This window comes from Schistocerca cancellata, chromosome 6, assembly GCF_023864275.1.
Source record: "Schistocerca cancellata isolate TAMUIC-IGC-003103 chromosome 6, iqSchCanc2.1, whole genome shotgun sequence".
Taxonomy (NCBI): Eukaryota; Metazoa; Arthropoda; class Insecta; order Orthoptera; family Acrididae; genus Schistocerca; species Schistocerca cancellata.
This window is the reverse complement of record NC_064631.1, coordinates 629,014,664-629,086,752: the sequence shown is the minus strand read 5'-3', so window position 1 is coordinate 629,086,752 and position 72,089 is coordinate 629,014,664.

The window sequence follows — 72,089 nt, the reverse complement described above, 5'->3', positions numbered from 1 at the left end:
GCTGTCACTCTACCTGTCTGAGCCAGCGAGGAATGTCCATGGACCAGTAATGCATGTTCCGTAGATTCACTGCTCCGTGGTTTGTGAAACCCGCTTCATCGGTAAACAGGTAGAAGTGCAACGCATTCTCTGTTAATGCCCATTGAAAGAATTGCACTCGATGACTAAAGTCATCACCATGTAATTGCTGATGTAGCGACACATGAAACGGGTGAAAGCGGTGACCATGCAGTATGCGCATGACACTACTTTGACTCAGTCCACTGGTTCTCGCAATGTCCCGTGTACTCATGTGTGGGTTCATGGCAACATCGGCTAACACACCAACTGCACCCGCTTCTCCTGTGACGGGTCTGTTACGGACCCGTTTGCGTGCTACGACCATACCTGTTGCATACAGTTGGCGGTAGATGTTTTCCAATGTGCGGCACGTTGGATGCTCTCTGTCCGGGTACCGTTCTGCATACACCCTGCAGGCTTCAGCTGCATTTCGTCGACACTCGCCATAGATGAGTATCATCTCCGCCTTTTCAGGGTTCGAATACACCATGATCACAATTCCTACAACACGGTGTACTACAGTTGGTCTGCGATGGAGACGAATGCAGAATAACAATAGCAGCAAGCGCTACATGCGGACACTGCGACAGCTAGACCAAACCACAACAGTGCACTACAGCCACCCTCGTTAACACGGTCGTCATCGTAAACATGTGCCTGCAGATGCTGCTCGCCGACCGTGGCCCGTGATTGTTACAACACGCAACTGAACGTCGGAGGTTTCAAGCCTCAACTTAAGGTTACAATATCTCCGGATGTAATTAACATTTTACAATGCAACAAACGGCACTGATTACGTATTTGTCTATATGTTCAGATGTGCTAACAAAACTAACGTGGTTCCATTTAAAAAACGTAGGTTTGTGTTAAAAAAACATACTTCCGTGCATTTTTTTATGGTTTGTATTAAACAATTACACTAGCCCCTCTCCTCACGTTTGGTCTGTGGAATCGGTTCGTCAGTATTTGATGTGGTTTACGAAATATATCCAGCGGTAACGTTAGGTGACTCACCCTGTATATATTTGAACTACATATACATGAATATTTCTGGTATCTCAACTGCAGATTTTTCTGCGCTCTTTTAACTCCGTATCTCAGAATGATCAAAAGTGGGGTTGTACCACTATTGAAATAAGCCCTTCGTCTGACAATGTCGACCGCTTTCTCAGGTGGCCAATTCCTATGAACGTGTCTTGATTTTTTTAATAGTCTTGTTTCCATTATTAACCGCAACGTCAGAATAGTCTCTCTGGTGCCGTTACCCTTCCTAAAGCCATCATCTAATTCACCCTCAATTTTCTTTCCCATTCTTCTATATATTATTCGTGTCCTGATGCATGAGCTGTTAAGCTGATAATGTGATGATTTTCACACTTGTCAGTTCTAGCAGTCTGCGGAACTGTGTGGATGATATTTCTCCGAAAGTCAGATGGCATGTCGCCACTCATACATTCTACACACCAAGGTGAATAGTCGTTTTGTTGCCACTTCCCGCAATGATTTTAGAAATTCTGATGGAATGTTATCCATCCCTTCCTCCGATGTTATCGATACCTTCTGCCTTATTTGATCTTAAGTCCTCCCAACCTCTCTTAAATTCTGATTCTAATACTGGACCCCCCCATCTCTTCCAAATCGACTCCTTTTTCTTCTTCTATTACATCACACAAATCTTTCCTCTCATAGAGACCTCCAGTGTACTCTTTGCACTTATCTGCTCCCTCTTGTCCGTTTAGCTGCGGAATTCCCGTTACACTTTTAATGGCACCTTCCTTGTTTCAAATTTCACCAAAGGCTATTTTGACATTCATACATGCTAAGCCAGTCCTTTCGATAATCATTTCTTTCTCGATTCCTTCCCATTTTTCATGCAGCCATTTCGTCTTTGCTCTCCGGCACTTCCTATTTATCTTATTCGTCAGTGACCTGTATTTCTGCATTCCTGAAATTCCCTGATCATTTTTGTACTTTCTTCTTAGTACTTGAGTTATCCAGCATTTGAGAATAAGAGTACTTTGAGACTTACAACAAACCACACACGTAATTGCAAACCTTCACTAAACTGTCTCTCGTTGACGACCGCTACAAAATGACGAAAGAGAAATATATTTCGTCGCTTTCTACATTTTTGTTGTTCACGCAATAAACTTGCCACATGAAGCACGTTGTTTTAATTTGGTACTTCTTTACTATCAACTGTATTCGTGACACATCTCATATACAGAAGGCACAAGTTCCACTGGATGTACCTGAACTATTAGTTTAATTTACAACATATGGGTTAAGAGATACGACTTCATAAACATTGAATTACGTGAAAATAAAAATTACAGGTCGAAATTCGCTAGACGTGTATATGACATAGCCGTCCAAATAATGGTCAAATATGTTAAATATGCGTTAAATATATTTGATATGTGCGTATACGAGCAAAGTCACGCGTATAAAGCTCATCGTAAACCCTTGGAATGATTTCTGTCAATTTTGGGATACATGTGAGTTACGATGTGAAAAGAAATATTGACGGGGAAAGAAACTACCAGCCTCCTAATGCGTTTGTGTATGTCCGTCCCTGTAATTGGAGGTCTGGGGGACTTCAGCCGTTAAGAAAAAGAAACACCTACAGCCGTCCGTATGACGTCATTTATTTTTTGACTACTAGTTTTTGTGCTTGAGTGAATCATCTTCAGGCCTTAGCTGATGCTCAAGGGGTTAATATCATCCTTGTACCCGATGCCAACACCTATTACCAATTTATGCAGACTACCTGTAACCGCGATGTTCTCTCTCCAACCGTAGTTGATGGTTAGAGAGACAACATGGCGGTTACGGGTGGCCACTGGTGCATCATTTATACGGATGGTGTTAACCCCTACAACATCAGCTAAGGCCTGAAGATGGTGCACCGAAGCACCCAAACTGATGCCACACAATAAATAACACCTTAAGGGCGTCTGTAGGTACTTCAGTTTCTCAGATGAGCTCCCTGTTGAGGTGAGCTGATAACATGGCCTGAGGCAGGAAGACGAAGAGATGGGTAGAAAGCGAGGGGAAAGGAGATACGCACAGATAAGAGCTAGATGTGAGGGATAGAATAGGGGAGGGGTAAATGGACAGCGAAAGGGGTCAGGAAAGGAAAATGGACAGAGAAGGGGCAGAAGTGAGGTAGGGAGTGCGAGGTGGAGGTGGACAGGGAGAGGGGTTAGAGGAGAAGGACAGATAGAGTGAGTGGGGAGGAAGAAGAGAAGGTGGAGGAGGAAATGAACAGAAAGAGGGGACTAGAAGAGATGGAGAGAGGGGTGGAGATGAACGAGATGGACAGAGAGAGGAGGGAGGAGGAATGAACTAATAGATGACTGTAATAAATAAATACCCGTGCAGTGCCGTGTTTCTCAACTAGGGTTAAATACAGATAGTCTCTGAAGGACTCAGTAGGAGCAGCTGTCCTGAAAATGGCGGAGAGTTGGTTCACCAAAATATTGAGTCCTATATTTTTTAGGATCCGTCAACAATCCCGGAAAGACCACCAACAATATTTACACAGCATAAACACTATACGAGTACTCTGCGGGAAGAGTCAGGCAACGCGACGAGAAAATTTGAGAAATTAGAACAAATACAGAGACTTCCCTTGAAAGAATTCTTCCCATGCGAATGGAACAGGCAAAGGTGGTTTGGGAGGGGCTGATGGAGGGTGGAGGGGGGGCGAAATCAGTTTAAGGTACCAAAAGCAACTTTCGCCACACAACCTCCGGAGGCTTGTGAAGCACTGATGTAAAAGCAGATGTAGATGTCGGCTCATATTATTGACTACAAATCGTAGCCAGGTGCGGAGTTAGACCATAGCATTCTAGGAAATAGAACACTGAAAATTATGAGCAGAAAAATATGAAGTATAAATTTGAGAGATAGTTACCTAAGTACAACGTAAATGAGAAGGGGAATGGAGGGTGGAGTACACCAGACTACGTTCAGAATTTCCAGAAACTTTAAATTTTGAAATCACATAGTTACGTGTAGAATGAAACACCCCTACGTGTCACACAATTTTTTTTTTTTCAATTAGTGTTCCAAATGCGTTCAAGATGAATGCTTTGGTTTCTTTGCTGATAAACGTACCTGAATTGTGTTTAAGTGAGGACGCGATTCTGTGACGGTTGACTTGAAACAACAAAGTATCTGTTAAAATTTTATTTTTTAGAATGGAAAAATCCAGTGAAAAAAGGACCAAATGTTGAAGACATAGGACAGGAACGGTAAACGGATATCAGGAAAACAGCGAGCATCGACTGATGGTGATAATCGTTCCAGTCGTCCATCAACTGGCATCTCACCAGGAAATGTACACAAAGTGAGGGATGAGATGGTCCAATATCATAGACTGGCCATCCAGTACCCTTGCAACACTTTACAAATAAATTGTGATGCGTGTTGACATGTTCTATCACAAGAATTGAGCATAAGGTGTGCGACGAATTTTGCAGATTGACTTTACCAAGACAATTAGAAGCAACGTAGCGTAAGAGACTTCAGCAAACTTAAACATATGCTTCAAGACGATCTAAACTTATTTTCAGTGTCACTCATTACAAGCCGTAATCTTCACAACTTAAGTCTTTCTTCTGCTCAGAAAATTCACATTTATAATTTTATTATGTATATTGAGCGGATTATACACAGTTCCTCGTTTCTCTGTCAGATAGTGAATAGCGAGCTCTTTCGCGATGTTATAAGAGGTGTGATGGAGGTCATGTCGAGAGAGCGTCACGGGAATGGCTTACGAATGCTCGGGTACTTTACTGTGGCAATGCATGATTGCTGACGGCCCACATTTATGCCAATAACGTTGACTATAAACAAGATGGTAATTGACGTGCATCTTCATTATTTTCGCTGCTTAAAGACTGTTCCATAATACTTCGGTCGTGCAGCCGCATACATTCAGTTTCTTCTTCTAACATTTCGGCTGAATATCGTCCAGCCATCTTCAGAGTGAGCCGAGGTGACTAGCGCTCCAGCACTTGCTCCGTCCTTTTAAGCACGAGGACCGAACCACTGCGTATGCAGCCAAAGATACACAAGGGGCCACAGACGTTAATAGGCGGTAAACAGGTGTAATATATGCTTGGAATAAATCTATGTCTGCGCAGTCGATTCGCACGGTAATATAGATGTGTCACGGAGAAACTCTACCGTCGCGGCGTCTCCGTGATTAATGTTAGAAATTGCCGGATTCCATGGTTTGTACAAGCTGAAGCCGCTCTCTATGTTAAGTAAATTCGTCGCCAACAGAATTTCAATTGCTTCTTTCACTACTGAGTCACAGAAAATGAAGTCGAGGATCAAATTTCGACAGTACCGTACACCATAAAGTGCCCAGTGTCAATACAGTGCTCTGCCTATCAACGTCTCTGGCCCCTTGTGTATCTTTGGCCCCATACGCAGTGGTTCGGTCCTCAGATTTAAAAGGATGGATCAAGTACTGGAGCACTAGTCACCTCGGCTCTTTCTGAAGATGGCTGGACGGTATTCAGCCGAAATATTACAAGAAGAAACCGAATTTATGCGGCTGCACGCCGAAATATTATGGAACAAGATGGTAATTTTTCACCACACACGAATCATCATCATTTGGGTGGCTCATGCACACAGTACATTTATAACATGTAGGGAAAGTCATTACATGAAACAAAAATGAATGGGTTAAATATTAATATCTAGGTTTCTAATCCACCGCTGTGGCACTGACAATCACAAAATTATTCCCCGTTCCCTTATAACATCTTGGAAGACGCTCCTCTCTAACACGTCTGACAGATTGTTTCAGTGCACCAAAGTTACAACTTGGAGACCACAATACACCATTTTTAGACTGACTCGGAGCACTGGCCACCTCCTGTGCCGATTGTATTTAATTTGACGCACACTTCCCTGTCAATTTCGACATCCACGGTATCACAAACTATTTTATATTCCGGGAAACCGCAGCTGTTAAAAGGCATGGTTTTAAAAGAAACTCCGCTAACAGCTGGTACACTTCTTGTTTCTTAAAACACAACCGGTTTCGCGGTCTAAAGGTAGCAAGAACGCTAAAGGATCACAGGCATACCTATCGCCCCTAGTCAAAATTTGCTACTCAGAGAATATCGCCGATATTAAGGTGAGCGAAGGGTAAAGAAGATGTGGCCCATTCTTAAAAATTTGCCTGCACGTTGTGATGGCAGGTAAGCTCGGTCCAGGGCAAGGCAGAAACGGCAAAGAGAAACTAACCTGCTGGGGAACGGAAGATATCCATGTGTAGACAGCGACGTCCTATAGCCCTGAGGATGGGCTCTGGGCTACCTTCACGAGCGAGAGCAATACAAAGTTTTATTACGTACTAACTCTTACTCATACAGAAAATCAAAATTAGGCCGGAGTGACCACGATATCTAAGGAGCCATGTCACGGATTTCATGGCCCCCTCCCGCCGGAATCCGAGTCCTCCCTTGGGCATGTGTGTGTGTGTGTTAGTGTGTGTGTGTGTGTGTGTGTGTGTGTGTGTGTGTTGTCCTTAGCATAAATTAAGTCAGTTTAAGTAGTGAGTAAGTCTAGGGACCGATGACTTCAGCAGTTTCGTCCCTTAGGAATTCATAGAACGTTACGGTGCTTTCATTCCAATTGGTTATTCAATGTGAACCGTGCGTTTTCGTCTTTGTAGATAAAAAGTTCTACTTCCTCTAATGTGTTTAAATGCGGCTTTTTTCTTTTTTATGGAATATGTTTACATTTACTGAAGGGCTTTTGATGCTGTGACCGGCCGGCCGTTGTGGCTGAGTGGTTCTAGGCGCATCAGTCCGGAACCGCGCTGCTGCTGCGGTCGCAGGTTCGAATCCTGACTCGGGTATGGATGTGTGTGATGTCCTTATGCTGGTTAGGTTTAGGCAGTTCTAAGTCTAGGGGACTTATGAACTCAGATGTTAAGTCCCATAGCGCTTAGAGCCATTTGAGCCATTTTGATGCTGCGACTCTCTCCGCGTAAGTGCGCTATTCATGCAGATCGTAGGTTATTTACGTTAAGGTGTTGTTGAAATCTTCTTCGAAATTAAGTATCGTTTCGCCCAATATATTTCTTATGCAATCTTTGTATGTAATGCAGTTTACACCAGTTTACTTTATTTATTTACCACAGTTTTTTTCTTGTGCCTAATTTTATCCTAAACCAGAAAACGCAAAATATGCTGGAATAATGTTTCTATATCTCATGCATCAATTTTTTGGGAGCTAGTACGCAGATGTGGCATTTTACAAGAAACAGAGCGTTCCTCTGTCTCCATGGCTCGTGTAGGAATTATAAAGCCTGCCTCTGAACCGCTATCGCAAGGAATACCTTTTTTTTCTTTTCCAATAAACTTCTATTAACTGCGTTAACAAATTCTTGATCGCTTTGTACTGTATAACATCATAATAGCCACTTGAGCTTCACTAGTAAGCCGCATTTCATACGTGCGGTTTGGCATGGTTCGAAAAGATGCGTATTTAAATTTCACTGCGCGACATGACTGCCTGTATATAGCAAGATCTGCCGTGGTTAGCTTTCGGTAGATGTCGAAGCCCGTATTTCCTTTTCTGCTGTCACTTAGACGTCAAAAATGGTAATACACTCCTGGAAATGAAAAAAAGAACACATTGACACCGGTGTGTCAGACCCACCATACTTGCTCCGGACACTGCGAGAGGGCTGTACAAGCAATGATCACACGCACGGCACAGCGGACACACCAGGAACCGCGGTGTTGGCCGTCGAATGGCGCTAGCTGCGCAGCATTTGTGCACCGCTGCCGTCAGTGTCAGCCAGTTTGCCGTGGCATACGGAGCTCCATCGCAGTCTTTAACACTGGTAGCAGGCCGCGACAGCGTGGACGTGAACCGTATGTGCAGTTGACGGACCTTGAGCGAGGGCGTGTAGTGGGCATGCGGGAGGCCGGGTGGACGTACCACCGAATTGCTCAACACGTGGGGCGTGAGGTCTCCACAGTACATCGATGTTGTCGCCAGTGGTCGGCGGAAGGTGCACGTGCCCGTCGACCTGGGACCGGACCGCAGCGACGCACGGATGCACGTCAAGACCGTAGGATCCTACGCAGTGCCGTAGGGGACCGCACCGCCACTTCCCAGCAAATTAGGGACACTGTTGCTCCTGGGGTATCGGCGAGGACCATTCGCAACCGTCTCCATGAAGCTGGGCTACGGTCCCGCACACCGTTAGGCCGTCTTCCGCTCACGCCCCAACATCGTGCAGCCCGCCTCCAGTGGTGTCGCGACAGCCGTGAATGGAGGGACGAATGGAGACGTGTCGTCTTCAGCGATGAGAGTCGCTTCTGCCTTGGTGCCAATGATGGTCGTATGCGTGTTTGGCGTCGTGCAGGTGAGCGCCACAATCAGGACTGCATACGACCGAGGCACACGGGGCCAACACCCGGCATCATGGTGTGGGGAGCGATCTCCTACACTGGCCGTACACCACTGGTGATCGTCGAGGGGACACTGAATAGTGCACGGTACATCCAAACCGTCATCGAACCCATCGTTCTACCATTCCTAGACCGGCAAGGGAACTTGCTGTTCCAACAGGACAATGCACGTCCGCATGTATCCCGTGCCACCCAACGTGCTCTGGAAGGTGTAAGTCAACTACCCTGGCCAGCAAGATTTCCGGATCTGTCCCCCATTGAGCATGTTTGGGACTGGATGAAGCATCGTCTCACGCGGTCTGCACGTCCAGCACGAACGCTGGTCTAACTGAGGCGCCAGTTGGAAATGGCATGACAAGCTGTTCCACAGGACTACATCCAGCATCTCTACGACCGTCTCCTTGGGAGAATAGCAGCCTGCATTGCTGCGAAAGGTGGATATGCACTGTACTAGTGCCGACATTGTGCATGCTCTGTTGCCTGTGTCTATGAGCCTGTGGTTCTGTCAGTGTGATCATGTGATGTATCTGACCCCAGGAATGTGTCAATAAAGTTTCCCCTTACTGGGACAATGAATTCACGGTGTTCTTATTTCAATTTCCAGGAGTGTATGTCATTCTCAGCTCACTGCCCAGACTGTATCTTCTGATACAGACTATTTAGATCCCGAAGAAACTGGTCGATTTCTACATTATTGTCATCACATAACATAAAAACATTGTCAACATATCTATTCAATAAAAGTAATCTTCTAGCATGTTGAGAGAATTTTGTCATAAATGCTTCCCCAAAGTTCGTAAAAAAAATATTTGCTTTACAATATTCAAGTGGAGAGCGCATGGCTAAGCTTTCTTTTGTGAATAAAAATCTTCCCCGAATTTAAAACAGGTTTTAATAGAACCATTTCTTCCACCTCCTTAGGTGGTCTCTTCAAAAATGTATGCAGATTTTCCGCGATAATACGTCGCACCCGAACAATTGTTATATTAGCATACAAGTTCTTGAAATCATATTTCATCATACGTGTAATGAATACTTCCAGCGAATTGTTTATAAACTGTTTCCTATTTTTATACTGAAATTATCAGGTGTCAGGATTGTTTATCAAATACTCAGCGAGCAACTTTTCGTTTTCGTAACCTGCGGCACCTCTAGCATTCGCATTCAGGCGTAATGGTTTACCTATTTTGTGAAGCTTTACTGTACCACGTAGTTCTGGTATTGCTGTGTGCTTTGGTAAAAGTCGTTTGTCCTCAGTTTCTCCGGGAAACATTTCCTATTTATTAAAAATTTTTTTAGGTTACCTGTTTTAATCATGTCTAATTTTCATTATGTTATTCTGCTCAAGTAACACTGAAATTTATTTCTGCATTCCGCCTCTAAGTTTACTGCAACTGACTTACTTTTGTTGGCCTGTACTATGAGTGCATAGTGTTCTGGTAACTCACTATTAATGAAATTATTGTGACACATTTGGAGTTTTTATTCTCTGCTTTTGATTTTCCCTCCTTTTCCTGTGTACATATAAGATGGTTAATTTTGACAGCAATTTTGTTCCGGTTTGCTGTAGATGGACGAGCATCGTCCGAAGGGGCCACCGTATAAGTTATTAACGCTGCGCGTTTGCCCCGAGAGCATGCTTTTTATAAACTGTAGGATAAACTTTTTTGTAATACAATCTCCTCCTTCCCATCGAATGTAATGTTAGTAAGGTTGCGTAATCTAGATGCAAAATGACATTGCTTTTATGATTTAACAGCAAGATGCGTAACTAACCTAAAATAGCCTTTTAGAAAATCGGAATTGTTTCCTAACAAAACTCAAAAGAAACTACTTTTACCAAAGAACCCAACAACACGTATTACTGGAAAGATTCACAAAGTAGGTAAACTATTACACCCGAAACTTAGAGGAGGCGCAGGTTATGAAAGTAGAAGGATGCTCGTTTAGTATTTAAATAAAAATTTCCACCATCGTACTAATTTCAGTAGAAAAATGGGAGACAGCTTAAAAACAGACGTAATACCGCCAACCACACATACGATGACATGTGATGTTAATAACATGTATGCTAATATATCTATCGCTCAGATGCAAAGTACTACCGCGGAGAATACGTATACCTTTCCGAAGAGACTACCTAAGCAGGTGGAAGAAATGTTGGCTTTATTAAAACTTGTTTGGTCCTTTAATAATTTTTAATTCTAAGACGATTTTTATTTACAAAAGGAGGCTGAACCTTGAGCTCTCCACTTGCCTATTGCATAGCAAATATTTTTATTACGAGCTTTGAACAAGAATTGACGACAAAATTCCCTCAATATGCTAGATGATTAATTTTTTGGAGTAGATATATTCATAATGTTTTCATATTGTATGATGGTAATAATATTGAAGCGACCAGCTTCTTCGGGATCTAAATAGTTTGAACCTAAACATACAGTTCAAGTTCGCTATGACTTGACGCGAGTACAGATGTAGCAGAATCTGTCCGTTTAGCTGCGTTTGCTGGATACTGCGACATCCAAGAGGAATTGTTTGGGTTAATATCGTTGTCAGAAACTACTAAGGACACAGATAGCTGCACGGCTGTTTCATGTTTTTTATTTTTTTCATTGGCTTTCTGATGAAGAATTGGATTTAAGCAGAATATTATCGCTAACAACTAATGATGCTCCCAATATGGTAGACACAAAAATTGTTTTATTAATTTATTCCAAGCACACAATGGACGCTCTATTCTAAAATTCCACCCCATCATACATCGACAAGCCTTGTGTGTCAAGGGTAGTTCCACTTCCTATGGCAATAGAATGGCAGTAGTCACAAAAAATACTGAACGTTATATCGGCGCAAGTCTCTGGTAAAACAAAGTTAGAAGCGTTATTAGATGAAGCAAACTCGGTGTACAATGGCTTACTGATGTATAACAACGTTCGGTGGTTGAGTGGTTGATAGGCGGCACTATCTGCCGAAGATCTGTGGTTATCTTTTAAATAAATAGTATCGTTTCTACAAAGTGAGGAAAAATTATGAAACATTGTCCGGTTATGGATGTTAAATAGCTCACAAAACTGATCTTTCTTACCGACATGTGTCAGCATTTCAGTGAACTGCACGTAAAGCTTCAAGGTACAAACAAAACATCTGCTGTTATGATAAATATTATTTCAAATAATGAGGCTAAATGACACCTTTTTAATAAAGATATTGTTCTCAAAAACTATAAATAACGTAGAAATTAGAAAAAAATTACAAATTATTTGGATTCACAAGAAAAGGCAGCCCAAGAGAAAGTCACTGAGGAATTTTCTTCGTTAATACATTCTCCAATAAAGGAATTTTCATCGAGATATCCTCAGTTCAAAGAGTTGTTGGAAACACTAAAATTTATTATGTATCCTGATGTGATTTCGCTGAATGAACCGAACTAGTCTAAATCTGACTGATTGGAAACTGCAGGAATAGAAATTCTGTCTAGTTGAATAAGGACGCAAAAACGTATGGAAACAACAAAAGAATTAAAAACTGTCAGTTAGTGCGAGCAAAAATGATAAGAAAGGTTGCATTCAATACCAGACACATATAACTGTAAAGAAACCGGCGTCTGCTGTGTTGACAAGGTTTTCATCTACATAAGCCAGTGGGACGTTACTTCCCGAAAAGAGTAACATTAAAATTCTCGCTAAGAAACCGTTTTTCAGGTGACTAGGAATCAGATTACACCCTGCTAAAACTTACGTAGCATGCTGCACATATAAATTATTTCGCTTCGAATTTCCAACAGCTAATTTTCTTTCGTTTAGGTAAGATTAAGATGTTTATTTTATAACTGCTATGTAAAAGACCTATTTCTGGTTGCAAATAAAGAGTACAGGTTTGGAAGTATTTCGTTTTTCTTTTCATTGCTGAGTAGAACTCAAATTTGTATGAAGTGTAAAATACTAAATTATGCATCTATTTATGTATCATATGTTTAAACCTGTACAAACTACGCAAGAACACGAACAGTAATATTTGTTATCCAAACTTAGTTCTACGATTAGCTTCTTGGCACGCCACACCGGCATTAAACATTTCTTTGGAAAAAAAGGCACGTAGGCATACAAAGATTCGCAAGCCCTGGTGTAGACAGTACCTTTATTTACACGTGCAAAACTGACGACCTAAACTGTTGTTGTGCTAATTTATATTGTAATATACAGATTAAAAGCATCATAACCATACTGGAAATTATAAAATATTGTAATCGGCTGCGGTATTACAACTTACGAAACAGGACAAAAATTACTGATTATTGACGATAAATACAATCCTTAACCAACATTAACAGCTGCGGATTCCTTTGCTTGTAGAGGATATGTAAGCTTATCCATTAATTCTTGGTTCGTGTAGCGAACAGACAACACCACTTACGAGTTTCTCAGAAAACTCATTCTCTGGTCCTTCCTTCCTTCCTTCCTTCCTTCCTTCTTGCTTCCTTCCTTCGCCTCCTCGCTAACTTTCGACACAACAGTGAAACCTGAACAGCTGGCAGTTCTTGCGGTAATCAATCATGCGAAGCCAAACACCGTCCCCGGTGTAGAGCAGGTTTTCCGTTCGGTAGCTTTCGACCTCTTACGTGACGCACCTCATTCACTTCGATACGTGTTAGAGCTGTAACGAGTAGGTGGGGTTTTCTATTCGTTACGGTAAAAGAAAGATAAACCGTTGGTAGACCAGGATTTATACTTTAAGAAATGGCACGGTTTTTACTGCAATCAGATTTATAGCAAAGTACATACTTCGCCAATTCTTATTGGATAGTGTTTCATTACCGAATGGAGTTATGCCAAAGCCAAAGCCATAATATATCAAACCGTTTGTAGCACTGTTGTTATAATATTGAAATTTCTAATGAGAAATTATGCTACTTGTAGCTTCAACATACGCTTTAAGACCAAGAAATCGACGCTACGCAAAGAATTATCCGAATGAAACGGATATAGGTGCATGTGATGTAGATATACTGACAAACCAATAAATATTGAAAGATTTAAGAGAAATAGTTTCACAAATTGAGAAGGTCAGTAAGGAGTTTTTGTACCTCTGGATCTAATGTGAACGGGTATTCGATTTGGTCTTGACTGACAGAGTTATTGGATATCCTCCTGAGGAACAGTGTACAAAATTATGTCCAAATAGTGCGTTAGATCGTCAAAACCCCGAGCTGGTTCTAGGGCGCTTCGCCTAGTGCTCCAAACATTCTCCATTGGGGAGAGATTCGGTGACTTTGCCAGTCAATACGTGGTTTCGCAAGCACAAAGACAAGCGGCAGAAACCCTCACTGTGTGCGGACTGGATATTATCGTGCTGAAGTACCACCCAAGCATGGCTTATCACGGAGAGCAACAACATGGGGCATAGAATATCAAGCACCGCCCTGCTAAAAGGCAGATTCGAATGATAACCAAAGAGCTCAGGCTATGAAAAGAAATGGAACCTAGACGACTACTCATGGTTTGCAGGTTTTATGGAGGATGACAGGTTGTTGCATTTTGTTGCCCTTCATGGCCACTAATTTAGGATTTAGATGTCAGTAAATAATCACAGCCCACACACGGCGATAGTTTCTACTTCGTACTTCGTACTTGTAAAATCTAACCTTGGCCCAGAACATAGCCGAATATCCCCGCAGCTGAGAAAGTTATTAACAGAGCAGGGCAGCGCAGGGCCTTCCTACCATTTCGGGATTTTGACTATCAAACGATAACTGGGCAGTATTTGGCACGCCGTCCATTAATGCTAAGCCAAGTAACTGCTTGCATAAAGGACGAGGATCACCAGTGTGTCATCGACCTGCTCAGTTTATGATGATTTTCTCTTGGGTAAATCATCCACTTTTTCTGAAACTTTAATCATTTGTTTGTTTGTATATGTACATAGCGTAACCGATTCCTTCCCGTTCGAATAATTCCTCCCAGGTGTGTTGCTTATTTTGTGTTGGAGTGTATATGTTACACTGGATTGAAAGTATAGAATTATGCTGTTGATGACACACATGAAATAATGTGTTTTAAGGAGGGCTATGCATAGCGCACATAACGTCATAACGTAGCAAATTATTTCAGTGCCATGAAGCCGGGAGGACAGCAGATTTTGGTTCTCTCGCTGGCACAACTGATGCTGGCTACTGGACTATTTGACTAACTTTACATGCAATACGTTACACATACTCCATGTGAATCTGAAGAAGTACCATTAAATATTAATAGATGTTTTCCGCACTCAGTGTACCAAATTCTATTGATAACAGGACCATACTGTTAAAATTTCAAATCAATAACTTCAATACATTCGGAGATACAGATTTTTCCCTAAAATGCACAATAACTGTCCTGGCATTGTGAAACCGAGTTAGGGACTGTAATGTGATCTTCTATAGTATCAGCTGAAATTAAAACCAAGAGGACAGGTTCATATAATCTAATTTTCTGAAATTTTCTTTAGCTTCATTACATAGATTTCTGACATAAATAAAAGTACTTTGGAAAATTATTGTTTCATTCTGTTTGGTTTTTTGAGTGATTTGGAGAGAGTGAGTGAAGGACATACGTAACTATTAATGTGATATTTTATTAAAACTTTGTAAATATACGTGTGAGAAATGTGTTGTTCAATAGGGGAATTTGTGACGTATGTCCGAACAAGCCCGAAGGGGCGTTGGGTATTAAATTTATTAGTAAATTGCATTTCATGTTCGTTAACTTTCATTTCGTTCCGGACTGACGAGATTTCTAGCGTAAATTTCTTTTAACAATCTGATTGGCTGACATTGGAAATACTGCGAGTATGGAAGCACATAAGATGATCTAATTGATTGCTTAACACACTAGCCAGTAGGCACTCAGCATTTCCCTTACGTTAGAATAGGGCTTTTGGCCTCAGATCTATGAGTCGATGTAGTCGCTCGGGAACCATCTTCTACTAAATACCTTTGTTACTCCGCGCTGATCAAATTTCTACCAAAATGAAGTATTTTGTGTAATTCTGAGTGGTGTATTTAGGGTGATACTCGAGTGTGAACATAGCATGTCGTCCATTAACTCCGCGTGGCGTGTTTCGTGCAGGTAATGCGATATTATGGTGACCGGTACAAAAAGCTTAATGAACGACTGAAAGTGTTAAGTTACAAGTTATCGTGGGTCACTGACTGGTTAGCACGTTTAAAACATCGGGCCGGACTAAACTTCTAGCTGCTTTCGCGTGTGACCTTCTAACAATGACAATCAGTAAAATGGCGGGATTGATATTATATATTATGTGTCCCTTCGAAGTCAGATAAGGAAGCTGGAGAGATCCGGAGACGTGAATAAAAGTCTCAAACTATTCTTTCCACCAACACGTCCTCTTCTACAGTTGTCCCTAGGGCAAAAGACAGCCCGTTGGTCGTAGGATCTTCTTCGGCGGAGGCTGCTGTCATCTCGAACCTGTGATCGTGCTTCTTATGGGACGCAACATGCCCAGGTTACTCTCTGTATGTACAGAGATCAACATCTGTAGTACTGATAATGATGGTAGGCGACACTTCTCATTAATGTATCCTTTTCGGTTATTATTTAAATGTTCACACATTTTACAGCACTTGACATAGCTTCCTTAATGTTATGGTAACTTTTCTATGCAGCTTCCGATATACAGTACAACATGCACGCCCGAGGCAGTTACGCGTCCGCCCCGAAGGTGTCCGAAACAGTCTGACTAGCGCAGCCGAAGTACTCGTACTTCGACTCCCGGGCGCGCCAAAGCGACCCAAAGGTGTCCGAAGCACTTCGGTTGCAATATCGTTACTCCTACCTCAAAACAAGTGAAATTCAATAAAAAAAACATTGACTCGTAGGGTAACGATGAGAGATTTCCATACTAAATACTGGTTAAATACAATGAAAGGGATATAAATAATCAATAAGAGAAGTTGGGCGTTGTGGTGCCTAGCACCCGAATGTGCCGACCAATCAGAAGCAAGTGCAGTACAACTGGTGGACTCTCCCACGGAACTGGTAGATACTGTACCATCTGTCGCTTGTACCTCACTCCGCTTCTGTGCCATATGCTACTTCACGTGTATCAAGCTGCATCAAGGAGAGATTATAGCAAAATAAACTACTGGCGGCCACAGTCAGGAACATCACAATATCGACATACTAAATATGGCCTTCATAGCAGTTTTCTGTGCTATAACATAATAAACCAACATAATGCAAATTTTGGACTTTTTTTCAAACCAGTTATGCAAGAATTCCGAACTCTCGGTAGTCTAACAAAATTTCAGCTACTGCCCATGGGCTGGAGTTATGTGGCCTTTGCGTGGTAGGCATTTAGTCGAATTTTCGTCAATACTGCTTTTGTCGTCTAAGTTACTAACACCGTAGAGTGAAGGGGCAGATACCCTGAAACCTATCCAGGTAGGTGGACTGACTGTATAACAGCTAGTGAGAGATCAAACTGCCCCGCCGCAACGTTGTCGGAAAATAAAGGGTGCTTCAGAAAGATTCGCACGAATTCACCAGACTATTTTTACATGAATGTAGTTAGAAACTTGGCGTTAATTTTAACTTACACATAGAGACTAAAGGCGTACGTACTTCGCACCAGTTGTAAGTTGCCAATTCTTGTGATCGACGGTAGCGGGTCTCCCCTGGTACAGGTAGTTGGTCCGGCTTCAGCACTTAGGGATGTGAATGTGACGGAGATATCGCTTTATGCACAACTGGTAGAACATGCCGAGAATTTCGTTTTTCAAGAGAAAGTGCGTCCATCGCAGATGTATGGACGTTAAAGAACCTCTTTGACGAAATGTTGCCCCTATAATAGACTGTCCATAAGAGGCATACGGATATCGCTTTGCATCATTTGTCACCAAGGCCAACTAATCCGACGGTATCAGACGTTTTTGTGCGGTTTTATGGAAGGGTCCGCGTGCTTGCAGCCGTTTACTAAGACTTCAGGTGAATTACGTCGCAACACAGCATTAAAAATGGATTCGGAATTCATGTTCGATTGGATGGTATGTCGTCCATTCGGTGGTTGGAAGTTAAATTATAACAGTGACCCGAAGTGTACTGGTAAGAAGTAGCCCAAGTTACTTTGTGGAGTGAGAGGAAGAGTTTTGTAATGTTGAATGGCTCTTATGATAACAATCACAAAGTAGTCAAATGCGTAAGTTACATTTCATTTCAGTTTTACATTCTAATTCATCTAGAACATTCTGTACAATCGGAAGATTCTTTCAGAAGCACTCTTGTGGCTGTAAATGGGGAGAAAGAGAGAGACAGAGAGAGAGATGCGCTTAAACTACACTCGTAACAGTCACTATCGCACAGGTGACAGACGTGGTTTGGCAATCCGTGGACACCACTAAACATCTATCTGTTAGAGCGTCATCCTGATCGATGACCGCACGTGGCTATACGCAACTCGCGGCGATTCCATGCCTCTCGGAAAGCTCGATAGAATCCCAGACGTACTCAACAGAATGGAGATCAGTTGACATATAAGCCACTTCATGTCCAATGAATGTCCCACTCACGACTGTGAATATTCGGGAACGATTATGTGGTGATTCGTCCAACCCCGCGGGGTCGTTTTGGTGAACTGACCGATGTGCATGTTATGCCAGCAGGTCCCTGAGTCATCCGCTAGATAACGCAGACGGATTACTGATGGTTCAAATGGCTCTGAGCAGTATGGGACTTAACATCGGAGGTCATCAGTCCCCTTGAACTTATAAACTACTTAAACCTAACTAACCTAAGGACACCACACACATCCATGCCCTAGGCAGGATTCGAACCTGCGATCGTAGCGGTCGCGCGGTTCCACGGATTACTGCTTCCCCTTCGCCTTTCCTCCAATAAATGCATATTTTTCTATCTAAGTCTAGAGAATACCTGGATGCTGATTATTTTTTTCTATCATGTGGTGTGTACCGTTACAAATCCCCTCAAACCTCTTACTTGTACCCTTTCCGTTATTTACTCTACTATTATCGTTTCAATGGCTACTTACAGTGCGCAATTTGGTATTCCTGAATTTATGTAGTTTATGTCCCAGTAACGTGTTCCTTCTTCAGGTAAGAACCTTCCATACACCTACTTCCTTTTCTACTCTTTTGAGTATTTCGCATATTATCTGCCAACTTTTAACGTTCTTCGATGGTATCACATTACAAATGCTTTCGGATATCTGAAGATCCTCGTTTGTATTCCATACAATGTTCCGCCTCCGGCGTACACTTTCAGTTACTTTTTTTTGCATTTGAATTTTGGTATCCAATGTACGTAGAGCTGTTAAACTGTCACTTGTTTCTAACTACTGCTCATATCCTTCTTACTTCGGTCACATTCGTGAACTTCCTTCCAAGATAGCACTTCTTTCAGTACTGTGTTGTTTCAAATCTGATGCAAAGGAAGTCATTAATTTTCTTTGTATAAACTATCCTCGAAAGTATTTCATGCATCTCAAGGTGTCCAATTACAACTTGGGCAAATGATGTAAGTTTTGTTACCTGGTTTAAAGTGACATATCTGTGACACATAGTCACGAAGGACGTATGACATCATGTTGAGAGATATGTGCAGTCTCCAAAGTACTGAATACGCCACTGAATAAAACGACCTGACTGCACGCATGTTGACTTTGTTAATCCTACATTACCCGTTTTTTGCAAAGTCCTCAAAAGATATAAGCAGAGAACAAGATAATTGGATACACAAAAAGTTACCATAAGTCAACAGATAATCTTGTGATAGACTTCGGTCAGCCGAATCGATACAACCCACTTAACAGACAACATTCTTCAATAAGTGCTACAGATGTCACTCCCGCTATATTTTCAGATCACTGTGCTTTATTTCTGACATTAAAGCTAGCCAATAACGTGCAAGAAGGTGCAGAAAGCAATGGATGCAACCTTCTCCCACCTACATGACGACGCTGTCATTACAACATCAACAAACTACCTAGGTGCAGCTGAATGAAGCCGAATGATGGACGGGACTTCTTGAAAGACGCTCAAGACCATAATTAATAATTCATGGAAGAAATAAAACCAAAGAAATACGGGAAACCATAGATGTTTACTTGACCATCTTTAGACAACTCCACAAATACCGTACTTTACAAACGAATACCTGATACACACGACGATGGTTAACGCAAAACCCATTACTATGAAAAGGAAACAGTCAGATGGTTTGTGGATTTTCTCTAAACCAAAAAGCCGAGACAGTGACTTCATTAAACATCAAGTCAACCGCAGACTCATATTCCTAGATGCACAACAGAGTATGGAAATATACATAGTTACCCACCAAAATGAGATTATGCGTGAAATAAAACGGCAAGGAAAAGGCCTCTATTTCGTGAGTCTCACAGATTAAGAGTTAATAACTGAAGCCATACGACCCCTAAATAGTGCGAAAGTAGATCATTTGTAGCTGATTTCAGTGTGGGTCAAGTATCTGCATTAACAATTGAATGCCATCGAGCAAAGCTTCAGGACCAGGCAAAAATCCCATTGAGTTTCCGCAAAAATTCTAGGATACCTTCAGGAACACTTTTACTGAAATTTTAAACTACGTAATTTGGTGGTGGATTGTACCTAACGAGATGTAAGAGGGCATAATTGTTCTCATCCAAAGAATAGATAATTGAAACACTGAGAACACCTCCTGCCTATCACACTATTCATAATAATGAGCGTATGGCATTGGTGGCCAGGACACCCCTGGGTTCCGCTGCCGCTCCACAAGTTCTTTAACGCCACTACGGCGACTTGCGAGTGAATGAGGATGAAATGATGATGAAAGACACACAACACCGAGTCATCTCGAGGCAGAGAAAATCCCTGGCCCCGCCGAGAATCAAACCCTGGACCACGTGCGTGGGAAGGGAGAACGCTACCGCTAGACCACGAGCCACGGACATTACATTACTGAATTAATGCTACAAAATATTCGCCTTAACTACTAACGGCAGAATGTCACCATTTATTAAAACAGTAGTCAGAACACATCAGGTTTGCGTCCGCCTAAGGGCTATTACGGCAGCTCTTTCTAAGATTAAAGGCTTCTTTTTAGCAGTTGCTCTACCCACGAAAAACGTGCGTCTTTTTCAATGGCTTTCATAAAGCCTTTGGTCACGTCAGTTGTCAATATCTAATGCATGAGGAGGTCTGGGGAAAGTAGATCGGGAGCAGAGTAAAATGAAAGTCACTCGGAATATGATCACTGTGATATTCGCTGTGGTAGAAGTTAATAAAAAGTAAAAGTTAATAAAAAGTTAACAAAATCTCTTTACATTCAGCGGAGTGTACCACAGGGCAGTTTTTGACTATACGTTAACAGATATAAGCTGATCAGATGCTAGTTGCCAGAGCAAATACTGAAGACCTTGCTATCCAAATAAGACATGAAGACGAGATTACACCCGCGAGATATCAAACACAAAACAAGACAAAGATAAATACAGTTTTTCAGTGACCAGAAACGTGAAAGGCAAACATCAGGGGATTCGACAACCTACATATATTGCGAGCACTGTGACGGTAGGAACCCCCGGTACTAGGTGAATAGGTCTAGTATGCAAGGATTGCTTTGTGGAGAGCGAGCGAGCGCCGCGCGATATTTGCAACGGTCGGTGGGATGTCTACGCCGCCGAGCGGTCACGTGGCTCGCAGCTTGGGGCATTGTTTGGTTTTTCGCGCATTACGCCAAAACTATGTAACTTACGGTGAAGAACGAGGTGGCAGTGGGTTGTGGTCAGCAATATGCACCTTCTGAAAGATCGATCTTTATTTTAAGTCACGAGACGCGGCGGTTAAATTTAGAAATTGTTTAATATCAAGAATACTGAAAAATTTATAAAAATAGTAAATAACAACTTACAGAGATGAGGGAGCACTCATTAAAAACGTCTCGTCATAGCAAATCGAGTGCCGTAGTCATTGGTTAAGATTCATAAATAATTAAGCTCGTAAAAAGCAATAAACAAAGGTTGATGGGAAATTGTTTACAAAATTCTATAGAAAATTCATGACGTAAAGAATGGCACTAAATAATATTTCGGGGGCAATCACATGTACTTTAAACTAGTTAAGCTGTACTATACACTTAATCATCAAATTCTAATAGTTTTCATTGTTTGCAAATTATTACTAAAATTTATCACCCATAATTAATTAATTATTATAGATATGAATACACTCCTGGAAATTGAAATAAGAACACCGTGAATTCATTGTCCCAGGAAGGGGAAACTTTATTGACACATTCCTGGGGTCAGATACATCACATGATCACACTGACAGAACCACAGGCACATAGACACAGGCAACAGAGCATGCACAATGTCGGCACTAGTACAGTGTATACCCACCTTTCGCAGCAATGCAGGCTGCTATTCTCCCATGGAGACGATCGTAGAGATGCTGGATGTAGTCCTGTGGAACGGCTTGCCATGCCATTTCCACCTGGCGCCTCAGTTGGACCAGCGTTCGTGCTGGACGTGCAGACCGCGTGAGACGACGTTTCATCCAGTCCCAAACATGCTCAATGGGGGACAGATCCGGAGATCTTGCTGGCAAGGGTAGTTGACTTACACCTTCTAGAGCACGTTGGGTGGCACGGGATACATGCGGACGTGCATTGTCCTGTTGGAGCAGCAAGTTCCCTTGCCGGTCTAGGAATGGTAGAACGATGGGTTCGATGACGGTTTGGATGTACCGTGCACTATTCAGTGTCCCCTCGACGATCACCAGTGGTGTACGGCCAGTGTAGGAGATAGCTCCCCACACCATGATGCCGGGTGTTGGCCCTGTGTGCCTCGGTCGTATGCAGTCCTGATTGTGGCGCTCACCTGCACGGCGCCAAACACGCATACGACCATCATTGGCACCAAAGCAGAAGCGACTCTCATCGCTGAAGACGACACGTCTCCATTCGTCCCTCCATTCACGTCTGTCGCGACACCACTGGAGGCGGGCTGCACGATGTTGGGGCGTGAGCGGAAGACGGCCTAACGGTGTGCGGGACCGTAGCCCAGCTTCATGGAGACGGTTGCGAATGGTCCTCGCCGATACCCCAGGAGAAACAGTGTCCCTAATTTGCTGGGAAGTGGCGGTGCGGTCCCCTACGGCACTGCGTAGGATCCTACGGTCTTGGCGTGCATCCGTGCGTCGCTGCGGTCCGGTCCCAGGTCGACGGGCACGTGCACCTTCTGCCGACCACTGGCGACCACATCGATGTACTGTGGAGACCTCACGCCCCACGTGTTGAGCAATTCGGCGGTACGTCCACCCGGCCTCCCGCATGCCCACTATACGCCCTCGCTCAAAGTCCGTCAACTGCACATACGGTTCACGTCCACGCTGTCGCGACATGCTACCAGTGTTAAAGACTGCGATGGAGCTCCGTATGCCACGGCAAACTGGCTGACACTGACGGCGGCGGTGCACAAATGCTGCGCAGCTAGCGCCATTCGACGGCCAACACCGCGGTTCCTGGTGTGTCCGCTGTGCCGTGCGTGTGATCATTGCTTGTACATCTCTCTCGCAGTGTCCGGAGCAAGTATGGTGGGTCTGACACACCGGTGTCAATGTGTTCTTTTTTCCATTTCCAGGAGTGTATTTTGAGCAGCTCAATGTGTAAATCGCTATAGATTAGTCTAAAAACAGTGCTATACGCAGTTCTACGTTAAAATTTTGCAACACAGATGTAAGCAAACAAATTTCCGCTTAGTCACGAAATTTTGCAAAAACTGAAACTTGATTTATGGGCGATATAATAATGCTAGAAATCAATGTAACATAGTAAACAAGATGTACTTTTTAATGCAGTTCCATTAGTGTACTTATTTCTGTTTAGGGATGTATGTGTCAAAATTTGTAACCTTAACTGGTGAGATTGATACATGCATAGCTGGGGGGGGGGGGGGGGTTGACATCCGAGCCTATATATCGCAGCGGCCATCTTGGCCAGGGGGGTCAGTCGTCGGTCATTCGTTCGGCAGTCGGTGAGGATGTGGGTGGCGGCGTTGGCCGATGGGTGGCCCATGTGGTCGTTTGACTGAGAATTTTTCGCGCCGATTTATTTCGACAAAGACTATTGTTTAATAGTGCAAGTGTGCAAGCATATATTTGGTGAACTGGAAGTGCTGCGATTATTTGTGTGATTTCGAATTACGAGGTATACATCGGCTTAAGTGAACATGTGGCGATCTGTGATTTTGCGCCAAAACTGTTAGAATTAAGAGGACAGTGGGATTTGTGGTTCTGTTCGAGTTCATTGAGTAACTTTCGATTATAGCAGCCTACATTACTGCTATTGGGGACTCAGAGTCAAATTATTATTCAAGCAAAACGGTAAACCGTCTCACTAGCGCTAATTTCATTGTGTGAAAGAAAAGGACGACGTCAATAAATAGTTATGATAAAAATTTATTTGAACTGTGGCGTGAAAAATGACTTTGCTATAATAATCGGCTAATTTTTGTTCCCTAGCACAAACAGTAATCATGTCTGAGTGAACATTAATTAAGGAACTATAACTAATGCGCTGGTGTGCAACAGTGTACTAATGCATCAAGTGTGGAAATCATCCCATGAGTCTTACGTGAGAGCCAAAATTTGCACTACCATCTTTTAACGAACATTTGTGTATGCACATTCGTGTGAACACTTCAACCGCACTTATTTTCCGCCCCGTCGCAGCACGAGTTACTGCCAATCACACAACGTTGGCAATTATCATAGATGGATGTTATCTAAGGACGGCAGCCAAAAATTGGAGATTTGCAAGAAACAAAAAGCAAGCGGCTTATGTGTAAAATAACTGTCGCACCGTGAACCTAACAAAAAGATTAGAAAAATAAAGACCTTTGTATTTTCCAAAGGAAACTCTGTTGCAGAATTCTTTCCAGTTCCAAAAATGCAAGGCAACAGGAAAATGAGATGCATATTAACGGGAAAAATGTTAGAGATGCTAGCCAAACCGAAGGAGTCTGGTGCGCTACGTCTTGTTCACATCAAAGGAAGAGCAGCGATGTTATTCATCAAGAGAGTAATATCACTGCTAAACGGAGGTTCAGGCTAAATCACAACAAATTTTTCCCAAGCTGTGAGCCCAAAAAGAATGCAGCCACGATCAACATGAGAAAAATAATCATAGTATAAAATATATTAGAGAATTATACCTGTGAGCCAGTTACATAGATGCTAGTCTCCTAAAGAGTAACCATCTAACTAGAAGACATTTTCAAAATAAATGGAAACAGACTGAGAGACCTAACAATACACAACACAAACAACCGGCCATCCACTAGCAGAATGTACGTACAAACGTAACCCTTAAAATGCATTCATCCGACGTTACATCAGCATGGTACAGGGTTGTTAAAAATACCTTCGCAGTTAATGAGACAAATAAATGCCAGCGCTATGGATTGGTGAACTCATTTCTTCACCATTTCACTTACTGTGGCAATTTACGCAAATGGAGCTGTATCAGGAATAGAGATGACGTGGTGTCCTACTACACGACAGACGTCTGACATGGCCCGCATCCAAGTTATATTGTGGCTAAAAACATGACATCTAATATAGCTACAAGGAAATTAAATCAGTTTAATAAAATAAGACGACGTGGTAACTTCACGAACTTCACTACCTGTATGGGAATGGCCTACTGGAGAACCATAAGGATCGCCAATTCAAAAAATTATTTGGCAATATGCTGGAAATAAAATTTTAACAAAATTGAAATAGGACAGTCCATTGTAAACCGAAGCCAGTGAGGGAAGAGTACAATCTGCTTACAAGAAAAGATGTAACTGTTAAGACAAATAAAGTTTAACACTCAAAGATCCTCTGCCTATTTTGATATTTTTTTAATTATTTACCGTTCAGTATATGCATTTTTATTGTGTTTCTTCACGTATGAATCACCAAGCAGTGATCTTCTATTTAGCTCATTTAGACTATAGGTAAATATGTTTAAATCTAAGATGATATATTAGTAGGGCATTTTCGATCATTTTGGATTTTCAGTAATCTTGGCTGGGTCTTTTGACTAAAATACCCATTTTTCCCTTTATAACATAGTTTTTAACGTCAAATTGATGATTTTTTTTTTTTTTTTGTTAATCAGAAGAAACGTCGAGCTTCAGTGACTTCAGAACGTCGTTGCTTGCGTATTCGATTCTACACACAATATTTTGCAAAGTATTTCAAATTTCTCAAGTCCGGCTCGGTAGCTGCACGGTCACCGCAGCTGATTGCTAACTACAGAGGCCCGAGTTCGATTCTCGGCTGGATCGGAGGTTCCGTCGGTTTCGGGACTAGGTATTGTGTTGTCCCTGGTTCGTATCGGCGTACCTGACATGAAACTGTTGAGATAGCTGTACAGGCACGTCCCGAAATCCAGCTCGGCTAGATCATGTTTTTTTTCACATGTATCCACCAGAGACACGATGACGAACACTTAAAATAAAAATACACAAAAAAAAGTTACATGATGTTGGAATATATGGCGTTCATGATTATATTTCTCAGTTTAAATAAATTAATTGAAATAAAAGAAAGACGCAAATGACCCAACACTAATGCATACTGTCGTGGGAGCGGCTGACAATGAATGGGAAAAAATCGTGCGAACTATCTAAACTTAGCATTTGTAAACCATCGCGTAAGACTGAGCCACTGATTAATGGCATAAGAATAATCTTCACAAACAGTTATATAACCTACTGATTAATAATAAGATTGCTCATATTTCTTACTTTATCTTTCGTTTCGAAAATAAAAGTACTCTGCTAGTACAAAGTTTCCCCTCTATTTGATGGTGTATTCCACGAATCGTCGCTGTTATTAACCGAATGCCTACTTCGAAGATTAAACAGATTTGTATATTGGTGCAATAAACGAAACCACTTTTGAAGAGTTCACTATTGTCCTCCGACCAATGATATTCAAATATTGCCTCATTTTCTGATCTAGTGCCGTGCGGTTGCGTACTGGTTGACCACGGACTACGTTGAACGGACAGAGTGGACAACAACGTCTCTCCTACGTCTTGATACTTAGGTGTGGGTGCTCCTCATATGATGTCGTGGTAGAGTTACATTGAAAAGAAATAGTGCAAAAAGTTTCAACCTAACCGAATTTTATTTCGAAGGGGTACGATAAAATTATCATTTGGTGCGTCTAAAAATGGATTAATTTCAGTATCCTCTTTTAGAGGCTTTATCTAGGCCTACCGTTGCGACCAAAAACTCCACATCTGCAGATTCTAAGGGCATGCTATGGAAGTGGTCATTCCTCGTTCATGGAAACCTTGTTGAAATTTTTTCGAACTAGGAAACCTGAGTCCCATAATACGGAATGATGAAACACCTAAAGACAACAGTATAGCGATTTTGTGTACATTAACAGGCGACGATGTTATGTCTTGTTGTACTGCTTCCTGCTTCCAGGACCAAAAATTGTTAGGTGTGTGTGTGCGTATTCACACGTTCCGTAAAACGTGAATCAATGAAGACTCTAAAGTGAAAGAGAAACGCGTCCTGTGTTTTAGCGAGGCATGTCAGTATGGCACAAGAGAGCACTGCAGAACGCAGGATAGTCAGCAATGGTTACCAACTTTGCAACCGCTCCACTTCATCTCGTGTGAGCGAAAAATACGAGAAGAAAAAATGATGATCACTCACGAAAATCTGATGAGTAGGAAGAAAGAGGGGGTAACTTTAACATTTATTCGTAAATATCATTTTTTAGCCGACAAATATTACTGTATCATCTATTTAATGACCAGCTCAGAGCCTACCGATTCGCTCACGTTTACGTTGTAATTACGTCAAATATAATTTGTAAACGTATAGTAGGCGTACGGAAAACTCAATTTATTAACGAGCCATTTCTTTTTCTATGCTATTCTGACAAAGTAAATTTGTCGTGATAACTGTTAAATAGCGTTTTGTAATTTAGTTCACAAATTGCGATGCGTTCTGAACTTTCCGCGCTAATTAAGGCCGCTAAAGCATGGTCTTTTCCGAATATACTTCTGACCAGATTCTGGCAGCTGGAGTCCTAGGTTTTTGTTAATCATACGTTTTTCGTTATTGTACTGGTATTTCCATAGAAACTTTCATCGCCTAACACATTGTTCTTTGTCTCTAACTGACAAGTGAAATACCAGTTTTCCTTATGGTTCAATTTCAAAAATCAGTTGAACACACATGTTTTAAAAAAATTCTAATATAGATGCAAACACAAATTTTTATAGATGTAGTTTTGAAAGGCATTCATAATGAATAATTCGATAAGACTTTTCATCCCCTATTTCACTTCTATAGGTGATCGAATTTAATAAAAAAAAACTGAAAGACGTAATCTTTTATTTCTGACAGAGAGTCAAATATCAGTTCTCATAGATGTACCTTTAAAAATGCTTCAATAATGCACTATTTTATCCCCTAGTGGTTTAATTCCCATTAATGCAGAAATACGTAATTTTATATTTCTGACTGAGTAGCTAAATACTAATTTTAGTAGGTCTTGTCTTAATAGCAACACTTTTCGAACACACTTTCGTTCCCTACTTCCCTCCTCAGGAATGGAATGTCGAACAGTCCCTGCTTAAAGATATCTACACCATAAAATCAACACACTCCTAAATTTAAAATTTCTGTGATTAGGAGTTTGTGCTAGGCGATGATGAGTCATGAATGAGTTTGTCCCTATTCCAGCCCCTTAGGGGCTGAATTCCCGAACACAGCGAAACACGAATTTTTTTATTCCTACCGAAGAACCCAGATACCAATTTCTAAGATTTAAGATTAAAAATGTTCTCGCAATGAAACATTTTCATTAAATATTTCTCCCTACTTAAGCCCTTAGGGATCGAAATTAAAAAAGAAAAAAAAAGAAAAAAAGCAAATAGCCAAATGTGTACATTTTCTCTTTCTGAAAGAGAAGCCGAAAACAAATATCTATAGACTCAACTTCAAAAATGCTTTCCGAAGCAAATACAGGCATTATAATTTTCATTCCTTATGTCACACTCTTAGTGGCCGAATTTCCACAAACACTGAAACATCTATTTTGTTTATTTCCAAAAACACTGAAATACCAATTTTGTTTATTTCCAAATACACTGAAACACCTATTTTGTTTATTTATAACTGGGAAGTCAAACACCAATTCTCATAGATGGAACTTTAACAATACCCACTAAATTATGGCTATAGAGATTAAATTTCCATAAATGCTAAAACACAAGTACCTCTTTCCGTGTGTCTACCTTCAAAACTGTTGTAATAGCGACATATTTTCAAAAAACTATTCATCCCCTATTTCATCTCTTGAGGATGTAATTTCAAAAAAACCTTAATCGGGGCCTACAGTAAAAGATCAACACCCTCTGCAAATTTCCTTAGTTGTTTGGGCAGAGTGATGGTGAGCCAGTGAGTGAGTGAGTGAGTCAGTCGGGACATTGCCATTTATTAGCAGAGATTAAATAGGATAGCTGTCGACTCCTACTGAACCTATGGCTTGCTCCTGCTGTCTGTGGAGCACGTGGTTAGAAAAAGGAACATAATATTGGAATGTAAAAGTTACCGCTGGCAGCATTACTTCTCAATGAGGCGCGAACGGCGTATCCGTTATAGCATTACTGAGGGCGAAAAGTATTTCTTATATTTTAATTTCCTCCTGTGTTTCCAGAATGAGCATTTCAATCTTCAGCGGAGTGTGTATTGTTTCGAAACTTCCTGACAGATTAAAATTGCGCCCCGCACCGGGAATCGATTCCGAAAAGTTCCATCTCACGGACAGTATACCGACGTAGCTTTCCATGCCCGACTTAAGGTCTTCCATTCACATATTTACTTCCGCCAGCCCTTCACATATTTACTTCCGGCAGACCCTCCATCCCCTACTCAGCTATCTCTAAATTCGCAGAAGTTTTTCTTGCATAAAATGCAACACTAGGCCTCCTGGGAGAGAGAATACTGCGGAGAAACGGGACAGCTGGGGAATAGGTGGCTGAAACTGAGTGAACGTTTAATACCGGTTACTTCCATATCTCTGTGACTAGAGCTGACATTGGCCTGATAAGGGTCAGAACTACTTGGAACCGCCATGTTTGTGAGTTGTAAAAAATTATGATTAGCGGACGTCTCTTACTGTTCCTTCTAGGTGTTTTTAAACTTTTTGCTGAAATTTTCTCCGATTATGGCTCCTCTTGGAATTGTGGTTTGAAGAGAAACACTACCAGGGTAAATAACTGTTCCGATGAAACACATTTTTCAGAGTTTTTCACTGTTTGTATGAAGCACATAATGTGAATGCTAACTTTGTGCATCCTTAGTTGATCATTAAAACAACATAATGTGCAAGTAGTATGTTGTACTACTCTGGCGGTTCCGAGAAAATCACAAGAAAAGTTTTATGCATATATTATGTAAGGATATATCTGTGCGTTGGTGACACATGTTCGTGATGGTGAGGCGACGGTTTGTCTCTCGCTCAAACTTCCATTTTCTCTAGTATCACTGCAAATTCCATGTCCTTCAAAAAATTTGCACCTACACTGTGCGTTCTTGCTGCATTAGCAACGCGTCACCGATACGCAAGTTAACTGCCAAATGTTGCCTGTCTCTGTGTCTGCAGCTCGAAACGTAGAGGTGCAGAGTAGTTCGGGGTACTTCATCAGATTGTGTATAATGAATTTCACAAATCACGACAGGCACACATTCTTAGGAAAACTATGCGTTTCTTCGTTTCTTGTAGATAGTGATGTTTGTTGTAAATATTAAATTTAATTAAAAATAATACAGTCAAATTACGTGTTAGTCACTAAAACTTCATGCAATTACACACGGTTTTTTTAATTATGCTACTTCTCAAATGTCGTATGTATCGAATAATATGACCAGTGATGAACAAATTAAAATTAAATATTAATCCGGAGTCAAACCGTCACCTCATACACGTTCGTGTTACGCAGCTCGAATGCTAACCGACTGGCGCCATGACTTTTTACTTCCGGCATCTTCGCACTGATAATCAGTTACATATTACAGACGTAAAACTTCTCTTGCGATTTGCTCGCAACTGACAGAGTCATGCACATTACAACTTGCACAGTATGTTGTTTTAATGGCCTACTAAAGCTGTACAAAGTTTGAAGTAAATCTGTGATTCCAAAGCCTTCCCCCCCCCTCCCCCCACCCTTGTACGTTTTACAATCTTCACCAACTGAAAAATGTCAAGAACCACAAGGTGAATCTGTAGCTGTTCCTGTGACTTCGGAAATGACATCGAGTGGACTGGCTGCGGTTGCTGTAACCTCAGGTACGCCATCGTCATTGTCGTCACCAAAGTTCTCTCCCGTAAAGGTTGATGCGGCTGTAACTGGAAAGGATATTACCACAAGTAAAAAGAGTAAAACAGTAATCTGGGTTTCCTCGGCACACAAAAATGAATCGGTTGCTGAAGGTAAAGCCAGAACAGAGAGAGAAGAAAATTAAAACTCACAAGGAAAACATTTTAACATGGTGATGAATCAGAAACTGAAGATTGAAAAGGCCACAGCATCTCAAAAGAAGTAGAAAAAGAAAACATTCTTCGACGTCACGAGTCGAAGACGATCCAGAAGAGGCGTGCATATTGTGTAATAGGATGAGGAAGAAGACTAACATTTCGTCTGCTATTTCCTAAGTAAAGCTGAATAAATATTCTGCCTTGTGTGAAATTTTCAACTTTCTTTAGCGATTAGTTTGTGTGTTACTAAATTTGAAATCGTCAGAATACTGTGAAACACTCTGCAGTATTGTTAAGGGTTTCAAATAGCTTTCAAATCATTTTTGTAGTACAATAAATCTTTTTTCATGTTATTAAGGTTTTTTCCATTCATTTGAATGGCTACTCAATTTTATACCAAGGGTGGGGCCAAAAAGGTACTCTGTAGCAAACGAGATTACTATTTTTTAGCAGATATGTTTTATTTTGTGGTGAAACCAGAACAGTATCATATTACTGAATATGTAACAGATATTAGCAGTCTAACCTTAACTTGTAAACCCATTGATCACTGAAAGTAATTTACATGAATTAATAGTTAAGGTAGCCGGCTTTGTCCTACGTAATTTATATGAATTAAAAGTTAAGGTAGCCGGTTCTGCCCTATTTTCGCCCACTACGGAGGCCCTAGAGTAGTGTTTTCAAGTAGAACACTCGGCTTCGGAGTGTGCTCTATTTCGCAACTTCGTGTGCGATTAAAAGGATGTGTTAATCCAGAGCTCGAGCCTGGAAACTTGTATCCTGTATCTCCGAATCCGAGTGTTTAGTTTCAAGACAGTACTAGTCAGCAGGTGAAATAGGGCAAAACCGGCTACCTCATCGTTAAATTAATATAAATTACGCTCAGTGATCAATATATTTGCAAGTTATGGTTAGACTGTTAGTATCTCTTACATGGTATCTGGCAGCTCTTCGTCCGAAGCAAATCGACGGACACGAATCTCTTTCTTTCGGGGCTGCAAAAATATTGACATCGCATGGGGACAGTTCGGGACTGTATGGATGATGTTAAGGGTTTCCCAAAAAAATTTCTGCAGCGTAGTCGAAACAGCTTGTGAGCAGCAAAAACCGCACACACGTTGCTAACATGGTTTTGTGTACGCTGGACAAGATTCTCTGTTAAGACCTTACACATCCTCCATACAGTCCAGGCACCTCCCCATGCGATATCCGAACTCTTGGAGCCCAAAGAAAGATTTTAGTGGCTGTCGACTTGTTTCAGAAGAATAGGTGTACGTCTGGGTGCAATCTTCAGGCAACCGCAAACTTCTTTTCTTGACTCACACAGTAATAGATGTCTTAACAGCTATGGGGATTTCCTTTCAAATAATGTTTACTTATTTTCTCCACCTATCTCATTTTCATTTCACTCTCCCTTTTAGAACATTCTCACGTGGAATGCCAACCCGCGTCAGCCGCATATTACACCAGGCAGTGGATCCACACCGTGATGCACCGAGGAAAGAGATCGTTTTACTAGCCGGTGTAATCACATGTTCAATGATAGTGGCTGTCTTTAGTCGATACTGCTTACAGAACCATCTTCGCTAAGTACCTACGACGGATAGCTCGTGAGGTACAAATGGCTCTCAGCACTATGGGACTTAACATCGGTGGTCATCAGTCCCCTACAACTTAGAAGTACTTAAACATAACTAACCTAAGGACATCACACACATCCATGCCCGAGGCAGGATTAGAACCTATGACCATACGGTCGCGGGGTTACAGACTAAAGCGCCTAGAACGGCTCGGTCACACCGGCCGGCTCGTGAGATACAGATGATTGAAAAAAGAAGACATTCATATGAATGTATACGAACCTAGATGGCTGCAAGGAAGTAGTCTTCGGACTGAATACCACATGAATAAAAATCGCATCACTAAAAATGTTCGTGGAATTATGGTCTATAAGTACTTGGAAGTTTAATGTAAAGAATATTATACCAAAAGCGGCTGTAACGAGTGACATATTGTCGTAATTATAAAATGGCTCTGAGCACTATGGGACTCAACATCTTAGGTCACAAGTCCCCTAGAACTTAGAACTACTTAAACCTAACTAACCTAAGGACATCACACACACCCATGCCCGAGGCAGGATTCGAACCTGCGACTGTAGCAGTCCCGCGGTTCCGGACTGCAGCGCCAGAACCGCACGGCCACCGCGGCCGGCTCGTGATTATAGTGCGCATGTTTCTCATTGTCTTTTGAGAACCACAAGAGTCCCGGTCGTTGTACAGACTGTCTAAACTTTTTACCCCTATCCAGCTTCAGCGTGATGCTCGCAATTGAACATAAGTTCGTATAAGCCGTGAGAACCCATACCTTGATACATTAACGTTGCCAGTACTATAACTTGCACTCACACGTCGGTTTTCAATCAGAACCGAATGGAAACAAATTCCGCACCTGTGCAGTTTATAGTATTCGCTCCGCGACCACCAAGTGATTTCTAGGAAAAAGAAACCGGAATATAAAATGTAGGTTTAAAGACGACGCGATTGTGTTAACTGACGAGTATGGGTCTAAGTAAGTTGTCTTGATTTTAGAGGTAAATTGTATCACAACAGCAGCAAACGTAATACATCACTGAACGAATTATTAAGATATTTAAAATTCTGCAGGCCACAAACAATAGTGGAAAAAATTCCCGGCAGATTAAAAATGTGTGCCAGACTGATATTTGAGCCCTGAAGTTCGCCTTTCTCAGGAAAAATTCTTACCGTCGGACACGCCGTCACAATTTCACTTTGCCATTAAGTCTTCTCCTAATTTCCAGACTTCACAGGAGTTCTTCTGCACAGCTTGTCGCAAACTTTTATCAATGAAGACACTGACCGCCTTACTTTACTATGTGATTCACGTATTAACAGTTATGACGATACTTTAGAAATAATATACAGGTTACTTCCATCTGTCTCGTTTGCATTTGGAATAAGTCTTTTATTTATAGAAATTATTCGAAGGGATTGTTCATATGCAAGGGCTTTCCACAAAATCTTTCGTGAGTTACTCGCATTCGATGGCTAAATTCATCACTTATTTCTGCTGCTAAACTTCAGTGAATTGGAGAAGTGAATCCTGTGCTCTGCTTGATGTCGTGAACAGTTTGTTTCGTCGTGATCTCAGTAGAGATGAACCTGGTTACAGAATCGGAATTTTTTCATTTAATCCGAAACACAAGGTAGTCAATTTACTGACTTTTTTCTTCAGTTTTGTTTCCTTTACTATTTACCTAAGGAATTGGGTTTTTGTCTTTCTGAAATACCGACGTGTGTTTCACGGGACTTTGTGATGCTAAGGGTTCATGTGTTGTTATATTCATTTAGACTATGTGATTCAAACTCAAATACTATTTCGTATTTTAGTCTTCCTCATTGGATTTACGTACAAGTTGGTGAACACTTTTGTCTGCGGCTTTTCCGTGTTCGGATATTACTATGTCTTATTTTTATCTCAGTTAACTGGTGCATCTGATAAATTTCATCGACAATTTCATATCCCAAAGAGCATCCACTGTTTTATCAACTTTTTATCTCCATTTCTGATGCATACAATTTTACCTAACCAAGTAGATTTGACGATGTACGCCAGTAGATGGACGCTGTGCATAACACCGCTAAAGTGTATTTATTCTTGTTTCACCAACACGTCCATAGAGCCCAGCACGTCTTGGCAGACCATGCATATTAAAAGCTTTCAGAGTGCAACATCGTTCATCCAACTTTAAGAAGCATTGTCAGCAGATGATCAGTGCTTCATATTTGACTATTCTGATAATAATACGCTGCCTACCTCCCCATCATTACTAAAACAGCTATAACACTTCAGATTGTCAGATCTTGTAGTTGACGTTCAGGTTCACTGATATTCTATTTCGGATACTACGCCTCATAATTAATGTCGGTGTGTGCTGCTCATATAACTTGTTTGTCTCAGACCAAACTCAGTTTATTTATTAATTAGCTACTGGTACCATTGAAAGGACGGTTTCAAGGAATAATTTTACTCACATCAAGGTAATATAGGTTTATATATAAACGTAGGCTTTTGCGGCCATTGTCACAGTCAATAAAATTTTTCTGGGTTTGTGACGGCATTGTGAATATGTAAATGTGCCGACGTTTCGGTCACTGTTGCAGGTAACTTTCTTCAGGGTGTTTTTGTTTACCCTGAAAGTCACTTGCAACAGTGACCGAAACGTCGGTAGTTCCACATATTGACAATGCAGTCGCAAACCCAGAAAAAAATTTTTGGCAGTTTAACTTTAGTTTCCACAAGATAAACCACTTCATAAGAGACATTGCTTACAATATCTACAATACAACCTCCCACTACTAACTAAACTTCTTGTCGAAGGGTCGGCATGTGACCCCTTTTTTTCAGTGATCTAATATAATATATTCATTCCATCACTGGTTAGAATAAGTAGTAACGCTTTGCTATATGACTTTCTTAATTTCCCTTGCAGAGGTATGTATTATCTGTATCTGTTTCCTTCAGAAATTGTTATTAGTATGCCGTTGTACCGGTGCGCGACGTATAGCTCGCGCTACGTCCCCTGGAACACAATCTTTGGCGTGAAGGGGGAGTGGCTCTTTGCCGCGAGTGCCGTTGAGGCAGTTTTCCGGGGAGAGGCCGTCAGTGATACAGCACGGGCAGCGCAGGTATGTGGGCCAATGGGCAGGCTGTTTGTTCCATCGCCCGTGTGCCTTCCAAGTTGGTCTGGCTGAGCATCTTCCGGAAACGAGAGACCTGCTCCGGAAACGGGAGAGGATACGTTATTCCTTTGACCAACCACATTTGGAGGCGAGAGTTGGGTCATCCTCATCCACACATCTCCTGGCGGCTCCAGGTTTTTCCACTATTTGTCATCCGAAAGCTGCTCTTTATGCTCGGGTGAGCTACTTTTAGTCCGTTGCTTCGGAGCTAAGACAACGCGGCATTCGTATGGACTGACCTTTCTTTCCACTGTGAGACTGATAATCGTGAGTGGTTCGCTTCCTGCACGTGTTTGGGCCATGCAGCTTCAATATTGGACTCGGTTCTGCCTCCTCCTTGCTCCTGTGTCTGTCCAGGCGATTTGAACATAATAGCTTCCAGTGGGTAACTGTGAGGGAGTTGTGATATAATTATGTGTTTTAAATTAATGTGATTTTATAAATTTCATTATGTTCATTGTTATTAATCAAAACGTCCAAAACATTTTTCTTGCCTAGTTCCATGGACACTAAATCGCCAAGTCGTTTTCTTTGCTTATTTGGAGGCTGCAAGCTTATACACTTCATCGTAGCAGAGCTTTTTGCTTGTATTTTGGTGGGTTATACTTCAAATCCAAGCTTGTGTCAACGTAGATGAAGCCCATCAGCCAACCATTCGCGTCTTCCTTCCACCGATGTTTCCCTTCCAATGTGACAGTTAAGTGTTTACTACCACCGCCTCATGGCATGATATGAAGCTGACACTCTGTTGGCCGCTGAACTTCTTTACTGTCAATTGTAAGTGGTGGAGATTGCCTTGGGCAGGTACCTGTTTATCTTTCAGCGAGTTTTTCACAAATGTTTTGTCCATGCTGTTGGCGTGTAATCACATGACTTACCTTTTACTCGTTTTACGCAAAAAGTACTTCTCTGTTCATCAGATTATCATTGTTGTTTGTGCCTTGAGGCGTGTATCCACTGGTTGCTTAGAAAAGGAGAAATAGGGGTGAGAAGCGTGTAGGGCCTGCCCTAAGTAATTTCGGGTCCGTTCGTCCACATCACATTGCTCGTCATGTGCTGGTTTCAAATCAAGCAGCCTTACCTGTTGTTGTTTCCTTTTAATGAACTCATTTTTAGGCAAACGTGAATTATACGTTGTATTGTAATAGAACACCTTCTTGGCCTACCTATTTGGAGACTGTTTTCTATGAACCTTTAAAGCGATTGTTACGTAACTTCAATGGGTGAAATATTATCTTCCTGATCTTACTGAAATTTTCTGTAAAAGTTTCAACAACAGCAACCAGTGGCACAGAACATTTTTACAGTTCACAACATATGTTTTAAATTAAAATTTTCACACTTCACATTCCCTTGAATGACTTTTGGAGAGGTGAGAGCAAGTACTTGAACTAACACTATAACCTTCTGTTATTTCATTTCACTAAAATATTTGATAACATTCTTGATCGATTATCAGTAATAGTTCTTAAATAATTTCATCTCATTGAACATTTTTGTCTTATAATGGCAAGGTCTTCTTGGCCCTGTTGATGTCGTTCTTCTGCTGAGATATATTAATGACATTTTTGTTACGAATGATGTTCAACCCTTATTTAGCTCGGTTCTTCCGCTCCCAGGCAACCTCATGCCAGTAGCGCGTGCCAGCCGTGAAGATAAACATTGGTAATGAATCACGTAGAGCGCTTAATACAACGCGGCATTTGGGAATGCTGATGTAATAAAGTTGATGCTATCGTTGCCTCACACCTACACTTCATTTTCAAGTTTATCAAGTCAGAAATTTTCATACCCTGTGTAGTTTAACCTCTGGTTAATGGGATCTGTAGTAGAAATGAGATATAAGAAAGAGTAATTGAATTCTGCTGAGAGTTTTAGCTAGTAATAATGAATGAACTTTGCAAAAATCACAAGAGGAAAAGGTAAACTTGGAAAAGGCCCGGGAAACAGGTAGATTCCGTCCACATTATGTCATGCTTAGACAGATATTCCGAAATATTACACTGAATCGTAGCTGTACCCAGGAGTGGCCGCAGATTGCGATCACAAATCAGCAACTGCGGAGAGCAAAAAAAACAAAACCGTTAAAAAGAAGTAGTTCTGAAAAACATAGAATACTCAAGCCCTGATGAATAACGATGTGCATTTGAACTTCTTTAAGGCTGTGCTTACTGCGATAATGAATCTGCTTTTAGTGGTCCACTTGAACTCGAGGAGGTTTCTCTAAAAAGGGCAATACCAGATGCTGGAGAGACAAATGTGGTTACAAGGAAGGTAGCTGCGAGGAACCTGCGGCACCAATTGAAATAATTAAAATGAATGAATACACAAAAGAATGAGTAAGAAAATATTCAGAACATGTGAAGAAAATCACAATTTAAATCACACGGCAATGGAATAAATAGGAAGTACAGTGAAGCCAAGGGAAAATGGATGAACAAATATGCGCAGAAATCGGAAAAGAAACTGTGGTCGTAAGAACTGTTTCCGTGTATCGAAAACTCAACATTCGGTTACGTTAAAAGGAAAGTATTAAACTGTAACAATGAAAGGGGAATTGCATTGTTAGACGAGGAGGAAAGAGCGCATATTTGCAAAGAATACATTGAAGACATTTGTGACAGAGAGGGATTGATGACGTGGTAGAAGAAGTAGTGAAATTCGATATGAAAGACACAATGGATTCAGGGGTAGGAGTTTAGTAAGGAGGATTTGCGATAAAATAAGGCGCTTGGGTACAATGTTGGAGAGTTTCTGAAAAAAATTGGAGCGATGGCAACTAAGCGACTTTTCAAGTTGTTGTGCAGAATTATGAGTCTGGAGCCATACATAAGAATTTCAGAAAAAATATTGTATTCACTATCCCTATGATAGCTAGGGCAGATAAGAGCAAGAACTGTTGCACAGTCAGTATAACAGCTCACCCATGCAAGCTGCTTACGATGATAATATCAAATACAAAGAAATGGAAATTGAGGATTTCCTAGATGACAGTTAGTTTGACGTCCGGAAAGATGGGTGTAGCAGAATGGGGTTCTGACGCTAAGACTGATAATGAAACAAGGCTAAAGAAAAATCAAGAAACCTGTACAAAACGCTCGACAATGTAAAACTGGCGCAAGAAGTTCAAAATTTTGATAAAAGTAGGAATAAGTTATAGGGAAATACGGGTACTATATAAAACGTACGAGAACGCAGCGGAAAGAAAAACAATGTAAAACCAACAATAAAGTGCACAGATTAAAAAGGATGTAGGAGAGGGATGTAGTTTTCCACCTCTACGGTTCACCTCTGTACGCGTGGAAGAAACTGTGACACAAGTAATTGGGAGTTTCAAGAACGTGATTAAAATTCAGAGTGGAAAAGTATCGATGATAAAATACTACAACGATATTACGGTCCTTAATGAAAAAAATGCCTCTGCTCACTATGGGACTTAACATCTGTGGGCATCAGTCCCCTATAACTTAGAACTACTTAAACCTAACTAACCTAAGGACATCACACACATCCATGCCCGAGGCAGGATTCGAACCAGCGACCGTAGCGGTCACGCAGTTCCAGTCTGGAGCGCCTAGAACCGCACGGTCATACCGGCCGGCTACTGTCCTCAATGAAGGTGAAGAATTACATGCTCTTTTGAAAGGTCTAATGACAACCGGGAATGTTCGAGAATAACCCAAAAATACGGAAGTAATGAGGAAAATCGAAAATGAGAGTTGCAAGAAACTTACTATTAAAACTAGTGACTACGAGTTAGTGTATTCCGATACCTCGCAAGCAAAATAACAGTAGATAAGTATAGCAAGGACTACCACAAACAGGGGATTTCTGTCCAAAAGAAGGCTATTAGTATCAGATATTCGCCTTAAGGAGAAAACGCCATATGGTAGTGAAATATGGACTGTAGGAAAACTAGAACAGAATGGAATTGTAGCGTTTCATATTTGGTGCTGCAGAAGGATGTTGAAAATACGTAGACTCATATGTTTCTCTGCAGAATCAGCAAAGAAAGGAACGTATGGGAAACAACGATAAGAAGATGGGACAGGACAAAAAGACTTGTGTAAAAATATGCGTTATTTCAAATGATATAAACTTTAGGGCAAGGCAGAGATTGGAATACATCCAAAAAATGATTGTAGACGTACGTTGGAAGTGCTACTGTGAGGGGAAGAGATTGGCACAGGAGAGGAATTCGTGCCGGGCCGCCACTAAAAATTGCTCTAAAAACGAGTGTTAGACTATAGTTATAAGGAGTTTGTATTATTATACCTAACATTACCAATATCCACGACCTTATCACGAGACACATCTGAAGAATTATACAAGAGACTGCTTGAAGGTCAACAAAATGTAATGTAATTTTTAGTACAAACTTCTGAAATAGAATACTTACTCACCCTTTAAGTTGATATCTCCCTTTAATTACGGATTCTGGCATAGAGTGAGGAGCTTATGACTTCACAAACGAGACATTATTGTATACATATGAGGCTCATAAAAGGTCAAAGGCGACCATAAAGTTCTATCTTGGATATTAACAACCGCTTCAGCTTTATTTTTGTCCTTTATTACTGTACCACTACCGGTTTCATGGCGTTAAAGCCGCATCTTTAGGTGACATACGATTAAAACATTATAACAGAAAAGTTCGGTGCCTTTTTTCCCCACATTCGTTGCCCGTTAAAACAATACACCATTAAAAGACAGTATGTCACGGATTAAAACGTGACCAATTCCAATAGTGTCTGATCGGAATACAGCTGAAGCGGCTATTAATACCCGAGAGGGAATACTCATAGCTGTTTTTGCCCGACCTACAAGGTTGTCTGCAGATGAAGTTTAATGTTCGTTTTTTGATAAATGCTATTATATAACGATACTTAGAACGATTTTAAAGAATTTCGTTACGTCGCGTGTATTATTCCATTGTTATTCCATTGCTCTCTCTCTCTCTCTCTCTCTCTCTCTCTCTCTCTCTCTCTCTCCCTCCCCCCCCTCTCTCTCTCTCTCGCTCTCTCTCCTGGTCATCCCTCCCTGTCTTCCAGCTGAATGTCCCAATTTCATCACGACAAAGAGATAAGATTGTATGCGGTGGTCTCGTGTATTAATGTAGTAGATCTATGAATTACAAATGAATGAAAATAATAATTCTTTTAATCTGTCCCCATAATACAATTACAGTACGTCACTCAACAATGTCACAGAAGTGACTACGCAAAACTGGTAAATCTTACGTAATTTTGTTGACATGTCTCGCACTTAATTGAATCAGAAACAGGAAACGTTGGATACCGGTAATAACGAGATTGCTTTCAGAATATCGTTAAAAGTAAACCAAGGAGAAGTATTCCTAATTCAGGTAGTGGTTGTCTACTCAAGCGTAATAGCAGTTTTATTTTCCCTGATGGTTCAAATGGCTCTGAGCACTATGGGAGTTAACATCTATGGTCATCAGTCCCCTAGAACTTAGAAGTACTTAAACCAAACTAACCTAAGGACATCACACAACACCCAGTCATCACGAGGCAGAGAAAATCCCTAACCCCACCGGGAATCGAACCCGGGAACCCGGGCGCGGGAAGCGAGAACGCTACCGCACGACCACGAGCTGCGGACATTTTCCCTGATATCTGTCCATAAATGCTATAGGTATATGCATTAAGGAAACACGTCAACAACACGTAGATACTCCTATCAGGAATTTGTCTGATATCTGTGTATTTTTCAGACAAAAGCAATAGGTTTTGTCTTAAAATCTATGTAGCTCACGTTTTATTCTTCTTTTTTTTCCGTCCTCAATAAATCATTCGATATCTTCAGTTGATTTTAGTTCTGTTAATATATCCAGTCCGTAAACGGGACAAAATTACAGTCATACTAATCACTCTAATATTTACTTAATATATAAAATTATTATATATGTAAATACTAATGTCAAGATGAAACATCATTGCGATCAGCGATTGTAGTCATCTGCTGGATAGTGTGGGTGAGGCGGTGTGAAATTCGTCCCAGTCCTGCCATCTCTATGCTGGTTTCGTTACTTAAAAAGTCCCCACAGCTGACATCGTGAAATGGTGCTTCCTTGTAAAATATTAAATTCAGTAAATCGTAAACAGTTAGTGAGTTTGCCGAGAATATGTAACTGCCGTATCAGTTCGTCTTAACGCCAAGCATAAAGACGCTAACGTACATCTCGTAGATTTTTGACACCATAGCAAAGACATTCTCAGCAGATGTATGTAAAAATAGTGCACATTAATGCAAACCATATCAGAATCAAATCTGTCCTTCCTCCCAGCTTCCTACCTAAATGAGATTCTACCACCTTAGAAAATTGGTTCCGAATACACATCTTCGCCGGTTTTGATATAACATGCTCTCTTGTGCCTTCCAAATCCACAAATTTTAGCAATCGTTTACGAGGAGCTCCCTGAATCATCGTAATATCACTGACAGGAAATACATTACTAACATCATGCACTGTATATCTTCGATGTTTCATGACGACAAGTATTTGTTGAATTTCCTTCATTTGCAAATAAAATTCTGAAGAGTGGTAACCTGACTGCTGTAAACCGTCTCCAGTTACAAACAAATACAGGAAAACTGCAATTCAGATGTCGAGGTATAAAGTGTGCAAAGAAACATTAGAAATTCAACAGTGACCTGTAAAAACAGTTGGTAGCGTCCAACGGAAGCGTAAATTGGTAACAAAGACCTAACTGCATGATAATAGCGGATTTTGCTGTAGGAGTGACTGTTCCGTCGGTTATTGATGGAATATTTTATGCATTATGAATGAAGCACACACAGCACTGGTGCTTATTATTTTTTACGCAAACCGGTTTTGGGCTGTTAAACCATCACCAGGAACAAATATGATGGCGTAACAGCCCAAAACCGGTTCGTGTAACAAATAATAAACGTTGTAAAATGTTACGCCAGTGTTCTGTGTGCTTCTTTCGGAATATTTAATGTAGTAGATTGTCATCACAAAATCGGCCAATAATCCCCTGATCTTTCACAACAGTAATTCTAGGCACTACTTCTGAATTTTATATCGTGTTGGGCAGTTATGCAAGGTTTTAAGATCTAAATATCAATACTTCTATAATAGATTTCAGGTGAATTTTAGTAAAGTGAAAGATGAAAAGAAAACCTCAGTCGCTAGTTAGGTATCGATTTCTCCTCTCCCTTATTGCTGTTGATACCACCAAACTGCCAAGTATGAATCAACTGATGTGGAAAATCGACGTTTTACGGTTATGTGAGACTAAGCCGCTTAGTGTGGTCGCCCATGGAGCAACGCTTCCTTACGCTTCAATTGCCCTCACTGCCAGCGCCAGTAAATGCTTCTGCCATCTAGCGAGCAGCGTCTGAACTAAAGGCGCTCGACGCAGTGCAACAGTTCGCCGACAGGCGCGCTGCAGCTCTTGCCGCTAACCGCCCTTGCGGTCACAACAGCCCGCGCTGCTTGCTTGCGATTGCAGGCTGTGGCACACTCCGAAACATTTGGCGTTTGACACTATGGCGCTTTCATCCCCCCCTCCCCCCCCCCACACACACACACATACATGCATACTGGTGAAATAGTGTGTCACACTTGGTTTGTATCAACTTACGCTGTTATCTACGTAAGGGATCCGATGTATTTCTGAATCAGACACCTCCAGTTTGCACTTTTTCTATGATAATGGTCACACAATATATCTCTATGTGGAAGCGAGTGAACGTTTTATCTAAAATGAAGTCAATAATCACGATTAAGCCTACTTCACATCTTTCACCAGTATCTGGGACTTCCATTAGCGAAACCTCTTCAAAATAATAGACTAGAAATGTGTGTTTCGGTGAAAAAAGATATTTTGATACGGATGTGTACAGCATGAGTTGTGCACACAACAACTAGATATCTCAGTAATAAACTATGCATCTCTAGTACATTATATTCCTTGCACACTGGACGAGAGATGAGACCCTCCGTTTTGACGTCAGTGACATGTGGGCTAAAGATGCAACCGCGTACACCAGAGATCACGTGTTCAAATGTCGATCTCAAAGTGTGTGCCAGTATTCATATATCTATAGTGCTGTTATTACGTGTGCCTCGATAGTTGTTGAATCAAACGATATGCAACTTATATGTTTGCTTGTACATGTGTGTGTTCGAATGTGTGTGTGTGTGTGTGTGTGTGTGTGTGTGTGTGTGTGTGTGTCTGTGTGTGTGTGTGTTTGTGGCATAGAAATGGTCACTAATAAAACGAATTGTAACAAATGAAAATGATGGAACTTATTATGAGTGACTATAGAAAATGGGTGCATCTATAAATACTGACAGGATAAATATATGGTCGTGAAGCTGAATGGATTTTTATAACTTCTGGGAGGTAGATATTAACAAATATCTATACTGATTAAACTGATATCCATGGTGATTGTCTGATATTTTCATAAATGTCTTCACTTGCTATCTGGCTGACATTTTCCCGAATGTCTCATGTTACAGTTTACAGACCACCTTCAGTAGTCGTTAGGTATCCAATTTCTTGGAACGATTTTAAAAATTCCGAAGAAATACAGTGTATTTTTCCGTCTTATTTGTTCGCAAGTCTTCCAAAGCTCTGTTGAACTCTATTACTGGATCCTTATTTCTTCTGCTTCGACTTCTATTTTTTCTTCTGTCACGTTATTAGAGTGTTCCATCCACTCGCAGAGGCCTTCATTCCACTTGTCTCATCTGTCTTTTTCGTTTAACAGCGAAATTCCTTTTTTCACTCTTAAGCTTGACGCATTTGCGTTTAATTTGACCAATGGTGGCTTTTACTTTTGTATATGCTGAATCGATCCTTCTGCCCACTATTTCGTTTTTGCTTGCTTCGCGTTTTTCCTCCAATCCTTCCTCCTTGACTTCCCCGAGCTACCTATTTTTCGAAGCGTGAAAAAATGACGGCAGCGAAATACGAAATGTAGTAAAATGTTTCAGAGATCGGTGTTCGGTTAAGTTACTTCTTGCTGTACAAATAGAGCAATCACACATACGAACGTGATTAAATATAAAGAGAAGATAAACAGTACACTCCAGAAATTGGAATTTAATTGCCTCATGCTGCGTGTATTCTTCTACCCAATGTACAGTCCCAGTAACAGATTCTTTACAGTGTTCGTGATGAATGTTATTTGGGACAATTCCTAGGAGTGTCTAACGTTCAGTATTGACAACCTCTACAAGTTATTTTGTTGGAATACAGCGACAGAACTGTATGGAAGGGAGTATACCCCTCGAGAAAAGCGTCCCTCGAACAAAGAGACCTAATACTACTACGTCACTCGTAACATTATTCGTTCAGCAGACAGCTGGAGTTAAGTACTGCGAGAAGAAGTACTCCGCGTAGTATAGTCTAAAAAAACCCTTGAATCACTTAGGGCAGTATGAACTGTTAATCAGTTGAGAAAAAATGTTTTCGTTACGCATTCTGTTGCTCGTATTACAAATAGTGTAGCCAGGCAGTTTTTTTATTGTGGCAGATGTAGCGAAAAGAAATACGTTAATGATCCTTGAAGACTAAGGATTAGAGCAAGGAATAGCATAAATCTAGCAATACACCAGCATTGTATAACGTTTGGAAGATGTAGTTTATGTATTGCCGTTCTCACTGAGTGAGTGGTTTGTTACCCTATTACGACATTTCATTGTGTGGTCGTAATTAGCTTCGGCTTAGCTATCACTCTGTTTGCGCACTACGTGGGGTGCAGTATAATTCATGAAAGACCGCAGTTCGTACCAGTTATTGGTCACATGTGTACGTCGCCATCACATGTGGGTAGAGCATAGATCATTCGCAGTCAGATATTGATGAAAGATTGATGCTCTTAGTTTCGTGGCAACAGAATTACGATAATGGTGTTCCTTCAGAAATTCACACCGGTCAAAATACACTAAAAAAAGAATTGAGGAAAAGAAAGGAGCATCCCTAAGTAATTACCTGAGTGGATGTACTTGCATAGAAAAATGATTACAATTTCACACAGAACTTTACAAATTGATGAACTCCATAACGCATTCGTCCACTTGTTGCCCTTATGCCGGCAGTTATTAGGCTTGGCACTGCTCAGAACGTTCAAAATTGGGGACAGATCCAACCTTGCTGGTTAAGGTAGGATTATGCAACCCCGAAGACAAAGCAGTAGAAACTCTCGCCGTGTGGGGGCGGGCAATATCGTGCTTAAATATAAGTCCAGTATGGCTTGATATGAAGGCATAGATTGTTGTCGACGTACGGCTGTGCTGTAAAGACTGCCTGTCGGGTCGTAACGAGGGCGACGTTCAGGTTGGTATCCCTTTGCTACCTGCGGCGTCTCCAGACAAGTTTTCTCTGGTCATCGGGGCTCAGTTCGAAGCGGGACCCATCACCGACAGCAGTTTACTGCAGTCCCTTACAACCGAACATTTAGTCCTGTCACAGGAAAATCCACATATATCACTAACGTGCGTGAAACACGCTAATGTCACCCTCTGAGGGGATTTCGAAGTTTGACCGCGCGTGTCTAATGGACCAAGGTATCGGACTGTAATTTTGAATGTGATGAAAATAACAGAAAACTAAACCCACTTTAACCTTAGGAGTTAATGAAAGTGGTAAAATCATAAGTGAATAAAAGTAATGAATGGCCGCCAGCCCAATTAGGCACATTAATTTGGAAATATTTGTGTAAGTATATTGAATATTGGTTATTGAAGTTACTTTCGTTGAGATTTCCCTTTGAATAGCAAAAAGGATACATACTGTTTCAGTGCACTCAGAACTGTGTGTAGCAGCAGATACCGATAATTCATACACCAGTAAATTACAGGGAGAAGATTTTCACCAAGTTCATACTAAGGACAGCTACACTCAAAAGCATTACCCAACCACATACTGAAACGTTACTGTATGACGAACAGAACTAAATTTTGACATCAGGTGCATTTATATTAACTGACATGCAAAAACAGATAAAGATGAATAATATTAAAAAAAATACACTGTTCAAATTTCTCTACATTTGACAGTTTTCCCTAGCAACGGTACTTGATCAATTTTCTTTTCCAGTAGGTGAAGAATATGAAGGAGACACCTAAAGTAGTATAGTTTTACTAGTCAAGCTCTCCGATCATTACAGCAGAAAAGCCTAGTTCAAAAAGCTAATCATTCACTTCACTTGGAGTAGTTCATAATTTATTATGCAAGACTATAAAATTCAACACTGAGATCAATTAAATTCAAAAAAGGAACCATTCATGACAGAAATCATAACCACTCGATTTTGAAACGAGCTTAACTTATTTGTGTTTTTATCAACTGTGAAGCAGGAATTGTCGACAATAATATTTACACGCTCTGTCAGTGTAATCCCAGGAAACTGTATTTTGTAATAAACAAAGGATAATTTAGCAAAATCCTATCCAACTTCACTTTTGTAGTTTTAACTTTTAGTACTCTCTTTATATTAGACAAAAAAACCACTTTTGAACACTTGAATGCAAGAACTGTCCATTTAAATCAGGATACTCGGTTTTAGTAGAACTTACTTGAGAATCCTGCATAGGTTTGTGATCAGGATAGTAAATATGGTTCCGGACACGGATTTATAATTTTGTGATTCTTATTCAAACAGCACAAAAATTAACTGTACCATGCCCATATACATTACTGAATGGATGAAATTAGTGAAGCAGTGGCGAAGATTGGTGGCAAGCGACGTGGCAGCTGACTGTACTCTTTGCTCTTGATGTGAGAATTCCCCATAAAATCTCTTCTTGGAGTCTGATTTTCAACATATTAGAGCAATTCCTTTATGCCGAGAATACTAAATAATAGCCGAATCCACATCGGAGGCAAATCCTTTGTAAAGCAGCTTACAGCTGCCTCTCTTAGCACCCTCGAAGTGTACCGTGCTGCGGCTAGCCACACACTGCGTGCCGTTCGCACAAAGAAGCCGCTCAGTTCGGCCGCCAAAACCCCTTTTCCATCGCGCCATTCTTCTTTCTATCTGCGGAGAACTGCCCTACAGCTTTTACATATTACAAACTCAAGTTCCCTAAGCATGAACCAGCTTTCAATAAGCATTTTCCTTTTCTGAACATACACATATTATAATAATTAATTATTTTAACGTAACATTTAGCTTTTTTCGTACGTACGTTACAAAACTCTAATTTTCTTGTCACATATCAAGGAGTTTGCATAAATCAGAATACACACTCCAAAATTGTAGATACAGTTTCATAACTTAAACCTATGTGTAATCGATATTAGTGTTACACATGCCCCATGTTTCATTGAGGTTTCGCAACAGGGATACATCTATAACACTTCGAAACAGTGTTGGGCGATACAACATTTTTTTGCAAATACACTACACTATATATATGAATTAACATATCACTTACATTCACAGCTGGCATTACACATGTTTAGTCGATACCTATTTGTCACTGTATGATCATTAAGAAGCTACTTGAAATATTCATGCAGTTCATTTCAAAAACATAACACTCAGTTTATTGTATAAACTTTTCATCCTTTATCTGCCTATAAACTTATTTGGCAGTCCTCCGCTATTTTCAACGTTATCCTTTGTCTGCCTATGGAAATATTTGACAGTCCTCATCATCATACTGCAATATTCAATCAATGTAGTCCTCATGTATGTCATAGCCTGGAGGTTACATGTAATTTGTATATCCAATTATGTTACACCGAATCTGAAACTTATAGACACGTATCACTAGCCCCGTAGCAAAAGAATTTTTTTTCCAACATAACAACACTTGACTACACAACATCATGTACAAGAACATATGGATATAGTATTATTTGATTAAATACGTATATACTTATACATTTTCCCCTTATTACTCATTTCTGTGGATGTAAGGATTTAAATGTACAATGTTATGAACACCTAATTACCTCTTTGAATTAGGATAAACAAGATAATAGACATTAGTGTGCGGAGTTCCTGGCATTTCAAAGTGACCCTTATAAATATGTTTTAACTTAGAAATTTCTCGGTTTATTTCACTAGATTTTTCGTGCGTTTGTATGAGAACAAAAGCCCCAAAATAGGATTTGGTCACTTGAGGGCCCTTATCGTACCTTTTAGATATGGCTTCCGCTTCTTCTTTCATTCTTTTTCATACTAAGTCTTTTTTCTTTCTCTGATACCGTTCTACATAGGATGGAAATTGTAAGGTTTCTTCAACTACACTTTTGCTCTTATGATTAAGTAGAATATCCTCAGGTGTAAATCTTGCAGTTTCATGGTGGAGGGTATTCATTACAATTTACGACTGTGGTGGCAGTAAGTTCGGCACAGTCTAACTGGTTCCAAGATACGTTACTTACTGATCAATCACGTATGTCTGGGGGCTTCTTTGGTTTTCTGGTTTCTACGTCTTTCACGACTTTTATCAACTCTCTTATCGTATGGCGGCTCTTTCTTTTCCGTTTCGGTAGTTATTGCTAGATTATGTTTTGAAAAGGCTTTATTTCGCTTTTCATATACATATTCTGTTATACTTTGTTCGTTTTCCTCTGTATCTACATTTACTTCGTCATATTCACTGTCAGATTCTAACATGAACGCTGTTTTTGGACAGTGAGCAAGCTCTTCCATTGACCTCTCGTCAGTTCTTATTTCTAAAATTTTGATTATTTCCTAAAATCTCCATTTCATTTTCAGTCACAGGCATTTACTCAGTATCACTTATGATGATGTCAACTTTAACTTCATATTTAGTATAATCGTCTTCGATTTTAGTGGTTTGCATTTACTCATCTGAATCTATATTGTCATGACCATCAACAAAATCTAATTGTATAAGTCTTTCGTCAGCCAGGATCAACTCATTCACGCTATTGACGATTTCATTCTCCTCCAGATTCCTATTTATACCGACCATTTTTCTGTTTTTGCACCAATCTCTTTAACACCAGCAGCTCACATGCTCTGCTCGGCACTTTCGTTTCCCTTACCAACCACTTGCTCTAAAATCACTGCTCGCTCACCTTGCACGGCACTAACTACTTTCATCTCCTTTTCATTTTTGGACATCGCCCTCTTTTCGACGTTTCCACTTTCGTTTCTCCCATTTATTAATTCTCTGGCTGTATAACCCTTTGCAAAGTTTTCCCACTCATGTTGCTTTAAACCATAAAACAAATCATCACGTCATTCTACGATCCCTGAAGACTCCTCTTAGCACAAATTGTCTGTCTTTTCGCTTGTACTTGATAATGTGTCTGATTCCTTTCTCATTTCAGTGATATTTCCCAACGAAACAGGTCCACCGAATCCCCTTGTGATAACTTCTCTTCCTACTGCCGCTAGTGCAGCCGCACTACAGACATCTGATCACTCCGAGAAGTTCAATACACGCGGTTGCTTAGTTCGCACGCTAGCGCCTGCAACAGTCTGTCGCCAGTGACTCACTCACGCCCACACCTGTTGTTCTGCGTGCCCCATCTGGGGGCGTAGTTCTGCTGCTTACTTGAGTCTTAAATTTAGTTTGTTTTAGCTGGTATGGTTTCCTTTGTTTGGGCCAGTAGTATTTGTCTCTGCGAATCTGGGCCGTAAAACACGTAGGCCTTATTTTTCCGCGTCATTTCAGTTTTGATAGTTTCGCGGTGGAAATCCTCTGCTGGAAAATGACATGTTACCCTTACCTCTGACTCTACCTCTTAGTATCATATTTACGTGGTAACGTTTGTTCTCGTTCTGATCATTATTCTCATGACTATCCCTATTCCGGTTGTTATTATTTTCTCCATAATCATGATTTCTACTCCAGTGGTCCTCGTCTTCTACTCTTTCCAAAAATAACGAGAAGCTTTTGTGATTACGTCTCACTTAACGTTTTGATTCTTCCGGGAGCTTTTCCGCAGTTCCCACACTATTTCGAAATCTATTTGTCTGTTTCTCAAGTGTATTAGTTTCCCATACCATGTTTCGCAAAACTCTTTCACTGAGCTTCTGCCTCTGTTGTCATATAATCTGCCCATGATAAATTCCCACCATAGGCAGTCCTATTTATCCTCCAACCAGTATTCCTCTATAAATTTAAACAGAAATTCGCCAAATGACATTTGTTCTGTACCCAAATTTAGGCCCCATTTTTTCACATCGCCAGCAAATGTGCTAATGACCACATACATCTTTTCCTGGTCCATTTTGTAATAAGGAAAATTCCTTTCACAATTTTTCAAAATATCTCATAGGTGCCATCCATTGTGCGTTTTTACTGGATTGAACCATTCTTCACCCTCTAGCAACTCGCTACAAATTATTCTGTCAGTGACATAATTCGGTTTTTCTCTTATTTCCTGTTCAAGGTCGCTCACTTTACCTTGAATTAGGGAAATGTTCTGCTCACAGTTCTCTTTGTATGTTGCCACATGTTTTCTCAGTTCCATTTTGGAATCGTTCATCGTTTGTCTCAACAGAGAAATTTCGATTTTAGATTTGTTTACTATTCCTGTATTGAGGTTAAAACCTTTTTTCATCAACTTTCGTTTCAACCAAAGATTCTAAAGTGTCTTGTATTTTCATTATTTCGGTATCCAACCTGTCATTAATCTATCCCTGCATAGTGGTGACATTCTTATTGATAGTTTCTATCTCAGTTTTTAAGTACTTAATTGCATTACTCACAACACCTCCTTTTGAGTCTACTTTTTCGATATGTTTATGCTTCAATTTGGTTGTTAATATTACTACCTTGTGCTGCAATTTGAACAGACAAATCGGTCATATTCTGTGGTTTTTCGCTTTCTTGTTCTAAGGTGTCCTCATACTCAGATTCTCGTGTTTCGCTTGGTTCACTTTAGACTTTCGATGAATCGAACATATCCATCGAGTCGTTAACATAACCACTGTCTTCATTTGTGTCGTCATTCCTACCTTGTTTTATTTGTGGCGAGCTCCTCATCTGAGTTTGATCCCTGACTTGCAAGTGGCATTCAACATAAATCCATTGCCGTCCCGTAGCTCCACCTGTGCTCTCGTCTAGTGAATTGCTACCACCTGGTACACTAGGTACTTTTTCGTTTACCTCGTTCCGACCCACTGTGGTCTTTGTATCCATTTTAATTTTGTTTACACTGCATATTTTATCTTTTAAAAACCTGCAAATTTTTCTGTTAATTATTTTGCCCCATCTATTGCCAGTTTGCGCAGCTGGACATTCAATGCTCGTCTTGCAGTTGTTTTACGCCCATCATTTCTGTTACAACTACCAGCCAGGGTAGCAGCGTGCGCTAATGTAGGGAACATCAGAGAAATTACTCGTACAGGGGCACTTACTACCCACCCTTCGGAATGGGTTATTAGAGGGGGGAAAACATAGTGCTTTGAGAAGTACCCTCCACCACACATGTCAAAGTGGTTTTTGGATCGTATGAGCCTTGTTCCCCAAGTCGGGGTAACATTTTGACAACGTTCACATTTGGGTCTCGTTTCTATTCCAGCATGGAGCAGTCGCAGGTTTTCAATTTGCTAGCACTTAACAGTTCCTAAAAAGAATGAATATACGTGACCGTATTATTATGTAAACCCTAACTCCACCAAAAAAAAATTTTTGAAATTTTGTATGGAATTTTCATGAGTATTTTGATCCAAGGGACCCTATGTCTCCGATGGCCCGTTACAGAATAATTGCATATCAATAGATTTCTCACAGCCATTTACCTTTGCTATCTGCACAACTGAGCGTATGTCGACAGATTGGGCTGTGTGCCTTGTTTCGAAACAAACTTTTTCCATTCACTCATTGTAATTTCTGCACACTTTGCTCTTCGCTCTCTACCTAGTACTCAGGAATGCTCGCGTTTGTTTTCCAAGCATTTTTGTTGTTGGTTAACAGTGATACAGACCACTGAGGATGGGTTTAATAAAGAGTTGGCCAACATGCAGCTGGTGATTGGTTCACTGAGTGCAATGGAACAACGGCGCATCGACGCTATGCAAAGCTTGTAACACTTATATCGATTAGAGGTTGGTTTATATAATTTAACTGTGTATGTGCAATTATGGAGCGTGTATTCTGTTTTATTAAAACTCCCAGATGGGTGACAAGGAAATTAGTTTCTTGAATTGTATATACACTCCTGGAAATTGAGATAAGAACACCGTGAATTCATTGTCCCAGGAAGGGGAAACTTTATTGACACATTCCTGGGGTCAGATACATCACATGATCACACTGACAGAACCACAGGCACATAGCCACAGGCAACAGAGCATGCACAATGTTGGCACTAGTACAGTGTATATCCACCTTTCGCAGCAATGCAGGCTGCTATTCTCCCATGGAGGCGATCGTAGAGATGCTGGAAGTAGTCCTGTGGAACGGCTTGCCATGCCATTTCCACCTGGCGCCTCAGTTGGACCAGCGTTCGTGCTGGACGTGCAGACCGCGTGAGACGACGCTTCATCCAGTCCCAGACATGCTCAATGGGGGACAGATCCGGAGATCTTGCTGGCCAGGGTAGTTGACTTACACCTTCTAGAGCACGTTGGGTGGCACGGGATACATGCGGACGTGCATTGTCCTGTTGGAACAGCAAGTTCCCTTGCTGGTCTAGGAATGGTAGAACGATGGGTTCGATGACGGTTTGGATGTACCGTGCACTATTCAGTGTCCCCTCGACGATCACCAGTGGTGTACGGCCAGTGTAGGAGATCGCTCCCCACACCATGATGCCGGGTGTTGGCCCTGTGTGCCTCGGTCGTATGCAGTCCTGATTGTGGCGCTCACCTGCACGGCGCCAAACACGCATACGACCATCATTGGCACCAAGGCAGAAGCGACTCTCATCGCTGAAGACGACACGTCTCCATTCGTCCCTCCATTCACGCCTGTCGCGACACCACTGGAGGCGGGCTGCACGATGTTGGGGCGTGAGCGGAAGACGGCCTAACGGTGTGCGGGACCGTAGCCCAGCTTCATGGAGACGGTTGCGAATGGTCCTCGCCGATACCCCAGGAGCAAGAGTGTCCCTAATTTGCTGGGAAGTGGCGGTGTGGTCCCCTACGGCACTGCGTAGGATCCTATGGTCTTGGCGTGCATCCGTGCGTCGCTGCGGTCCGGTCCCAGGTCGACGGGCACGTGCACCTTCCGCCGACCACTGGCGACAACATCGATGTACTGTGGAGACCTCACGCCCCACGTGTTGAGCAATTCGGCGGTACGTCCACCCGGCCTCCCGCATGCCCACTGTACGCCCTCGCTCGAAGTCCGTCAACTGCACATACGGTTCACGTCCACGCTGTCGCGGCATGCTACCAGTGTTAAAGACTGCGATGGAGCTCCGTATGCCACGGCAAACTGGCTGACACTGACGGCGGCGGTGCACAAATGCTGCGCAGCTAGCGCCATTCGACGGCCAACACCGCGGTTCCTGGTGTGTCCGCTGTGCCGTGCGCGTGATCATTGCTTGTACAGCCCTCTCGCAGTGTCCGGAGCAAGTATGGTGGGTCTGACACACCGGTGTCAATGTGTTCTTTTTTCCATTTCCAGGAGTGTATAAAAAAAAGGAAAAGGACGTGTTAAAACAATAAATTATTATAATAGGTGTATGTTCATAAATGAAAAACTTTATTGAAAGCTGGTTCATGCTTAGGGCACTTGTATTTGTAACATTTAAAAGCTGTAGGGAAGTCTCCCGCAGCGGAAGTGGAACAGTGAGATGTAAAAGGTGGTTTTAGCAGTCGAACTGAGTGGCTCCTTTGTGTGAACGGCACGCCGTGTGTGGCCAGCCGTAGCGGTGGTAAGTGAGGCAATTGGAATCTGCTTTGAAAAGGATTTGCCTCGGATGTCGATCTGGCCAATATTTGCTATTCTCGGCATAAAGGAATGGCTCTAATATGTTGAAAATCCGATTCCAAGAAGAGATTTTATAGGGCATTACAACATCAAGAGCCATGAGTACAGTCAGCGGCCATGTTGCTTGCCACCAATCTTCGCAACTGCTTCACTAACTTCATACATTCAGTAATGTAAATTGGCATGTACCAGTTAATTTGTGTGTTGTTTTAATAATAATCACAACATTATAAATCCGTGTCCGGAGCCATATTTTCTATCCTGATCACAAACCTATGCAGGGTCCTCATATAAGTGCTACTAAAACTGAGTACCCCTATTTAAAGAAAATTTTCTTGCATTCATGTGTTTAAAAGTGATCTTTTGTGTAATATAAAAGGAGTAGTAAAAGTTAAATTCAAAACCACAGAAGTGAATTTGGATAGGATTTTTCTAAAGCATCCTTCGTTTATTACAAAATATAGTTTTGTAGGATTACAGTCGGAGATTGTGTAAATATTATTGTCGATAATTCCTGCCTCGCAGGTGATAAAAACGCAAATAAGTTAAGCCCAGAATAGTGTGGTTTTGATTTCTGTAATGATTCGTCCCTTTTTCGAAGTTAATTAGTCCTAGTGTTGAATTTTACTGTCTTGCAAAGGAAATTGTGACTACTCCAGGTGAATTGAATGATTACCTTTTTGAATTAGTCTTTTGTACTGTAATAATCAGAGAGCTTGACTAGTGAAACTATAGTAGTTTATGGGTCTCCATCATATTCTTCACCTATTGGAAAAGAAAAATGATCTATTACTGTTGCTAAGGAACACAGATATATGTAGAGGAATTTAAACAGTGTATTTATAATATTATTCATCTTTATTTGCTTTTTTTTCATGTCGGTTAAGATAAAAGCCGCTCACGTCCAAATTTAGTTCTGCAATTCCTTCAGTAACATTTCAGTATTTGATAGGGTAATGCTTTTGAGTGTAGCTGTCTTTAGTATGAGCTTGGTGCAAATCTACTCGCTATGATTTATTGCTGTATGTGTTATTGGTAACTGCTGCTATACACAGTTCTGAGTGCACTGTGTCAATTTGTATCCTGTTTGCCATTCAAAGGGAAGTCTCAACGAAAGTAACTTTAATAACCACTGGTCAATTTTCTTAAAGATATATTTCCAAATTAATGTACCTAATTGGGCAGGCGGTAAGATATCGGTTTCATTCACTTATGATTTTACCACTTTAATTAACTCCCAAGGTTAAAGTCCGTTTAGTTTTCGGTTAATTTCACCATATTTAAAATTATAGTCTGGTACCTTTGCCATTAGACACACACGCGGTGAAAATTCGAAATCCTCTCACAGGGTAATATTAGCGTATTTCACGGGACTTTAGTGTTATAAGTGACTTCTTCCGTGATATTACTGAAGGTTCGGTTGTTAGGGAAGAGTGACATACATGCAAGTGTTATACGCTGTGCTGTGTGACAGGACATTCGATAGTTATACTCACTAGAATACAGATAGTAACAGAAAAATTGTTTTTCTTTCTTTGGGCCTTGTCCCGCCTCACACAGTGTCGGCCGTGATATTACGAATTTGGCAGTTTTAGTTGCAGAGGGTGAGCGGATGGCCTTCCTTCCTTCACCCTTAACCACCTGCGATATGTAGTGTACCCCAGCAGTCTGTGTCTAGTGTAAGACGTGAAATAGTGTGAATGTTTTCAAATGTCTGTGAGTCGTTCAAGTGAGGCGGAGCATAGGGCCTGGGCCAGTGTTCACCTAGAGGGATGTGGAAAACCGCCGAAAAACCACATCCAGGCTGGCAGGCAGACTGGCCATACTCGTTAATCCGCTGGGCGGATTCGATCCGGGGCCGGCGCGCCTACCCGAGTCCTGTTTCCTGTATCAGACCTACCTAGTAAGGGCTCCAGGCTGATGAAAAATACTCGACAATCGGTCGAGCCAGCGCTTCTTAGTCACAGGTTTTATGGATGAACTGCGTTTCCGAAGGGTGGTTCCAATGAATCTAAGCCCATAATCTACTTTACTATACATGGTGTCGCTTTCTGTTACTTTAATTGGTCACTAAAAGTTATTTTGTGGTTATTGCTTCAGTGATTTACCGCCAACAGTGTAATCGAAGAGTACGCTTGTTTCAAGGTAGTGCGTTACATTTAATTACGGGTGCGTTGTACTGCTTGAGCCTGACGAAATGTCGTTACTCTGCTGGTCTTGCAGCACTTTTCTAGAGATTTCTGGCTATATTAACCTTCTGTATAGGTAAAATCAACTGCATCGTGCATCACACACACTTCCATAATGAAAGTGCTACTGATTTTAGGTTTTCATATACATGAATTGTAAGTAAGGACCAACATTTGCAGCCCTCATTAAGGATTTAATAATCACTGCAATGTGTATTTACACCTACTGACGAAATTGTGAAGCACTCAAAACACGGTAGGATGTAAATGAACTCGAAACTTGGTATGCGCGCAAGCTATTGTCGGCTACTGTATGTAGATGGTTAAAGTTGCAATTCCCTGTAGCAGGTAGAATGGCCACTCGAGTGCTTTTGGTTGTTCGTGTGTAGTTACCAGGTCTGGTAGGTTGTATAACAGACGTGAACAGCGCCAAATCTTGAGTGATCACTGCGAAGGACAAGGATATGACGCATACTCGTGTGGGACGGCGCTATCAGCACCACACATAATCCGATAAGGGCCTTAATTTGCGTCTCTATTGGGCAAGCTGTACGAATGCTACACTGTCCTGTTTAGTGGGGCATACGGATGTGACAATGACTCGATGTCGGATTGCATGGGAGCGTGAGGACAGGTATATACGTTCTAAGGTTTCCATTCTACCACATCCGACCATCACAAGCAAGGATCACAGTATTTTGCACCAAGTACGTTGCAACGCCCTCATATCTATGCTTCCCATACCTGAGCACGTAATGCATTGACTGTCAGTTTGTGTGTCACCGGGCACCATTGGTCACAGAGCAGAAGCAGCATCACTAGGGATTCACCGTTCCATGCGTAGGCTGTCATTAAATCCTCCGTATAAACAGCTCCGTTTGCAGTGGTGCTGTGATCGGCAAGCATGGATGAATGACTTCGCACTGTGTGCTACGACTGCTCGCGGTTCTGCACTACCCCAACATGATGAAACTTCCTGGCACATTAGAGCTGTGTGCCGGACCGAGACTCGAACTCGGGAACTTTGCCTTTCGCAAGCAAGTGCTCTACCATTTGAGCTACCCAAACACGACTCACGACCAGTCCTCACAGCTTCAATTGTGCCATTACCTCGTCTCGTACCTTCCAAACTTCACAGAAGATCTTCTGCGAATCTTGCAGAACTAGCACTTCTGGATGAAAGGACGTTGCGGAGACCTGGCTTAGCCACAGCCTGGGGGATGTTTGCAGAATGAGATTTTCACTCTGCAGCGGAGTGTGCGCTGATATGAAACTTCCTGTAAGATTAACACTGTGTATCGGGCCGAGACTCGAACGCAGGGCCAGTTAATCTGCCAAGAAGTTTCATATTAGCACAAACTCCGCTGCAGAGTGAAAATCTCATTCTGGACCCCAGAAGATAATGTCAAAAAGAATGAAGGGGCCCTGGGGAGCGGTTCCATTCTTTCGATGTTTTGTACAAATTAAGCAGAGTTACTCGTACAGTGGTGTAACTCCTGGCGTCGTGGCATAGGCTTGGATATGGCTGTAGGTCACAGCTTGCAGCCATTGACGGAACTCATACGGCGAAACGTTATGCGAATAGGACCCTGCGTGTTCAAGTACTATCTCTTGTGCGACAATATTGCGCTGCCATTTTTTTTCACACGACAGTGCTATACCACACACAGACACGTCTATCTACGAACTGTCTGCTTTAGCCAGCAACATTCCCTGATAAGTGCCCCACAGAACGTATGTGAGCAGGCGTCAACTGTGTCCCAGTGGCCAGTATCCAGGATTTCAAGGAGCAGGTACAGGTGTTGGTCTGCTTGCTCAGGAGACAACACAACTGCTTTCCCAATGAAATCAGTTTATTCAAGCCGGAAGGGGTGCAGCTTCAAGCTGATGAGTGGTTTCATAGTGCCAAATCTGACTCGATCACTGAAATAATACCCTCTTAACCCTGAAGTTTCATTTAGTTTTGCCGGCCGGTGTGGCCGTGCGGTTAAAGGCGCTTCAGTTTGGAACCGCGTGACCGCTATGGTCGCAGGTTCGAATCCTGCCTCGGGCATGGATATGTGTGATGTCCTTAGGTTACTTAGGTTTAATTAGTTCTACGTTCTAGGCGACTGATGACCTCAGAAGTTAAGTCGCATAGTGCTCAGAGCCATTTGAACCAGTTTTTTTCATTTAGTTTTCACCTCCTCAGTGCTTAACATTTTTTGTGAGGCTTTCTGTTTGAAAAAGTGAGATATTGAGAACAATCTTTGTTTATGAACTTTCATGAAGTAATTACTTACAAATAACCTGTATTTAAAATATCTTAACTGCGATTGCTAGTGGACTTCTGGTACTACAATCCTGAAAAAGGCAACGTTTACTTCCAGATTTACTCCAGTTTCATTTTACCTCTTAGCTATTACCGTCGTCCGTGCTGTACGCAATAAGACTTTATGCAATAAATTCTCGTTCTAGTGATAATTAAAAAAAACTGTGTATAACTGTGTATGGATTGCAATTACGGTATCTGGGGCACTCTTCATTTATTTGAAGAAAACTTCGTCATCGGTACCTTGTATTTCAGAAGTATTAGGCATAGAAGTTTCGGGAATTCATCCTATATACGAAATCAAAATCAGCTAAAACTCGTAAGTTCATAAATTCCCTCCGATACCCGTCTAGCGTGTCACCTTGATCCTGAGGCAATTTCTCTGGGTTAATAGAGAGTGGAGAAAAAAATCCGAAGTGAGGCGAGATCCAGAAGCCACTGTGCCTAAAGTGTTTTATGATCACTGTGACAGAGAAATACGAGAATTAACGAATGGTTTTTAGTACCTTTTACTGAACTAATTAATTATGTACGTTGTTTCGATTAAGGAAAAATAATAAATTTTTTGACATACAGCATGAATCGTACGGTCAGAGTAATCCACCACGTACTGCTCCCCTTCTTCGTCGAAGAAGATATCCAGTTTTTAATCAAGGAGTCTCCTCTCACTTTTCACATTTTCTTTATTAAATGACTGCCTGAGATGTCCACTGAAAGGTAAGTAAAGGGATATCCAACACGCTGTCAGCACAGTGGTCTCACGTACTGTAAAAAGGAATCCTTGTTATAATATTGCTGTAGATTTGAATTTATTTTTGGTCTTTTGCAGGGGCGAGGATGTACCTAGTAGGATGTCATGGAAAAACCTTGTAGTGACACCATCCACTACTGAAGAATATCAGAACAATTTTTGTAGACGCCTGTGAGCATAAATGAATCTTGGTAAGCACGAATTAATTTTTCACGTACTTAACTTGCTCCTATAAACCTGTGTTGGTAAATGTACTTGTTTATCAAATTTTAATTCCTATGTTGTTGTTCTAAAGTAAAACTGTAGAAAGTAGGGAGACAAATGAACGGAGAAAGTCGCAAATGTCAAATGTATGTACCACGTTTCGAAAGGAATTAGTCTGAAAACTGACAGAGATGGCAATGTTCGGAATTAAATGTGATGTTTGGGCACCATGAACTGTGTTTTATTTTACATTAATTACACAGCAGAACGCTAGTGACTATGTTTTCGGGATTGGTGGTAATCTAACAGTCATTTTATCAAGAAAGTTTAAAGCTGATTTTTTTATCAACTGACACCGAGGAACTTACCAAAGGTCAGTTTTAAAGGCACTCACGATACAGTAAGTGCTTTGCCTTGACCACGGGCGTGTGAGGATACGAAGGATCTACATTATGTTAAAATGAGCACAAATATGGCGAATTTTCTGAGGTTAGCCAACGCAGGTAGAAAAGATATGCAATTTATAATAAGTCGTCTGGTATGTCTGTATGTGTTCAATATAACTACTTTGCAAATCGAACTAATACACATCATATCTGAAATTTCTTCCATGAATTTAGTACAGCAGTAACAACTGTACAAGGCTCCTTCAATTTATTTGCCTGTTTGGCGAAATTATAAATGTTACGCACTGGAGGAAACCAATAACCTGTGCAGTATGACACCGTTGCGAAATTAAATATTCGACAATTGCCATGTAACTAACACTGAATTCTAGCCTACTGTGGATGCTATATTAGAAGATACTCGTTACTTTTTACTGCACATACCACGTTCGCCTTGAAAAATTGAGTAACTTTTATTCTACAGTATTTTATCCGTAAGTCTCTATTGCTTTGTGACACGATGTTTCCGTTATAACTGCTATTAGTTTCATACTAAAGATACAAAAATTTACAGATATTGGAAATTTTCCTGATGATTCATCAGCGTGTAAAATAAAAGTATGTAGCAAATTAAAATTTTCTTTTTCATCATAAATTTATTTTTTGTTCTAGTGAAACCTGCGGTGCTTCACAATTGCTCATATGTAAGGAAACTGGAGCCCTCTGTCACTGGACAGAGGCCTCCTACCGGTAGTCCATCTCCTCATCCTCCCCCACTACCTGTCCGTAAACTCCACCCCCCCCCCCCATCCTCTCTGTCCATGTTCTCCTCCTCCCTCTCTCCCACCTCCTCCTGCCTGCTCTGTCCATCCCTTCATTCGCATTATGTATGTCCATTTCCTGCCTATCCTCAGTCCATCTCTTCGTCCCTCTCTCTCTGACCTTGAGCCTTGTTTCTTGTTAATGCCAATTTGGATTCTGTAGCAGTGTTCTAATCATAAACTAATAATCCGTAAGTACTAATTTCCTGTTTCACGTATGCGTTATACTATCTATAGCAGGCTGTTCCAACCGAGATTCAGGGAGCCGGAGCGCTCCGGAGTGCTCACTACGGCAGCTCGGAGCCCGCGTGGAGGGAGAAAGCGAACTCACCGCCCCCTTGCCGCATGCTGCCGCAACTGACGCTATAATCCGTGTTCAACGACATCTATGACTAGCCGCGGAAGCCCTGTACCCCTATTGGAGGATACCTTTCTATTCATTGAGAGGGATGGTCGTCCGCAGTGTCTCGTATGTCATAAAGTAATTAATTCTGCGAAGTGGTACAATATACAACGACATTATATACGTCTTCACGCAGCGCACTACGATCAGGTAGAAGGCGTTGCATGCAGAGAACTGGTAGCCAGGCTTAAGAACGACACACCAGGAGACAAGTTTAAAAACGGTTTCTTAATACGCAGGGTAACAAGACATGCAACATAGCTCGTGGTTTCCAATGCGTTTATAATTTTCAGGTGAATGAGAGCGGAGAAAACACTACAGAATCTGCAATTCGAGAAAGCTACAGGGTCGCTCAAATCATTGCGACGAGTGGCAAGCCGTTATCGGTGGTACCACTCGTAAAATGGTGCATGGTAGCAGTTGCAGAATGTTTGTTTCCAAGGGAGGTGTAGGCAATTGAAGGGGTTTGCCTGTCGAAGCAAACAATGTCTCGTCAAACCCTGGACATGGCAGCGGATTTAGAGACACAGCTCAAGGAAAAGGGGGAGAGCTTTGTTGCATTTTCGCTAGTGCTTGACGAGAGCACCGACATGTCGGATTGTGTTCAGCTTGCAGTCTTTGTGCGTGGTGTCGACATGGAGCTGCAAGTAACTGAAGAACTCTCGGATGTGGTACCACTCGATTACACCGCAACAGGATGTGACATTTTTGAAGCTGTTTGTGAATCAGTGGACGATATGAATTTGCCGTGGGATAAACTCCGTTCTGTAGCGACAGACGGTGCACCACAAATGATCGGTCGTCACCAAGGTTTTGCCTCTCGTTTGAAAAATAAACTCAGGGACGAATTCGGGAAAGACATTTTGATTCTTCATTGTTTTATTCGTCAAGAGGCACTGTGTGCTGAAACAGTAGAGCTAGGTGGCGTAATGAAAGGTGTTGTGAAGTGTGTTAATTTTTGTGCGGCGTCACGGTATGAATCATCATCAATTCAAAGGACTCCTGAAAGATACGGAAGAGGCGTATGAGGATACACCTTACCGCAGTACAATTCGTTGGCTGAGTCGGGGAAAAGTTCTTGATGTTCTCTTTGCTATTCGTGAGGAAATATCCCTTATTCTCGAAATGATGGGGGAATAAATGCGTTGTCTGAAAGATATAAAATGGAATTCAGACCTGGCGTTCCTAGCTGACATAACTATGCATCTGAATAATTTAAATCTGTCTTTGCAGGGAAAAGGGCAGCTATTCATTGACATGCACGATCAGGTCAACGCGTTCATGGAAAAGTTGCGTTTATCTGAGAGGTAGATGAGTAATAGACTTTTAACATTCTTTAAAACTACCTGTAGGTACTACTTTCGGCGATTCCCAAGTAAAGTTAAAGCAGCTCATCACGTCGTTTGAAGCACAATTCCGAGACATCACTAGTTTGGAAATGGAACGTAAGGTGTTCAGCACTCCTTTCTCAGTTTCCCCCGATGATTTGTCATCGTCACTTCAATTGGAGATTATTGATTGGCAAAATTCAACTTTGTTGAAAGAGAGGTACTACAACACCTTGGATTTGTCCAGGATGATATCGTTCATTACAGCAAAAAACACTTCGCAAGCTTTGCAACAATGCAACTCAGATCATGTACATGTTTGGATCTACGTATTGTTGTGAGCAGCTTTTCTCAGCAATGAAAAGAGTAAAAAGTAAGGAACGGTTGTTTCTTCAGCATGCAACAATGAAGGCCACCCTTTGCATTATCGCTGCGAACACTCTGACGCCTGATATTTCCGATCTTGTAATGAAAAGAAAATATCCAGCTACAGAGGCCCAATAAATTTAGTATGCAATTTCTTGTAAAACAGTTGTTTCTTATTTATTTCCTGGACATGGGTATTTCCTGGTGTAGCATGTCACCACGTCTTAGCAGTACGAGGTTGTCGAACTTCTAAGACGCAGCTGGCACATCAAAACGCTCGCCTTGCCGCCTGCCTCAGCCTGCCGTGCCACGTGCCGGCGTACCGGCCCACTGGAATGGTCACAGCGAGCGACACGGCTCCCTGGAGCAGGGAGCGCTCCGCGGCTCACAACGGAGGCGACGAGCTGGAACAGCCTGATCTATAGTCTACATGTGTCCAAACGTTTCTTACAGTAACGTGTAAAAACGTGAAGTAAATTGGAAAGGTACATTTTGAGTTTAAAGGTACTATGTCTCCCGTTTACCTATAATCATATAAACAAAAATTTAAATGCTTGTTTGGTCAAAATCGTGTACCTCTGAACGTTCTTGACCGTTTACTTTGAAGTTCTTACACATAGAGGCATTCTAATACGAACATTTCCCTTTTATTAAATTCACGTGATGACTGGGTGTTGTGTGATGCCCTTACGTTAGTTTTAAGTTCTAGGGGACTGATGACCATAGCTGTTAAGTCCCATAGTGCTCAGAGCCATTTGAACCATTTTTTTATTAAATTCATAAAACAAAATATATTACACATATTGAAAAAAGGTATACAAAATCACTCCATATTCGCATATTCCAATGCAACGTTCTGTCAGAATTGCAAAGCATTTGGCCCAAAGCTTTCGCACATTCACGATTAGGAACATTTACATTGCCTACACAAAATGTCAAATCTCCAAAAGTTTTTCATTGATTGCTTTGATACTTTGAATGTGAGGGGCATAAGTGGGTTATTGCACAGCCCGGGAAAAAACTGCTTGTAATGATACTGTATGTTACAACTGGCACAGCGGCGGCAGTACTTGAAAACATTACAAGGGGAACTGCCCATCGCACCCTCCTCAGATGTAGTGGTAAGAGGGCCCAATGGACAGCCCGTTGAAACTGAACACAGATCAAGCATGAAAACAGGAAGAAGATGTACTGAACAGAAAAAAAAATTGAAGTAGTGATCAGTCCAAGGATATGAACTGCGATAGAGCAGAATGAAATGACAATTGCGTTACGGTTGAGAGCCGGCACGGTAGCTCAGATTGGTCGAACAGAACTGGCTGGTCTCTGTAGTAAAAAACTGGGTGATGGGATCAACAATGAACATCCACGGATGTCATGTGACGTCCGCTACCCCGCGCAATGGCAGTTGATTCCGTACAACTATTCTATTAGCAGCTGAAAGGAGGTGGTTTTTGTTTGGGAACCGAAAACGTTTAATGATAAGGAAGCAAGTCAACCGAATCCGCTGCCGGAAAACAGGTCAGGTGTGTCATTCACGGCATTTGTGACAGTACGTGAGTCATATTATAGGAATCTCTTACCGATGGACCTAATTTATACTCCCGGTAAGAGAGATATACCTCCATGCCAGGTTTAGGTGTTGGGGAGAATGTGAATGTTATCACACTCAAGGAAATGATGAAAACAAATTAGTTTGTTAGATAAGCTGCTACGAATGAACTCAATGGTTTTAAAACCACACAATTTTTCTGCGCTCTGTCAAAACACGTTTTCAACGTTTTTAAAATTGCGTTCCGTTTTGGAAGTGTCGACTCTTGAATTAATCTGTTGTAACATAGTTCACACCGAGTTACTTATTGTTTTCATTTCTGTGAGATGTCTGTGTGGTATCTCGCCTGCTTTCACTATTCATCACGTTTATTTGGGGCCGTAACGTATACTTAACCACACAATTTTTCTGTAACCATTGTATAGCATGAGAACTGTCAAGTTATAGAAAGAGAACAACCATTTCAGTTACCTCACGGAAAGTTCATAATGTTGCGAAAAAAAAAAACCTAAGAACAAAATGGCACGAGCGAGTTTTGAACACGACTCGTCCGCTTTATAGTCAAGCACAGTGACCGCTTCATTTTTCAGTATGTTCGAAATTTTGTATCTCTTTTTGTTCGTGCTATTTGTTCGGGGCGGACCTCCTATGATGCTTGTTCAAGTTCATTCTCGTTCCATTACGTCAGTTCTTTAATTACATAGAGCAGCTAACTTAACCACGGGGTACTTTATATGTGAGCTCAGTTGTCATCGTCCAGCGCCCGGGACATGCTCGGGTGTTTGAAAGTACAGTGCTACGAAACTTTTCCGGTTGACTCCAGAGACGCTATACAAAAGCAATATTAGTTCTGTGTTTTATTCTTTGATTGTTTATTTCTGTTCCACGTTCTACTCCTTGGCGAAAGCGTACATCCAAGTGTGTTACATATAGAATAATTTACCATACTGAAATTTTCTCACACCTTCGCACGAGTTATAGGTTTCAGTGTATTATTGTCTGTTCTCACCGCAGGGTTTCGTTAAAAAATTATTCCATGAAACTGGGACAAGCCTATTTCTCTTATTCAGCCTACAAGCACACGCAGATGTTAAACCGTCCATCGCGGTAATTCAAACCGGTACTGACATTACTAATAAAAGTTATTATTTATAACACTCATTAGTAACTGCTTGCCATTGCAGCGTCTGAAATTTCTGTCGTCATCCGCTAGATGGGACTCTCTGTTTGACGCAACGAGAGCGCCACGATGCTCGTAGCGGAACGGCTGTGAAGCACAGCTTGCCGTTTCGCCGCTTGGAGCGCTAGCAACACGCGGGGTACAAGCATAGCCCAAGAGATGGCGCACCAGTCCTCCCCGCGTATAGACGCCATTTTACGATGTTGCACAGGATCATTACTAGGTGGCGGAGCAGTTCAGCCTCTAGATCGCCAGCGAAGTTGGCATCCACTAGGGTGTCGGAATTTGGGAGGCGCCAGATTTTGAATGCCTAACGTGTACAGTCCAGTCAGTGTTTTAACAGGAATTTTGATTATGATTTGGGATTTATGGTTACCTTGTAAGCTACAGGAGTGCGTATTTAAGAAATATATAACAGTTTCTTCGCATTTATTGAAACACAAACTTTGACTTATTATATACAATTTTTTGTGGTATAATGGTGTAATGACTTTCTTACATGTTGTGGGAGACTTTTCTGTAAAGCTAACATATCATTACGTCCTAGGTAAAATTTTACAGTGCTGAGGACGCTATCTAAGTCCAGCTTCTTGTATTGCTTCAGGTTAGACCGGTTATAAGATGAATCAATTTGTTGTTCCTTTGTTTTACCTTGTGTCTTATTCAAGTATGGTCTCGATTTTAAGCTGCCTCTTCTACCATTCACATTATACACATGCACATTCAGTGACATATTTGAGCTTGTAATGTTTCAAACGACTAACCACTATTTAATACATCAACAGAATCTATACATAGCCACAGTCAAAATAACATTCAATTCCACTTCGGTCTGTGCTCACCAACTATCAACCCTTACACACACAGGACTAAACCTGCCTTTCACCAAGCTGCAGAAATTGCTGTACAGCGTCCTAAAACACAGTTTCACCATAAAATCGATCTCCAAAGCAAAGCTACGAAAAAATTACAGAACATGGTTATTATATGTCCTCTGACAGCTTACTAACAGAATATAAATGTATATCAGTATGAGGTTATTTAATTGCTTTTTGCGAAACTGAAGTTATGTTCAAGGTTTCTTCACTATTGAATTTACGATTTCACTCACGCAACCAGTAAAAGAAAATCACTTAACTATCATTGCATTTATGGGTTTACAGTAGCAGTGGAAAAGTACTCCTATTGCAACAGAAGAAATGCAAATATGTTCCTGTATATTTTGACCTATTCTGACTGAAAAGTGATGTATCAGCTGCATCATTCTACTTTTCTGACCGCATTAAAGATTCTCCGACAAGTTTTGGCATACGAAAAAATTGGTATTGTTAAATGCAACTCACCTCGACCTCCCACAAGCTCCTGTAGTTGTATCTCATTCACACCCACTAGTCCATCACTGTAAGTCGCTCGTACTCATCACTTAGATTTATTATTTCTCACTCTCTTCAGTCCAACTCATTGTCATATCTCATTTTGCCTCTCTGTCGTCGTCTCCTGTGTTACGGCCACAGTCCCTTTCGTTGTATCCTACTACTACAGTCTTATGTCACTCTCACTTGGTGAAATCTCATTCCTTCATTCCTAATGCTGCTGTCTCTTCTCATAGTCATTATATCTCTCTTCCACGTTATCACTATCATATACTCTCTCTCATTATCACTGACTCTCTTCCAGTTCCACTTTCTCTTTATTCCTCGCCCCCTGACACTGTTTCCCTCTTTTTCCTAGGTTTGATCTGCCACTGTCAATTACGTTCCACTGCCACTGTGTCCCTACCTTTCTCTCACACTGTCACTGTCTCCTTCGCTCTTTCTGTAATACAAACACATTCAACTATGTTCCAGAATTCATTGCTTTTCCTTCTCTTTGTCACAGCCTCTGTCTTCTTCTCTCTCAGCACAAAAATGCGAGAATATGATTGCGTGCCAGAGTTTTTGGAAACGTTTTCTATGTCTTGAGGAGAGTAGAATGAAGCAGCTGGTAGCCCACAATACTGTCAGATCTTTTAAAATAAGGAGGAATGTATTCGCGTTTTTTGTACATCGATAGGAGCATATTTCCGCCACTTCCCTGCTGCAGCAGGGCATAAAGTCATATGAGAAGAAATGTCAGTGAAATTTAGATAGTTTGACTATGTGAAATTGAACTAATGGAAACTAATTTTACACCCGAGACGAGCTTTTACACGGAATGAATTTGCCATGTGCTTAAGAACTATAACAAGGGGTTCCAAGATTATAACGGAAATACTTTACAGAATAGCTTTGCTGGCTACGTCACTTTGTAAACTACATTTTCTCATGCCGGATTTTACGAGCACTGTTCGTATACAGGTAGAGTATCTCGGAAACGGATAAAACTATGAAGGAAATTTTCAACGCTTTTCGAGATCGTGAATGTTACAAATACTTCGTAAAAATTACATCCATTTGCTGTTTTGGCACCAAACACACGCTTTTCAGATGTTTATCCATAAAGGATACAGGTTATTAGAAAAAGAGGAGATGGCACTTCTAGATGATGCCTGAAGAATTCATCGCTAAAATTTGAGCAGTTATCTGTATCTTTTTTTTTTCGCCTTATATCAGATATGACGTGGTGCGTAGGGTAATTTGAAACTTTCCACCATGAAAACGGATAAAGATATCAAGAAAATTTTCATTGCTCTCCGATATCGAGATCTTAGGAGTACACCGTAAAAATCTTAGCCATTTGCTGTTCGTAGCCATCTTGGAATCCTCGGCTGGGTTTTGCTCCACTGGTGACAGCGAAAATATAGTAAAAATTCTTTTTTATGGGGTTTTACCACGAACTAATGGTGCCTCCATAAATGGCATCAAGCACGTCATGGACCACATCAAATAAAAAGAGAACCAACCTATTTGGTCCATTTTCCTAAGCTGTAGAATGTGTTTAATATTCGTATTTGACCCCGTACTGTAGGTGAGTGACAGTGGGGCGGTCGTTCCGTTGGGTATACAAGTGGTCCCTACTGCAAGTGCTGCCCAAAGCACCGTATACTACCTTTTTGTCATGAGTAGAATCCGAGATATGAGCACTGAAAACTCTCCTTTTCACGAACGGCGTTTGGGAACATTTTAGGTACCTATGTTGTCTCACTTACACCGATACGGTAAATCAGTTCAAATGGTTCAAATGGCTCTGCACACTATGGGACTTAACTACTGAGGCCATCAGTCCCCTACATCTTAGAACTACTTAAACCTAACTAACCTAAGGACATCACACACATCCATGCCCGAGGCAGGATTCGAACCTGCGACCGTAGCGGTCTCGTGGTTCACGACTGTAGGGCCTAGAACCGCACGGCCACTTCGGCCGGCGGTAAATCAGTATTAACACATAGCAATGCGTTTCTGACGTAACAGCTGCTATCTAGGGACCATAAGATGGGTGACATTTTTAAAAATGTTTAATATCAACCTAGTTCTTGTTGAAAAATACAATTCTTTCTCAGAATTAGCGTAAAAGGGCTACAAGCTATCAGTTTCGTAACTGAACTTGTCCGTATACCCACACGCAAAAACCTGCTTTCTTTAATTTCTTTGTGGACTTTTAGGAAGGCGGGCTGCCACGTTTTCTGACCACTGTTTGTTTCGTTCCCTTTCAGACATGTCACAGTGTAATGAGAGTGAGCCAGGCTGGTTTTCATTTAGAAATATTGTAGAAGGGATTACTACTTCCAGCATTTTCCTAAAATAAGAAGAAAACATTTAATGGGTTAGGGGGATTGGAGCCATTTTCATTTTGATACAGGGACGATACGTGACTGATAGAATGCCGAAGGCTAGAGCGTTGGTATGTGCATCTGCAAGTTTGTGCAAAAGAACAGCGTCCAAGGCTAGCTCGAGGTGTGTTTTGGTGTATGACACATTCCGTCGTTTCTTGTGTGAAAGTAAATATTTGACCTTGAAACGACCCCTTAGAACAATCTCTGAATTACTGTGCTGATAAACCTCTTACACTATTTGCTTTTCAAACAGCTGAGCAAAACTGAACGTAATCAAACATTCACTAAAGTGACACACAATATTTTTAGCGCAACGCAATCTGACTTTCAAAAATCCCTACAAAAGCATGGCCCTGACTAACATTAACCTATACCTTTCACAAATCACTTACCTCACAAAAATCTTCGTTACTCGAACTACTGCAATACAACGAGCGCCACTACTGCCAGCAAAATAAAATATTCAAACTACGGAAGGCACTAACTACTGATAGGCATAGTTAGCAAATGAAACACTTTAAAAGAGAACAAACAATGTATTTACCTCAATAGTGTTCAAAAGTCATAATGTATATAGCAGTTCATGATATCCAGTATTGCAAATTTCAAAACTCCGCCATCTCTCTCCTCACATCTACCACTGCTGTTGGCTCACCTCCAACTGCGCAACTCTACGTGCTGTTCACATCCAGCTGCCCAACACTACAATGGCAGACAAAAATGCAAACTAGCCACAGACTGCACACAGCACAGCCAGTGATTTTTGTACAGAGCGCTACGTAACGTTGCCAATAAGAAAACCTAAACAGCCTACTTACAACCTTAGGAACAGACGTTGCCATTATTCTAGTCGACGCAAGAATAGTCTCACAATATGTGATGAAAGTGACTACATCATTATTTCCGTTATTATTATTAGTAGTATTAGTTTAGTATAATTTGGTCTCTCTTTTTATTATTATTTCTACTATATTTATTAGTGTTGTGACACATGGCATGTACTACAATTTAGGACAATATCAGGCAGATACACTGGATTACTGGCATTGAATTAATATTTACGTTAATATTACCTCCACTAATTTAGTAAGACTTTTGATTTTTAACGGCATCTCCGTTTGGCAGTTCCAAGCCTCTGTGAGTTTGCCGTTATTAAGCGGGTGTGGCTGTCACAGATCTTAGCGTCTTGTTTGATGAACCTCTTTCTCTCTGTACTGCTTTCTGCTTACAGTTCACTCAACTCGTCAAAACATTGTAAAACATTATGATCCAGCACCGACATTTCAGTATGCTGAAGCGATATATCCTATTCAAGTCATCTGTGCTGGGTAACGACGTTCGCTTCTTCTAAAACTATGAATGAGTGGCGTGTAAAACAAAAGGAGAGCAATAATTATCACATTACGTAACACTGCCAAGCAACACAATTTGATGAAACTTGGACCGTACACAGAGAGAACTGCTACACTATGTTAGAGAGGGTAATTGAAAGAAAAATGCAGTGAGATGAACAGATATGACACATATTCAAAGACGTTAATTACACGGAATTCACTGAGGTTTATGACGGTCCCGTGGACATTTGAAAAGGCAATATGTGATTCATAATAGGTTGTGTGATGACAACCGACAGGAATGCATACTCTGCAATGTCCTCCCATGGTGGCCACAAGGTTGGTAAGGAGTTCGTGTGGTAGGGAGAATCATTCCTCCACCTAAGCGGTTGTCCGCCACCGTAGCTGAGTGGAGAGCGCGCCAGTTTGTCATGCCGGGCCCGGGTTCGATTCCCACATGATTTTGAAAATTTTCTCTGCTCAGGGACTGGGTGTTAGTGTTGTCTTCACCACAATCATTTCATCATCATAGACGCGCAAATCGCCAAAGCGGCATTACCTGCATAAGACTTGCACCAGGTGATCAGGTCTACCTGCCGGGAGACCCTCGCCACACAACATTTCATTTTATTTTACCTGAGCGGTTGTCAGCTACTGGATGGTTGATGCTGCATGTGGACGTGCTGCAATACTCCTTTGCACCTACTCGATGGGATTTAAGTCGGGAAAAACTTGCAAGCCATTCCATTCGCCGAATATCCTCTCGTACCAAGGGATCCTC